General features: G+C 53.8%; 3 protein-coding genes across 10 annotated transcripts in view; 2 read left to right on the top strand and 1 right to left on the bottom strand.

The window, feature by feature from the left end:
- Positions 1-4099, top strand: part of KSR1 (kinase suppressor of ras 1) — a 149315-nt gene extending 145216 nt beyond the window's left edge. For 3 of the 5 annotated variants that reach the window (XM_019803315.2, XM_034641848.1, XM_034641849.1), the window contains one exon: positions 1221-4099. In XM_019803315.2, coding sequence (XP_019658874.2) covers positions 1221-1299 — 79 coding nt within the window. In that variant the 3' untranslated portion in view covers positions 1300-4099. The other 2 variants (XR_004619929.1, XM_034641850.1) reach the window with 2 other exon arrangements.
- A 14856-nt stretch (positions 4100-18955) lies between these two features.
- On the top strand, positions 18956-34694 carry LGALS9 (galectin 9). 4 transcript variants are annotated; one of them, XM_002912339.4, is made up of 11 exons: positions 18956-19081; positions 23283-23374; positions 25985-26186; positions 27222-27332; positions 28501-28596; positions 30263-30298; positions 30866-30916; positions 31475-31516; positions 32175-32263; positions 32400-32562; positions 33975-34694. In XM_002912339.4, the coding sequence occupies exons 1-11, from the start codon at positions 19043-19045 to the stop codon at positions 34119-34121; spliced, it is 1068 nt and encodes a 355-aa protein (XP_002912385.1). In that variant the 5' UTR covers positions 18956-19042; the 3' UTR covers positions 34122-34694. The 4 variants fall into 4 exon arrangements, with proteins under 4 accessions (XP_002912385.1, XP_002912386.1, XP_034497743.1 ...); XM_002912340.4 differs by lacking the exon at positions 28501-28596; XM_034641851.1 differs by lacking the exons at positions 18956-19081; positions 23283-23374 and adding an exon at positions 23381-23575.
- Positions 34695-36010: 1316 nt separating this feature from the next.
- Positions 36011-66306, bottom strand: NOS2 (nitric oxide synthase 2). Its single transcript, XM_034641847.1, has 25 exons — positions 65828-66306; positions 64910-65032; positions 63496-63644; positions 60022-60184; positions 59160-59251; positions 58137-58278; positions 57905-58044; positions 56401-56575; positions 56194-56295; positions 52473-52667; positions 51437-51519; positions 50907-51051; positions 49919-50023; positions 48718-48767; positions 48150-48324; positions 47023-47155; positions 45936-46014; positions 44960-45141; positions 42664-42827; positions 41506-41713; positions 39640-39727; positions 38877-38998; positions 38436-38584; positions 37266-37460; positions 36011-36706 (listed from the first exon to the last, which is right to left on the bottom strand). Exons 1-25 carry the CDS (start codon positions 65933-65935, stop codon positions 36587-36589), a joined length of 3387 nt encoding a protein of 1128 aa, XP_034497738.1. The 5' UTR covers positions 65936-66306; the 3' UTR covers positions 36011-36586.
- Positions 66307-68989: the final 2683 nt, after the last annotated feature.

The raw sequence follows: 68989 nt of genomic DNA, 5'->3' as shown, positions 1-68989 counted from the left end.
TTCCTCCTAATCGACACTCGGCACCGTGACTTCCGCTCAAACGCAAACTGATGTGCGGGCACTAACCCAGGGGATGCGATCTCTGCCGCTCCAGGCATCTCTTCCGAGACTACTTCTTTCGCTTTGTTTTTTAAAACTGGCCCCCTCCCCTCTCCTGGCCCGTGTGTGCCTGAATAACGACTGTCTACGAGGACCCCCTAACAGACCCCCCCCACCCCGCCCAGCAGAGCCACTTCCCCCGATGGGACTTCATTCTCTAACTCTTCCTCTGCGGGGCGGCGCCGGTGTGTTTGGGCGGTCTTGTCTCCCCACTAACACCTCCGTGAGACCGACACCCCCCCGCCCCGAGCACATGGGCCTCCCGCTGGCTGGGTCCACGGTGCAGGGGAGGGCTTTTGCTTGGCTGTTAACCTGCAAGGTCTTGTCCAACAAGGAGTGGGATGATTTCAGAGCTGCCCAAGGCCAGCCCCCTCTGGGGGTGCTGGGGGTGCTGGATGCCAAAAGTCCCATTGCTGTGAAAGACACTAGCTGGGAAGGGCTTTGTCCACAGCAGTGCCCTCAGAAAAGTGGTCCTAAAATAAGCAATGTCACTGATGAGAGCAAAGCTTCTGCTGCCCATCCCCACAGACACAGACACAAAGTACCAGCCCCCAAGTCAGCGTTCATCAAGAGTGTGGCTGAGAGGTCCCACACAGTCACTGTGCTGCTTCCCAAATGCAGAATCCTGGGGTTCCCCCAAACCGAGTCCAAGTCTCTGGAGGCAGATTCTGAGAGTCTGCATTTCTACTTGCCTCCCAGAGGCAAGATGTCCCCCTGCAATGTTTGGCGACCATTTACAAAAGGATTGTGTGAGGCCACTCTCGGTCCTTGGGGTCCGGTTTCTCTTTTCTCCCAGTCGCACTCGGAGCAGAGCTCTCCTGGGCCGCAAGTGAGAAAGTAGCTCCGTCGAGCCCGCGGCAGTGACGGCATGCCAGGTGCCGGGGACGCTGAGACTAACCAGCCCCTGCACCCCAGGAGGGTGTGTGGCCCAGTCTTAGCACCCCAGCCAAGTCTGACCAGGAGCAGCTTTGCCAAGGCTGTTGGCTTGCAGCCCTTCTTGCTTCTTGCTGGGGGCGGGGCCTCTGTGGAGCTTCTGAAACCGGCCCCTCCTTCGCTAACATTGTCCTACTTCCCATCAAGACTAGTGTGGCTGTAACCCATGTTTTTGTTCCTCTTTGCAGCATTAACAGCAGCAAAGTTGTACCCCGGTTTGAAAGGTTTGGCTTGGGTGTCCTGGAGTCAAGTAATCCAAAGATGTAGCCAGCCGTGCAGTTTCTCTGCCGATTTCTTTTTTTCTTAAATGTGTTTCTAAAGCATCCAAACAACCACCATGACAAAAAACGAAAACACTCTTCAAAACATCAGTCCACCCTCCTAAGTGCTGCAAACCAGGAGTGTGAGTCCTCGACTCAGACCATTCATCCACAAAAACACCCAGCCGGAGATAGAGCCGCACCTGCCGTTTCTTAAAGTGATATCACCAACAACCAGCCCTGCCCCAGCAGGCAGCGAATGTTTACATGTGTGTTTCTGGGACGTAAACTCAATGCTTTACAATAGGTAATAATAAAAAGTGTTCTGCAGAGGCAAGGCTGGCAGCACTGGCCAGGATGGCAGAAGTGGCCTTCCCCTCTGGAGGACCCTGGCGGTGGTGAGGAAAAGGAAGAAAAGCATCGTGACTGTGGCTGTTCTCGGGGTAGGATGGGGACCACAAGGTTTGACCTGGACTCTGCTTTGGCCCTAAACCCTATCCGTGGGGAATATCTCTTTGTGGGGTTCTCCCCCTATCCTAACAAAGGGACACTGTCCCTTTTTCCTCTGGCAGAGGAAACCCTGGCTAGGAACCAAGCTGGGTTATGAGGGTCAGAAGTTCCCAGAGGGCTTGGGTTCCCTTTGGACCCCAATAATCCAGCCCGTACCTGCTGGAAAAGTCGAGACAGATTAAATCCAAATAATGTCTGAATTGATCCAGGGGTTGGTGGCCAGGGTTTCCAGCACCTGTAGAGAGGTTTCTTCCACACAGCTTCCAGGAAGGCACCAAGGAGATGGCAAAGGGCTTCAGCTTTTTAGACACATCCCAGTCCTGGCTGACATTTGATCCCAGAGCTAAGGCCCAGCCCAGCAGCTGCCTGTACCATGAAGGCTTGCTCGGTGAGAACAAAGAGGGTAGGGGAAGGGAGAAGTGGCAGGCAGCAGGTTCCCGAGCCCACCCTCCCAGCCACAGGGTGACCTGGCTTTGCCCTATCAGTCATGCCCATGTTCTGGAATTTCTCACCCCTTCTCCCCCAGTCCCAGTCCTACTGGAAGCCCATAGCCACTCCTGACTCTTCCACTGTCCTTGTTCTGAGCTCTTAGCTAAGAGGGGAGGCCCGTGCCTCCCACACCGTTCATCTAGACCCACCCAGTCCGCCACTTCTCGGAGCCTCCCCATAAACCGAGTCAGGACCACCTGTGCGTGTACATTTGCACCAGGAGGAGGGGCTTGACTGGGGAGAGTCTGTGACGTGAGTGCACCCTGACTATCTTCATTAGAAGCTGTCACCTAAAGAGAACAGCCCAAAGACAAAGAAGCCTTCAGTGGGTGTTCGCCATGTTAGGCCTCAAACCAGAACTGACCAAGGGTGATGAGGGTGGAGATGTGGTTTGATTCAGACCCAGACAGAACCTGTGTCCATGCTCTGAGCCAAGATGGGGGGGCATGTGGCCCTCCCATCCCTTTCATTTAGACCCACCTAGCAAAGCTCCCAATCTTCAGAGCCTTCCCTGGAGTCTGGCTAAAATGTCGTACGAAGCAGGCCGCTGCCTAGAAGTGGTAGGACTGCCTTCCTGACTCCAGGTCGGGCACCCCTCACCTGACCCACGCTTGGAGAGCACAGCTGTGCAGCAGTGCAAGGTATCCGGGCTCCCGCTGCACATTAGCGCCCCAGACCTGAGCTCCTTAACCCTTCCCAGTCAGGGTATGTGGGGAAGACCAGAGCTGTAAGCCAACTGGATTCAGCTATGGGTGGGTCTTTCCTCTTCTGTGGGACTGCTTGCTTCACCGCCTCATCCCTTGGCCTCCCCAATGAGTGTCACGCCCACGGGTCAGTTCAAGAAGCTTTCATCGAACACTGACGGTGTCTTGAGCAAGTGCAGGGGACCCCGCGATGGGAGCTGTCACAGTCCCTGCCCTTAAGGAACTGACCCTCTGCCAGGAACACTGAAGGGGAGTTGAAAGCCTGGAGGACAGCCCCTTCATCTTCAGGACCCTCTACAGCTGCCCAGCCCTTGGCCTGGCCTCTGCGCTGCCTGTCAGTTAAGAGAAACTTGGTCCCCTTCTCTTTCTCAAAGTGACTGTGAATTGAGGTTGGGAAGACATGCTTGCCCTTCTGTGCGCTCTCCCCGTCTGCCGTGGAAACACATGAAGGACGGCCAGATACTGTGAATTCAGGGCTCACGGCCAACTGTGAAGGGGATGGAGAAGCTGGGACGGCCTCCTTGGTGAGAGCTCTGGAGGCTGCAGAGGTCCCCACTGGGGCCTGAGCGTGGAACCCAAGCTTTGGTCCTTCGCGGCACGCCGCCAGCAGCCCCTCCAAAACCCTAGGGCCTGTGTCCCTGCTGCCTTTAACCCCCAGAGCCACAGCCCCTGGGTCTCCATCCAACTCGAGGTCTTCAATCCTAGCAAGCTCCTTGGTCGTGGGCAGTGTAGCGACGTTGACCTCTCCGTGTCACCAGATCAGTGCAGCGTGCTGGAACCCCTCTGTCCTCTTGTGGCATTCTCCTTGTGATCACAGGAGGCAGCTGTGTACCCTGTAAGCCTGCACTGCTGTTGTTGTGTTGATTAGGGGGCCTGGTGGAGACATAAATGTGAAGCCGTTTAGGGAGCTCGTGTGATGCTGCCATGTTAGCCTGGATTTCAGTAGTGTGTGTAAAGCCAGCGTCTTCCGTGGCCACAGGCACACACTTGCTTTTTTGAATGTGATGTAAAATTTGTACAGTAAAAGTTTTTATATTTTCTATCAACTGCATTTGTCTTCCAGAAATGCTATTAATTTAAATTAAAAGGGTTAGTATTAATGAACGTGCTGTATCCGTTTTTTGCCACTGGCAAGAACACATCCTTTGTGCCAGGCCAAGCCCGGGTGTCCGGAGTTTGTGAATAAAATTGTACCAAGGTGTCTGGGGCTTGTGTCTACTTGGGTCAGTTCCAGATGAGTGTGAGGAACTACTCGGGTGGATGGCATGAGGGAACAGGAATGGGGGTGGAGGGACAGGGGTCTGGACCCCCTTTAGGAGCTCCTTCCAAAGAAAGAAGGTATCCATGGACCTGGAAGGCAGATGAAGGAGACAGAGCGGCATCAGAGGACTGTCACCCAGCCTCCAACAGCAACAGCTCGTGAGCAGACCCAGACCCTGCCAGTGTCTCTCTTTGCCTCGTGGAGGCTGTGGGCAGTGGAGTGCTCATTTATGTGAATCTTATTTCTAGGAGCCTCTCCTTTCCAGCCATGTAGAGAGGTGCCTTCGAGGTTGGAGTAGGCAGGACAGATGGAGGGGAAGGGGAGCCAGCATTTGCAAGGCCCTCCTCTGAGCCAGGGAGGTGTTTCGTATCCATCACCCCCCACCTCAGTGTAATCCTCACAACCACGCCATGAGGCAGGAGTTGTGATGTTTCAGCTAAGGAAACTGGGGCATGAGGTTAAGATACCCAAGATGACACAGCCGGAAGGTGGCCACGGATTTGACTCCAGAACTTCGACTCAGCAGAAGTCGAGGAACTGACCAGTCGTTCACGGAGCACCCGTGCTCTGAAGGTGGCGCTAAGTGCTAGAACACGGATAGAAAGGTGGTAGTGCCCTTGCCTTCAGCTGTGAGTGCCAAGCGGCCCAAGGAAAGGGTCCCTCAGTCTGCCTGGCAGGCTTCGTGGAGGAAGTGGCCTTGCAGCTTTTATGGTGTGTAATATGCCTGGTGCAAATAAACAAGAGCAGGGCATCTACCCTGTAGGAACGGCATATGCAAAGGCTCAGAGGTGCAAATAAACAAGAGCAGGGCATCTACCCTGTAGGAACGGCATATGCAAAGGCTCAGAGGTCTTTGGAAGACAAAGAACACGTGGTATGCTTAGGAAATCATGAGTATTCAAACTGTTGTGCGATGGAACTTGGGGAGTAGATTGGAGCCGGAGAGGATCCTGCAGGTGCCAAGCCAAGGAGTTCAGACTTTAAACACAGCAGCCCTGGGGAGCCACAGAAGATTGTTGAGCAGAGGAGGGCCATATGTAGATTTATGTCTTAGATACATAGGGACAGGAGTGGGGCTGAACCAGAGGCAAGAGGATAATGACCTGAGTTTGGTTGGATGTGGGGAAGAGGTGAGTGTCCAGGTTAACTCCCCAAATGTCTGCCCTGCTACTGATAGAGTGGAGCAGGGGGAGGGCCATGCTCAGGGCCATCCAGGTGAGCTCTGCATGGGCAGGGGGACATTGCCCAGCCGCACGCCTTGCTGTAGAAATGAATAAGGGCAGGGACGAGGAAAATTTAAAATGTGTCTTCATTCTTGAGGACCCAGTGGTAAAGCTGAAAGTCCCCAGTTATGGAGACTTGGGGGGGTGCTTTTTTATAACTATCATATCCAGCATGTTTTCCCTGGTGATTTTTGATAAGACACCTGGCTGCTGGGTTTCTTTTTCTTTCTGGTAGGCCATTTTTATCTTTCGAGAAGGTGCTAAATAAAAGCAATGGACATCTGGAGGGCCGGAGAGCAGTTAGGTTAAAGTCTAGCCAGGACAGTGAGGCTCTGGTGGGGGTCCCTTTAAGATCCCTGGTTGGCTCAGAAAGGGGGAGGGAGCATTTGCACGCAGGGGCTCTTTGGCATACTGTTTAGTATTTAACATTCCCTAATTACCTCTGTACTCTGAAATTGGATTTTTGTATGCTATTGCATTCGAGCAGGCCTCTGCGGGAGTAGATGGTTCCAGGTTTGGGCACAGGAGAGAGAGGACTTCCCTGGGGTATAGTGGGGGTTAGGGGCAGTGCTGGCAGGCACTGGGAGCTGGTGTATGGAGGAGAAAGACAGGGTACCACCAGCTGCCAAAATAGTGGGAGATGGTAATGCCACTGAGTCCTTGGGAATTCAGTTTTAAGTTGTATCCTTGGAGGAGAGCTTTGTAATTGGAAGAACGAACTCTCTTTTCCATCCCTTAACTGCTAGGCGGAAAAGAACTCAAATAAATCCAGTCTTCAGGAGTGCATATCTCAAACTGTCCACAGGAGCTTTGTGTCTTTAGAAGCGAGACTCTCAGAAAGTGTGTGTGACCCTGAAACGGCCCCTTCCTGTGCCGGAAGCCCAAGGGGCCAGTTGGAAGCAGTGGTTGATGAAAGCAGCTAAAACTTGCTCTAGGGGCCAAGTACCAGCCGGTTTGCAGGAGAAAGGAGCTCGCTGCAGGCAGCCGATTCAGAGGCAGGCGTGAGAGCAACACGCCTGACTGAGGATGTGGCCGACACCCAGTGGGAATTCGTGCTTGTCCTAACGTTTGTTCCCAGGAGGGCGGTGGGGGCTATGGGGGATTGGAGAGTGTGCTCTCTGCAACAGCTGCTCCCCAGCTCTGCTGACTTGTTTCCTCCTGGGAACGAGAGCCTGGTGTTGCCAGACCTTCCTTTTTGTTTGTCATTCTTCTTCTGTTTGTCTTTAAGAGGAGCTGGAAGTCTGGCTTTTTATGTGAAATCTCCCAATTCCCAAAAGTCGGCTTGCATTTTTTTTTATTCTGTGTGTAGGACCAATGAAACCAGTCTGCAGATGGGTAGTCGCACGTTCTGGCCCAGCTCTGGGTGCGGGCGGGAGGCAGCTGGGCAGAGGACCAGCGGACCCCAATGCCCAGCACCAGGGGCAAGGCTGTGCGCTCACCCTCCTCCCCACTGCTACGCACTGCGTGCTCTGGGGTCGTGCCCTGACTCACCATAAACCACGGCCCCCCTCCCCAAGGCACAGGGTCGATGGTGGGAGCCTGACATGTCATTGGACTTTGGGGCAAGTGGCTGTCCTCTGTCAGTGCCCGAGTCGGATAGATGTGTGGGGGCAACTTACATACCAGAGCTCAGGAGTCTGCCCCCACCTCCCTGCGTTAACATTTCTTCACCTTGGGGACTGGACAGTCCCCAGCCCTCCCGCAGATCCCGCTCGCTTCAACAGGACTGCCCAAGGAGGGCCTGACCCTCTGTTCCCCTGTCTGTCCCAGAACACATCGCCACTGTCCTCCCAGCTGGGAGCCGCCCAGTGAGAGGTCCCTGCTTACTGGTAAGTCCTTAAGATGTCTTTAGGCAGAACCGAGACACAAAAGATGTAGATTTATTTGTGAAAGTCACAGTGAGAAAGTGATTCTCTTTCCAAGTTATCTTTAGATCCGTGTGAGGACCTCAAGAAGAAAGTCTCGTAGCATCTAGAAGTAGCCTCTAGTAGCATCACCTCCTGCCAGCGCCCATCTTCCTTTTAACACAAACTGGGCCTGTTGTGGACTCAGAACTTTCGCTGGAGCCTAAGAGCCTTCTCTCCCCAACCCCCACCTCTTAAATGTCATAAAATACACATGATTATCCTCTTACCATTTAACTGTATGGTACCTTAAGGCCCAACCCCAGAAATGGCACAATATCACTTACGCATTCTGTTGGCCACAGCAAGTCATGAGCCAAACCCTATTTGGGACTGGGAAAGAAGATGCCATTGGTTGTTTTTTTTTTAAAGATTTTTAAAATTTATTTTGAGAGAGAGCACGAGTGAGGGGGAGGGGCAGAGGGAGAGGGAGAGGCAGGCTCCCTGCGGAACAGGGAGCCTGATGCACGGGGCTCGCTCCCAGGACCCTGGGGTTATGACCTGAACTGAAGGCAGATGCTTAACGACTGAGCCGCCCAGGCGCCCCTTGACTCCACCTCTTGCACAAGAGCAAAGTCTCACTGTGAGCAGCATAGACAGGGAAGCGTAACTCTTTGGGTGCCATTACTGTTACAGGCCATCAGAAGAATATCTTTAAAGATCCTTTGTGCTCTAGCCCTTAGAATGTAAGCTCTCAGAGGGAACAAGCTCTCCTGTGTGGATTAATTCTGGGAAGGAAAAGCCAGGCCCTCTCTGTTGCTTCCCAAAGCCGCGTGGAATGGGAGGGGATTGGTGAGGGTGGCCCCGTGACTGCACACAGACGAGATGAAGCAGCCCTGGGGACATCAGCTCAGCAGGTCAGCGGCTGGGGGCTGGTTGCTCAGGCCACCTCTTCCACCGACACCAGAATGGAGGGAGGGGCTGTTGGGGGCAGCTCGGGGAGCACCCGGACCTATGAGCCGGGCTGACCTGATTTTTGTCCTGGTTTGGCTGCTCGTTACAGGTGTGGCGCAGGACACTTCTCTGATTTGTAGATTTGTCAATGATTCAGCGCAGCCAGACCTGCCAGGAGCTGGACCAGAGGCGACAGATGTCAAATCCTTAGCCCCCTGCCGGGCAGACAGCACTCTGGTGTCCATAAACACTGCTTCCTTTCCTGGGGAGTGTTCCCGGTACACGAAGAGGGACTTAGCTCCTGAAAGCAGCGTAGGGAAGGAAGGAGGCATTGGGAACTGGGAAGGGGCAGGGCCCGGGCTGGGGCCAGGAGCAATAGCCAAACCGGGTTTCATCTTCCTGTGGCAAGCAACACTGGCTGCCAGCCCAACCATCATCTGTCTCCCTGGCAGGTTTAGCAACAGAACCTAGAGGTGGGGCCACTGAGAAGCTTGAACTTCAGGGCTCTTCACTGCATACATAGGCAATGGGTTTTCGTGGCCACAGGTGTTTGTAACATTTGCAAGAGGTAAGATGTATTGAATGAACTGGGTTTTTTTTTTAAAGATTGTATTTATTTATTTGAGAGAGAGAGAATACTAGCAAGTTGGGGGGGCAGAGGGAGAAGCAGGATCCCCACTGAGCAGGGAGCCCAATGGGGGGCTTGATCCCAGGACCCCCGAGATCATGACCTGAGCCAAAGGCAGACACCCAACCAACTGAGCCACCCAGGAGCCCCTTGAATGAACTGATTAACACTACTGTCTTCTTCCCCTCTGACTTCCCCTCTGTCATATGGCCTCTTGAGTCAGGTAATATTGGAGAGGCCATATACATTTTGGGGATCGGGCTAAGAGTTGTTGAGTTGCGCATACGTTTCTTCTAGGTGGGATATATTTATGTGGTTCGTAGCCACTTCCGTGAATAATTCAGTTATTTCCAGCCATCCCAGTTTAGGAATGGCTTCTAGAACCCTCCTCCCACCCATTGTGCCAACTCACCTGGGTCCAGATACAAAGTTGCAGGGCCAGAAGTGCATCCCAAAGGAGCATGTCCTACGTTGCCTGGTCCCCAGGGTGCACACTCAGTGGCATTCAAGAAGCAGGCCATTGGAAAGAAAGAATGACCTTTCTATTTCCTTTATGGAAAATACGTCAAATCTTCATCACACAAGAAGCAAAGAGTGTGCAGCCAAAAAAGTAGGAAAGTATTATAGTGCCAGGAAATTAATAAAAAAATAATGTTTTTCTGGAATTTATGATGTTTGGGGTATTTGTTAACTGCAGTGGTTTGAATGTTTGTATCACCCCAAAATTTACATGATCGCCTTCACCCATTTTGCCTACCAGGAGCTTTTATTCATGTAAGTGGTGGTGGCTTTCATTTATGGTGATGACCATGAAGTTTGCTTTTATTTATTTTTTTAAATTAATTTTTTAAAAAGGTTTTATTTATTTAGGAGAGAGAGAGAGCATGGGGCGGGGGGCAAGGGGCAGAGGAAGAAGCAGGCTCCTGGAAGCCTGATGCGGGACTCGATCCCAGGACCCCTAGGATCATGACCTAAACTGAAGGCAGACACTTAACCAACTGAACCACCCAGGAACCCCTGAAGTTTGCTTTTAAAAATAAATGCATATAAGTTCATTAAAAGGAAATTGGGAAGTAAGACTAGTCCCAGGCTAGTCACACAGGGACTAAAGGCAGAGACAGCAGTGTCTGGCTAATTAAGTAACAGGACACTAATCTTTTGTACACCTGGCGCTATATGGCTGCTCACATGGTTCCCCACCGAGTGACCTTGAACGTGCTTGACTCCAAGGTTGCGGCAGGCTCTGCCACTCCTTATCCCTGCCTTCCGTGAAGGGGATATCGCCACTCCTTCAAGACTCAGCCGAAGGGCCATGTGGCCTCACCACCCACAGATAAGAATTATAAACAAACAGATACAATTTCAGGCACGCTTGCTCTGTGCCTTCCAAGCATTGGCTCCCTTAGCCCTCACGACAACCTAATAAGACCCATGATGAACTCCATCTAACAGACGAGGAAACTGAGGCCTACAGAGTTCAAGAAATCTGCCCGGTCTCACTCAGCAGCTGGGCCCCCACTGAAAGCTGAATATGCCTCCTTTATAGCCCATTAGTGCGTTTCATAACTTGCATCCCCACCAACCCTAATGACTGATGAGCCACCAGAGGGAAAGGAGGATGCCCGTTTGGTCTGTGGTCCCCAGAGCCAAGCGCAGTGCTGGGCATGCAGCGGGTGCTCAGTAAATGCTTGTAATGGAAGTGCTAGCAAGTCTGTGCTTCTTCAATGGAGCTCCACCTTCCCCTGACATCGGAATCCTCTGGGCTCAGAGGCGGACTCACCAGCAGCCTAAGAGGCTCCGACCGCTGGGCGCCTGCTTGTGCAGGCTGTGGGCGGGGCCCTACGCTGTGTTAATTTGGTCATCTGTTTTAGTTAAGTAGGTATTCTTTTTCTTTAACATGCCCCCCGGATTTGTAATTAGAGTCCCACAAAACCCAGATCTGCTTGAGGTGCCTGTTGGGAAGGCAGATATCCAGACTCACCTCCAAACTACCCAATCTCACCGAAGTTGGAGTATCGCTCCGCTAAATGTTTCCACCCTACCCCATTGCTGGGGGTATTTGCTTCAGGGCTCCCAGAAGAGTTACTCTTGTGGTCTATCTATAGCCTCCTTTTCCTGGAAAGCAGTGGATTCCAGCAACAGGAGTTTCCTGAGTTCTGAATAGTTTCGATTCCTTCTTATCAGGCCAAGACCTGGGCTCTGCCAGTGAGCGTTGGGCTGGGAGGGGCGGAGGGTAAAGGTGGGAAGGGAGCCAAGCCCGGGGAATCTTGCAACCCTGTCCTGCCACCGTAGCTGCCCTGCCTCACGAAGGGGTCCTCGTCCCCTTCCCCTTTCAAGATAAGCCTTCCCCCCCCTCCCCCATTCCTTCTAAATCACTGTTCAGTTTTGATTCCTGCTCTGAGAAGGAGTAAGTCAGCAGCCCCTGGAGAGGAAAGTCAGACCTGGGGTGCAGTGGAGCTCACCATTGGGTGTCCCAGAGTCACTCCAAGGAAGTCTGGCTGCCGTTCATTTGCCCCGTGTGTAACCCTGGTAGGAGAGCCCATTCGAGCCATCAAGCCTTAACCGAGAAGAGACTAAGAGGAAAGGCAGGAGCCGGAGGAGGGACTTCCCTGAGGCCATGGGAAGACAGCTGAGGGAGGCTGTTCTCCATACACCACGTCCATGCTTCCCCTTGAAATGCCCAGGAAGGTGGAGAGGCAGCCAGGCCCACAGGATGTCCCAACCAGGCTAGCTGATCATTGGTGGGGATGTCACACTGCATGGTCTCTTCACAGGGAATGCAGTCGCGCCCCCTTATCCACAGTGTCGGTTACTGGGGGACAACTCTGGTCTGGAATCCGATGACCCTCCTTCCAGCGTACCATCCAGAGGTCCATAGAAGCCTAATGCTGCGTCCCTCCCCTCGCTTCACCTCTGCATGCACGCATTTTACCATTTCATGGCACAAGAAGAGGAAGGGGGTGCAGTATGGTATTTTACGAGAGAGAGAGAAACCACAGTCACATGACTTTTATTACGGTATTGTAATTGTTCTGTTTTTTTATTATTGTAATCTTCCACTGTGCCTAACATATAAATGAAGCTTTATCGTACGTACGTATATACAGGTAAAAGTGCAATATGTATACGGCAGGTGCAGTATCTGGGGTTTCAGGCACCTCCTGGGGGTCCTGGGAGGTACATATCCCCTGGCAGAAAGGTGGGGAACACTGTATAGGATGTCTTTCCTGCTGACATAGAGCAGGGTCTGTTTTTGCTTTAAAAAATTGTTTTTTGTAATTTTGAAATACACATGGAGTTGAGTTCCTTGGGCCTCTCTCAAGCTGGTTGTTAGAAACTGAGGTTTCCTTTGCACACAGGTGAAAAGGACAGAACGTAAGTGTATGGTTCCGTGAGTTTTGACAAGTACCTACACCCAATGGCCCATGATCTTACGGAGACGGCATCTCTATCACCCCAGAAAGATCCCTCCCACCCGTTCCCAGGGGCAACCACTGTTGGATCTCTTTCGTCAGACGTTACTCATGTCTGCTGCAGACCTTCGCAGAAAGGGAAGCATTCACTGTGTGCATTTTGTGTCTGCCTTCTTTTCCTCAGTGTAGTATCTTTGAGACTGACCTATCTTGTGTGTATCAGCAGTTTGTTTCATTTTATTAGTGTATCCTGCTGTGTGACTTTACTACAACGTGTTCATCTATTTGTCTTTTGGTGACTACTTGGGCTATAATACATAAAAGCGGCTATGAAAGTCTTACACAGCCTTGGTGTGGACCTGCGATTGTATTTACTCTGAGTAAACACCGCAGAGTGGAATTTCTAGGTCATAAGGAAGGTATGCGTAACTTTGGGAGAAACTACCAGAACAATTTCCAATGGGGTTTACAGGAATCGGAGTAGCACGTGGTTACTAGGAATCTGTCATTTTAGGAGCTTGTCAAGCAGCCTTCTCTGCCGGCTGTTACAGTCGGAAGGCAGCAGGGCACGCAGGTCAGGAAGAGGACAGGACGCAAAGGGGTGGTTGTGGAGCAAGGGCAAACTGGAACCCGTGAGATTGAGAGCACAGAACACATTTTCTCCCTCTGCCTCCAAGCCTCTATCTTTGATGGTGAGCGCGGCCTGCGAAAGAAGCAGGAGCCTTTGCTGACACACGTTAACATGCCCCTGGAACGGAATGAGGAGCAGCCAAAGGAGATGCGGTGGCCCAGCCGCCTCCCCACACCAACAGGACAGAGAGCAGGAGAGCAACGTTACGCACGCGTGGCAGCCTTCCACGTGCGGGAAGAGTATGGACACAGCTTCAGTTCCTCTTTGCAAACTGCCTACAACACTCCTTTAGTGGTCCCTTCAAATCCAGAATTATGCAAAAACAGAGAGAGGGGGAGAGAGACAGAGAATTCAAGAAACATAGTCCCGGCTTCACTAAGAGGTCCCCATAAAAATACCCCGCTCTGTGAAGGGGATTGAGAGTGCGTTTACCGCGATGGGCACTGAGCCACGTGTAGAATTGTCGGATCACCCCATGGTACCCCTCAACTAACGCAACACTGTACGTTAATGATACTGGAATTTTTAAAAACATCACTCCAGGTCTTGCGCTTTTATCCAGCATTATAACCTCTGCCTTGGGTTTGGAGTGCTTCGGCCCGATCCATTTCACGGTCTCGTGGATTCCGTTGGGTTTAAGCTGACAACGTTACTTGTTTTCTATTTGCCGTGGCTGAGCTTTTCCTTCTTTTTCTGATTCCTTTTGGATTAAATGGGTTTCTTTAAATGCCACGTAATCTTTTCGACATTTTATCTTTTCTTAGCTTATCCTCTGTTTTATTTCTTCAGTGGTTGCTCTAGAATTTACAGCACATTCAGGAGCGAATCCTGCATCTGATTGCAAGGCATGGGATTTTTCTCACCAGCCTAACGGAGAAGCAGCACAATGATGTGGTTACGAGCACATTCTCTGGCAGGCAGGGAGGAGGGGAAGGAAGGGTAAGAGGAAGAAACTCCCTTAATTTACGTAAATGTGTGTAAACGGAGTTGGGAGCCAACACCCATGAGAATCTGATCTTTTCATCACACACCAAAATCGGGCAGAGGTCCTTGGACTTTTTCAAGGTTTCTAATGTGTGTGTATGTGTTTTAAAGATTTTGTTTATTTATTTGACAGAGAGAGAGAGAACACAAGCCTGGGGAGCAGCAGGCAGAGGGAGAGGGAGAAGCAGACTCCTCGGCTGAGCAGGGAGCCCAATGTGTGACTTGATCCCAGGACCCTGGGATCATGACCTGAGCCGAAAGAAGATACTTAACCAAATAATCCACCCAGGCACCCCCAGGGGAATGTGGTTTGAGACAATCTTATCATTACTTCATTAAGTACAAGGTCACCCCAACTTTGTCTGGTTGTACAAGAAAAGAGGAAGAGGCAGAGTGCGGGCTAATGTTTTGTTAAGTTTCTGTTTTGTGCAAGACACTTTCCTTAGCGCAAGACTGTAAGGTGAGTCCCTGACCCCCACCATTGCCAAAGCTTCTCTCGTCTTCACACGGAAGTTAGTGTAATCCTCCACAACTTGACATCGGATTGTGTTCGTTGCCTGCGGAAAACCTCCTGGGCCGTCAAAGCGAAGCCTGTACACCCCAGGTCCCGGGGAGACCCACAGACGCCATGCGTCTGCGCCAAGAGATGCGCCCACGACTGTTGTTCACAGCAGCTTGAGTGGTAGCAGGAAAGCTGAAAACAGCACAAATCTCCAGCAGCAGAAGAACAAATGGGTAAATGATGGGAGAGCCTTAAAAGGAACAGCAGGCCGCAAAGACAAATCTCGCACACACCCCAGGAAGTGAAAAGAGCCAGACGTCAAAGGGCACATGCCATACGATTTCATCGACATGAAGTTCAAAAATATGCCAGCTAGTGTCTAGTGAGAGCAGTCCGAATCGTAGTTCCTCTCGGGGGTACCGGCTGCGACGGGTCCTGAGCGCGCCTCTGGGGGTGGGAGACGTGCTAGTTCTTAATGTCGGTGGTGGTTACATAAACGTTTACATGGACAGCAAGTTTCACCCCGTACACGAAGGATTTGTGCGTTTTCCTGTTTGTGGTTTCTACCTCAATTTAAAAATCAACAACTTCCAAAGTAGTGGGGAGACTGGGTTCCCGGGGGCCTCTCCGCAGGTGCTGCATGGCTCCCTGGGCCCTGGCCCCGCTCCCCTCTCCCTCCTCACTCCTCCCCTACTGCATCCTTCCGGTGTCCACTCCTCTGGGCTCTCTGGGAACTCCCAGCAGGCCCGCCTGCCCTTGTGGGCCCGGCAGGAAATGTTTTGGATTCCGCCCTGTGTCACCAAATGGAATAGGGACCTGGCAGTGACTGATTCTTGTCCTGACAGTAGAGACCATCAGAGCCACATTCTCAAAAAATCTTCATTGTAGTAAAATACACACAACGTAGAACTTAACTATCTTCACCGTTTCGAAGCGTACAGTTCAGTGGCGTTCCGCACTGCGCGTTGTCGTGCTACCATCCGCCGCAGAACATTCTTCGTCCTGCAACCTGGAACTCCGTACCTGTGAAACAAAGCCCCAATCCCCCGGACCCATCCCCTAGCAACCACAATTCTGCTTTCTTTTCCATCACTTCGACCGCTCTAGGTCTACAAGTGGAAAAGCAGTGTTTGTCTCTTTGTGACTGGCTTCTGTCGTTCAGCATAATGTCCTCAAGCTTCGTCCATGTTGTAGTGGAAGTCAGAACTTCCCTCCTTTTTGAGACGGTGTAATAGTCACAGTGATATGTATATATAGACACTCATACACGCACATTTTTAATCCCTTTATCCATCGATGGACACTTGGGTAGCTCCCTTCGCTTGGCTATTATAAATAGTGCTGCTATAAATATGGGCGCTTAAATATCTCTTCGAGTCCCTGCTTTCAATCCTTGACGGCAACATGTGAAATGGGAACGCTGCATCATGGGGTCTGTCTTTGGTTTTTTAAGGAACCACCAAACTGTGGTGTTGCGTTGGTCTCAGCCGATAAGTGATGTTGCGGGCTAGAAAGGCCTGGGTGCTCATTGACCCCATACCACTTGGGATGAGCCCCACCCCACCCCCCTCTGATATTTCCCCCATCGGAGCCAATGCTGCGGCAGGACCAGCCCTTGTGGGGCACTGGTGGTTCTTAGGACTTCGAGACACAGCTCAGCAACAGCCATCGGGGAAGTTTGAAAATACGTTTCTTGCTCATAAGTACGGGAGGGTGCCCAGCACACGGGAACCACCCAGGGAGGCTGTAGGGAGAGAGAGAGAGCACAGACCTGGAATTCTGCCTTTATGGGGGGTCCTTGGGGGTAGCTAGGAGGGAATTAGGGTGCAGGATGGGAAAAGCAGGCTCCCTCATGGGCCAGTTATCTAGGCTCCCCGAGACTTTCTAAAAGGGGCATTTCAGGGGGGCCTGGGTGGCTCAGTCGGTTACACGCCTGCCTTCGGCTCAGGTCATGATCCCACGGTCCTGGGATGGAGCCCACATCGGGCTCCCTGCTCAGTGGGGAGCCTGCTTCTCCCTCTGCCGTTCCCCCTGCTTGTGCTCTCTCTCTCTCTCTGTCAAATGAATACATTGTTTAAAATCTTTAAAAAATAAAATCAAAGGGGCACCTCATGGATGGGGGCCACCTGAGGGCTGGAAGCTGGTGATGCATTTACTCGAGAAGGCCATCTATGAACTGGCTGCCCTGCCACACATGGTAGTTTCCTTAGAGGCCTCACCATTTTCCACGCCCGCCCACAGAGCGCCAGGCTCCTTCCTCCTCGTCCTCCTCAACACTTGTCATTTCTTGCCTATTCGACGGTGGCCATCCTCATGGGTGTGAACAGATCCTTTGGTCTACGCTGCAGAGATCAGAGAGCTCCAGACAAGCGTCTGGGACTTGGAATAAAAAATCGCTGAAGGAACTTTCTGGAGGGCTGCCTCTCATCCCCCTAAGACCAGACCCAGGCCCTGGGAATGGATGGTGGTGACCACAGGGTGATGTTAAGCTGTCTTGAAATGTCTCCCTTCTGTCCTAATTAGTCTGAAAACGCATCAGCCTTTGGGTTCGATTGTTGCCGCCTCCCCCCACCCAGTAGTGTGGGAGCAGGGGGCCCTACGACGCTTGTTTCCCAGCTGTGACTCACCTCCAAGGTGCATGTTGATACCAAAGTGCTTGTCTGCTGGACCTCCAGCTGTCCCTGCGTCTCCCCTGGCTCGGGGGGATTTTTGGTTTTATTAACAGGACTTTATCAAGATAGTGTTTTCTATGGAGTAAAATGCACAGATCCTAGTTTGGGGGGGGGCTGAGTTTTTACGTCTGTAAACAGTGGTGTGGCCACCATCCATACCAAGTTCCAGAACATTTCCAGCGTCCGGAAGTCTCCTCCGTGTCCCTCCCAGTCAGTGCTGTCCCTGGGCCATTGCTTTTCTGACCTGTCACTGAACTTGATGCAAATGGAACGGTCCCAGCGAGCCTGGTCTCTTCCACCCAGCCACGAGCTTCACTGAGGTGTTTTCCTGGATCCGTGGCGCCCTTTTGCTGCTGAGGGCTCTTCCACAGTGTGTTTTTTCTTTTTCCTGTTGGTGCATATTTCTGTTGTTTCCAGTTTGGGGCAGGGAGGAGTAAAGCTGTCATGTGTTTTCACTTCTTTCTGGTAAATATCTCGAAGTAGACGAACCAGGGCAGAGGAGAGGCAGATATCTGACTTTATGCTCATCCATCAGGAAGTTGTCCAAAATTGTCTAATTTTGTATTCCGATCTGCAGTGGATGAGAGTTCCAGTTGTTCCATATCCAATCCCTAGTGAAATTGTCCCCGTGTCCCTGGTGTCCCTACGAGGACTCCAAACACCTTCCCTTCCTTTCTTTTCCCTCCTTTCTGCCCCAGCTACTGTCTGCCCCTTAAATCCGGTCGAATTCTGATTGCTCTAGGGATACAGTGGGGATGGAGGGTGGGCAGAGGGGACACGTGGTCTCAGCCTACGGGGGGCCTCTCCGAGACGTCAGTCTTTGCAATTTCTGGTGCATCTAGGCAAGGCGCGAGGCGGAAGACAGGTGCAGAGCCCCCGTGTCTGGCTCGGGGGCAACTTCTCCCCATTCGGTGCCTGGACGACCCTTCGCTTCTCCTCTATCTTGGCCATAGTTTCTCTCCCGAGCACGTTGCAGGGACCCACTTCACTTCAGGTAAGTTGCTTGTCACCTGTCCCCTGACACAGCCCATCTTGTCATTTCCCTTAACTAGGTGCTGAAGCCACTTAGATGCACTTTATTTCATATGTTCCCCCAACCTCATGTCACTTGACATGTTCTCTCATGTCCGGGCCTTGCCCTCTCCTCGTTCTAAAGCCCAGCGGGAAAAGGGAGAGGGGAGAAGAGAAGAAAGAGATACATCCATAGAGAGGGGATCCGAAGCTCCCAGGGCACCACTATCCTCTAGGAGAACAATTCCCATTACCGTATTTTCTAGTTGGAAAACACTTCTTTCCACACAATTGTGTCTTCGTATGAGGAATAGAATTTTGAAAGGGAGAAATGCTTTTTTTGAGAACTTAAGTGTCCTATAGCTTAGGTTGCCACTGGTGACCGGGGTGACCATGGACATGTCTTTTAGACGCTGAGCCTCAGTTTCTCTGTTTGTGAACGGGTACAAACAAGTCTTCCTGCCACCGCCCTGTGCACAAGCATGCCCATCACACAGGCCCTCTGCTTTCTGGGCCCCGTGAGCAAGCACACTCAGGGGACACAGCCACACACTTACGGACGGTGTCATCTAGAAACTTGATGTTGAGTCGGTGGGGTCAGGCTCTTTGAATCTGTATGAACCAAACACGATTCTGTCTCAGGGTTGGAGCCCAGAAAGAGAGACGAGGGGAAAAGGTCACTGGGCTCGGGAGTGCCTACTTCCCTCTCCCGGGGTCATACCCCCAGCCTTCCCTCGACATCTTTCTTTTTCTCTTTCTCCAGACCTACTTCCTCTTGCTTCTGGCTCCTCCCCATCCCCATCCCCATCCCCATCAAGTAACTGCCAGTTTGCTTTGGTTTCTATTTCCTGGTTAGCTCCTCCCAGTGCCGAGGACTGCCTGGCTGTGGTGAAGAGCGGTGGTGGTCACTGAAGCGGTGGAGAGATGGCCTTCAGCGGCTCCCAGCCTCCCTACCTGAGCCCAGTGAGTTCCGGCGCAGCGGGCAGGGGTGGTGCTGGCCTCAGCCATGAGGAGGCAGCTGTGGGTCTCTGGGAAGATGACTATTGGGTGGCAGCAGGGGAAGAGGGCAATTGTCTCAAAGAAGACACAGGAAGAGGGACAGAAAGCCAAGTAGGGGAATCCTGACACAACTCTTCTCAGGGCTGGTGGGTCGATCATCACCAGCATTTGTGGCTTTGACTGCTGTTCACTGAGCTCCCCTGGGAGCCTGTCCTAGGTGTGGGAAGTGGGGGTGTAGGGTGGCGGGGGGGGGAAGGAAGGGGAAGCAGGCATAAATAATAACTAGAAGAGTGTTGGCTTGTTTGTATGAACGGGGAGGTAAATAGGGTTTCTGGGGGGGGCTGGCATGGCACAGCCCAGCATGGCCTTAAGGGTACTTACTTTGGAGACGGCCTCCCCGGGTCCAGCCATTTACTTGCTGGGTGGCCTCAGGCAAGTTACTTTTACCTCTCTGGGCCTCAATTTCCACATCTGGAAAATGGGGATCATCCTCGAGCTTACCTCCCAGGGTTAAGTAAGGAGGCAGCCTGTCTGGAGCGTTTGAACAGTGCCTGGCACATCTCAGGAGTGAGAAGGAAGTGGGCTGTCCCTGCAGCGTGGGGCTCAGAGGGCTGCCTTTTGTGCCTTTGGCCACATATGTGTAAGTTCTGTCTGCAGATGGCCTCGTCTAAACCCTGTAAGCCTTATTATCCCCACTTCATACGTGGAAAACTGAGACTCAGAGAAGTTGAGGTCACTTGCCCGATGTGCCCAGATGGTAAGTGGCAGACAAGGGAGGTGACTTGCCTTACCCCCAGAAGAGGGAGGTGTCCACAGAGAGAGAGCGATGATTACAGAAGGCAGGCAAGCAGCAGCCCCAGGCCCAGGAGGCTTGTGTCCTGGGCCCTGCCCTGTAGTAGGAGCCCCTCTGGGCCTTGGCAAAGAGCTTGCCAAGGGGCCTGGGCCGAAGGGCTGACAGTGGACAGGGTGGGGCGGTTGGGGCCATACGGTGGGCAGGGAAGCTGCTAGCTCCGCACTCAGCAGGGGCCTTGGCTTGGCCTGTTTCTTCCCCACTGCCCGCTGGGTGGGTGGGTTGTCGCTGGAGGGAGCTGGACCAGGCCCTGTTGTTGGCCTTTCCTCCATGGGACTCTCAGGGTCAAAATGTGTCACCTTAGGCTCATTCCGCATCAGATGGGGGATCCCAGAGATCCTTTCAGGCCCCGACATTTCATTATTCTGACTAGGTTTTACTTTCCAGTCCTTGCATTCAGAATGTTCAAACCAGAAGGGAGATCCTGCTATGGGCAACAGTGAGTAAAAACAGGGCCTTGGAGTCCAGACAAGAGAGAGGATGGGTGCAACTCCCCCAAGCACCGGGAACACCTGCCCCCCCACGTGGGTGCCCTCTCCCAGGCGGCCCGCTGACATCCAGCACAGTGGGAAGGTCACGCAGCCGGGCTCCTTGGGAGTCTGGCCCCCCATTCCTTGCCCACGTGCCACCCGCCTCAGCTGGTCAGCGTTATCAGAGGTCCAGGACGGAATTTGGAACCACAGTCAGAATAAGACTCAATGTTTGGTCTGGGGAAGCGCTTGGTGAGCCCGGAGCAAGGACTTCTGTGCTGTGTCCTGAGAAGCAGCCTGTGTGGACAGCATGGGCGCTGCGGTTCAAACCCCACGCTGTCGCTGACCAGCTAAGTGGCTTTGGGCAAACTACCAGGTTTTTGTGTGCCTCAGTTTCCTCTGTAGAAGTGGTGCTAGTGCTGGGTAATGAGGTTACAGGGCAGCTTAGCCACCAGCAGGGCCTGAGAACCCCTGGGGCAGCAGCACCCTTGAGCTAAAGTCTCCTGCTGCCTCCTGCTGGTGAGTCCCCTCTGCCGGCTGGGCCCCCTGGCGACACTGTCCACCCTGCCACCTGTGGAGCCCAGCTCTTCCGGACAGGAAGAGCAGGAAACCGTCCTCAGCCTCCAGGCACAGGCAGGAGCCGAGAGCAAGTTCTGACCTAGCAGAGGAATGAATTCCTCCTGACGCAAATAGTTGCCATTGTCGAAGACCTGGAAACCAAGGGCTTTCTGTGTGGCATCTCATCGAACACTCGAAGAACACCGCCCGGCCACTGCTGTTGTCCCACTGTTCCGAGAAGGGATCTGGGGTGCAGACAGGTCAAGTGGCTTGCCCAGTAGGAGAACTGTTAGCACAAGGAGCTGGGATGTGAACCCACGTCTGTGGGACCATAAATCCAAAGTTTCTCTCTCTTTCTCTCTCTCTCTCTCTCTCTCTCTCTCTCTCTCTCTCACACACACACACACACACACAGGTCCAAATTCCACACCCGCCTTGGCCCGTCAGGCTTAAAACCACACAAATTTGTTTTCTTACAGTTCCAGAGGTCAGAAATCTAAAAGTGTCGGTAAGGCTTCAGGGGAGGCCCTTTCTTTGCCTTTTCCCACTTCCAGAGGCCGCCAGCCTCCCTCGACCGGAAGTCCCGTCCTCCATCTTTAAACCCAGCAGCTTCTTGCATCTGTCGGCCCAAGTCCTACTACTGACTCTGCTCTCCTGCCTCCCTCTTTGAAGGCCCTGAGGCCCACTCAGATAACCCAGGATAACCTCCCCATCTCAAGATCCTTAACTTAATAATGTCCATAAAGTCCTTTTGCCTTGTAAGGTGGAGTACAGTATCCACAAAGTCCGGGCATTAGAATGTGGGCTTCTGGGGGCGGGTGGAGAGGGGATGCTAATTCTTCAGCCCATCATACCTCCTTGGAGCCAACCGGGGTTGTCAGTGTCTTCAAATCCGTCCACATATACTTCATCCATAATAAGTAAATGCATGTGTATGGCCTCCCCCACCCATTTTGTTATACAAATGGCGTCATTTCCATATCATTCTCAAAGAATCCCCTTCTTCCTCTTCTTTTTTTTGTGGAGCCTATGTGGAATCCATTGTATGGAAATACCATGATTTATTTCACCATTTTCCTCTGGGTCAACTTTTAGACTCTTTCCAACCCTTTGCTGTTACAATGCTGCAGTGAATAACCTTGTCTGTAGGATTATACTCCATTTATCATTTTTTTAAAGATTTTATTTATTTATTTGAGAGAGAGAGAGCATGGGCAGGGCAGAAGGCAGAGGCAGAGGGAGAGGGAGAAGCAGACTCCCCACTGAGCGGGGAGCCCAACATGACATGGGGCTCGGGGCTCCATCCCAGGACCTTGAGATCATGACCTGAGCCAAAGGCAGATGCTTAACCGACCGAGCCACCCAGGCTCTCCAGATTATATTCAGTTTAAAATAATCTTGTTTTTCAGAATTTGGGGACACCCACCATTTAAGACATACTGAAATCTCAAAACCTTTCTGGGGAAATCAGTGCTTGAGATTAACCTGTACTGTCCCATCCCCATGATCCGGACACTTTCGCCACCACCCCGGCCTTCCTGCTGGGCACGTAGGACCCCACCTAACCACAGTCTGATTGCAGATCTTTACACCTCAGCGTGAATAGGCTTCGGGAGGGCGGCATTCTTGCCAAGAGTATCCGCCTTCGAAACATATGTCTCGTGACAGGATGAAAGGCTCTTATGGGCCTTTAGGCCTCAACAGATAAATGAGGGGAGTGTGTTTTCCGAGAAGTCTGCCACGCTGGGCCGTAAGCCGTGCCAGGCTGACTCTGCTTCTCCAAAACCACTGGGATGGACCGAGACAACATGAGCTCAGAGAGGCCGAGACGTGATTTGCTCAAGGTCACCGAGGTATTTAGTGACAGAGTGCAGACCTGCGCCGAGGAGCAACAGATGTCCCTTCTCCCAGATGCCCCCGTCGCATCCGTCTGAATGAGGTCCCGCCATCATGGGCGCTGTCCTGGCGCCCGTCACTACCCTGAGCAAGGGTGGGCTTCCCTGGGTTCCGAATGGCCGTGTACATGCTACTTCCTCCCTTAGAAGCTGTCCCTTCCTGTCAGGCGCTCTGGGGCGGCCAGGGCCCCGGCCCATCGTCTCAGAGCCCCCAGGTCTCCCTGGCACGATGGCAGAACGTCTGCTTCTGCTTCCTCACAGGCCGGGAAGACCCGCGAGGCTGCGACGCCCTAGCACGGGGCGCACACACCCAGGCCGCCGCTGTAGCAAGCGCTGAGGGAACATGCAGGAGGAGGCAGGCCCACTGACTGACCAGCATTTTCTCCCCGCAGGGCATCCCCTTCTCCGGGAAAATCCAGGGGGGTCTCCAGGACGGACTGAACATCACTATCAAGGGGACCATTCTTTACTGCAGTGGAACCAGGTACCTGGAATGGTGTCTTCTCTCTAGACTCAGCCCTTAGCAAACCAGGGCACCTGTCAGCTCCCCCAACACCCTCCGAGCCACCTGCACCCGGCCCAGAGGACCCCAGGTGATCTACATGACCCCACTGCCATCTGCCAGAGCGTCCGGGGACCATGAACATCGACTCCCCACAGACATAGAGAGAGCAGGGCTCACCGGGTAAGGAGGGGAGCGGACCAGCCCAGAGGCAGACAATCATGTTCTGGGATCGAGCTTTCTACACTATAACCCAGAGCTGCAAAAGTATCACTTTCTTCATTTCTCATAACTTCCCGGAGCTCTCATTTGGCTGCTCTAGAAATATTTTAAACTTGTCAAATGCATTTTGGTCTCTTTCAGTTTATTTTCTGGGAAATGCTAAGTCCATTCAAAATAAAAACACCCTTTTCCTGCTTTACCCACCCCCCCCCCTTCCCAAGGGGGACTTCCAGAGGCTGGAGGCCCTTTGGAAGCTCCCGCAGCCCTGGCTGACCTCTGCGGCAGGCAGGTGGCCCGGGGCAGTGGGGGTCTTGCTCAGTTTGCACACGGTCTGTGTCCATGGGGGCTGCCTGCTGAAGTCCACGGCACTCACGACAGCCCCTCTGGACACGTGGTCCTCTCTCAGAAGCCTTTCTGCCTCAATCCCAGATGTCTCTTGCCCCCAGAGGTCCCCTCTGTCATCACCTTGCAGGGACCTGGGACCTCTTGGATCCCTTCATGCCGCTCCCAGGCCCAGCCCTACCTCAGTTCGGCGCTTCTCCATCACGGCTTTCCCTGCCAGGTGGACATGGCCATGCTGACCGTGACTTCTCCGAGAACCCCGAGTGCCCCCAGGAGACTCTGAGGGAACGAGGCAGAGGCATCGGGATCCCCTTAAACCCTGCCAGCAGGGGACTCTGGGACCTCCCCTCTGAACTTTCCTCCTTTCTCCCTCTCCCTCTGCCTGCCCCTCCTCCAGCACCAAGAGGGCTTTCTACGTCCATCCTGTCCCCATCTCTTTCTGCAAAGCTTCTGCGCTCATCCTTCCCCGGGGCAGGATTTTCTAAGGACTCTAGGAATGAAGCTGGAGGACCACAAAGGGAAAATGCACCCAGAGACATTTCAGAAAAATAGTCTCCATTTTAAGAGGAATATAGACTTAGGATTGCTGCTTCCAGAGTCCCTGGGAGCCTCCTTTCGCAAAGTGAGGGCTGGCTGGGCTCAGGGCCATGGCAGTTCCCTATGGGCCTTGCTGGCTGAGGGTTCTCGGAACCACCTCGTATTGAGGACGACATCCAGAACTCACGCTCCTCCAACAAGAAATCGAGCAGCCTGTGCAGGAATTGAACAGAATGTCTCTCAGGGGTGCCTCTGGACTTGGCGCAGGGCCTGGCCCTGTGGGGGCTGTGGATGACAGGAGAGTGCTGTGCATTACCTGGGGAGACCCAGGTGACCCCGAGAAGCAAGCAGTCAGGCTCACGCTAAGTTCAGGGAAGGCTGGGGTAGACAGAGGTGCCTCGGAGGAGAACCTCAGACTGGAACTTGGCTTTAGGACTGAGGGAGCTATGTCTGGAAAAGGGCAGAACAGACATTTATTGTGCCCCTTTTGTGAGCCAGGCCCTTTGGAAAGTCCTTTGTTTTAATTCCTCACCTTAGAGCCATAGCCATGCCCAAAGGTGGTTTTGATGGTGAGGGGCTTCCTCCGAGGACAGAGACAGGAACGAACTTTACTCGGGTGGGGGCTTCCCGAGCACCCCCTCACTGAGCATCCCCAAGGGAAGGTCCTGACAAGCAGTGCAGAGCTGGGGTCCGGGTCCAGGCCTGCTGACTTCAGGGCCACCACTCTGCATGTCACACGTGGGACACACGCCAACCTCCAGGGAGAGACGGACGTACATACTGAAAGCTGTCACGCCCTGGGAGCTACCATTTATTCGATGCTTCTCTGTTAGTACCTAGCTCTGTAGGCATATTCCAACAATTTCAGATCTTTTTTTTTAAAGGTTTTATTTTATTTATTTGACAGAGAGAGAGAGTACAAGCACAAGTGGGGGGGGGCAGAAGGAGAGGGAGAAGCAGGCTCCCCACTGAGCAAGGAGCCCAATGTGGGACTCGATCCTAGGACCGAGGCATCATGACCTGAGCCGAAGGCAGACGCTTAATTGACTGAGCCACCCAGGAACATTTCAGATGTTCTTTAAATTTGTTTTCTTCTTTCCCAATTGAGCCAATGGGGACTGGCCTCCAAGTATCCACTCAGCAGGAAAGGCTCTCGCTTCCAGGCACATTGCTGGACTTCCCTCTCTGATACAAATTTGAATCCATTTTCAAGCCCTATGCTTCTTGCTGCTAGCATCAACGTTTTTCTTTACCTGGTTTCTACGTGTTTTTAGAAAACCACACTGTAAGGACAAAATGCAATCACTACACAAAACACACGAAGAACCCATTAGGAGAACGGAAAGGATAGCCACAAGCTAAGGATGGCCAGACCTGCCGTGCACGTTGTACGCAAGTTCACAGACACCCGTCAAGGGCGCGAGGTTCCCTCTCCACCTCCGCCCACGGTAAATCAGGCTACAGAACTCCATCTGGTTTCCCTCCGCCTAGGTTTGCTGTGAACTTTCACAGTGGCTACAGTGACAATGACATTGCCTTCCACTTCAACCCTCGCTTTGAGGAGGGTGGCTACGTGGTCTGTAACACGAAGCAGAACGGATCCTGGGGCCCGGAGGAAAGGAAGATGCATATGCCCTTCCAGATGGGAAATCCGTTTGAGCTCTGCTTCCTGGTGGACAGCTGGGATTTCAAGGTGAGCAGCTGTGCCCCACACACCCCTGCCCGCTGCCGACCTCCCAGCCCCATCAGGTGTGCAGTGAGTAGCCTTTATAAATCACGCGAACTTGTATTTATTTTTGAGATTGTAGGTATGTATGCATGTATGTATGTATGTGTTGAGAGAGTGCAAGCAGGGGGAGGGGCAGAGGGAGAGGGGGAGAGAGAGAATCCCAAGCCAACTCCACGCTGAGCACGGAGCCTGACTCAGGGCTCAATCCCTCGACCCTGAGACCATGACCTGAGCTGAAATCAAGACTCGGACATTCAACCAAATGAGCCACCCAGGGGCCTCTGTAAAGCACACTAGCCTTTAAATAATCACGTGCACAATGCCGTTAGACAGACAGCAGGACCTCTGCCTTGCAGGAGCCCTGCGGCGGCTGCAGTCTCCTCACACACCTTCCCCCGCATCTCCAGGCACACCTGGTGCTGCTTCTACTCGGGAAGTAAGAACTACATACATCACCATGGTGCTTTTTGGCCCTGCGGGTCTTTAAAGTTCTAGTTAATTCCATTCCTCTGCTGTAGCCATTCAGGTTCTACTAATGGCTTAGTTTTGCATGGTGTTGCAAATTGCGTTAGTAAGCAGAGCAGTGTCTCTGGGCTTGGGAGACGGGGGTGTGAGTATCCCCGTGTCTGTCCTCCTCTGTGTGAGCGTGGATGTGCCAGCCCCTCAATGTACAACCCAGGGTCGCCTCTCCTCTGCCCCCCACGAACATGTTTATGCATATTTAAAGAACACCTCAGAGGAGCTAAGGTTAGAAAGATCAACTGACTGCAATACACAAGCAACCGTAAGAACCAAAAAGCAAGTAGGGACTGGGTTCGGGTGCACTATGGATCATAGGCCATGCTCTTACATGGCACAGCTCTGAAGGCTGGTGCCCCTGACCCCAGGGGCCAGATGTGAAAACTAGACACAGGGCTTAATTCCCGGAAGCAGGGGCTCGGTCCCCCACATTTTCTTGGGGAAAGAGCCCTCTCCTGGAATGTATCCTTGTCTTGGCAGGTGACAGTGAACGGGAACCATTTTGTGCAGTACTCACACCGCGTGCCCTTCCACCATGTGGACACCCTCTCCATCACCGGGGCTGTGCAGCTATCCTACATCGGCTTCCAGGTCAGACTGTCCACCTGGCACCTGTCTTGGGGGACTGAGTGCAGGGCCCTGTCTAGCCACACCTGGGCCCTGCTGGGTGGGCTCAATGGTAGCAGCCAATCTCCTACCCAGGTGACTCTGGGGACATCCCTCCAGCTCCCCTGTCCTGTCCTTCTGTGCTCCTGTCTTTGTCTAGAACACTTGCCTCAGTCTCCCGGACTCCCGGGCCCCTCCTCTCTGTCACTGTCTACTTCTGCCATGCTTAGGAGGCCATGTGGCTCCAGAAAGAACTTGGGAATCAAACTGAATCTAGCTCAGCTGTGCTCATTGTCATCAGCTGTGGGTCTTAGACAAGCAACTTTGCCGCCCCGGCCTCAGTTTCCCCATCTGTGAAAGGAGCATCGTCACTGCTGCCCCATGAGTTGTTGTGTGAATTCAAGGAGGTAATACATGTCAGAGGTCACGACACGGCCTGCACGGGCCCACACTAGGCTCCCTCTGTTTTAACATTTTCTAATGTGTTGCCAGCATCTAAAAGGTCAGGAGAAGAACTTCTGCATTCTGGAGATGGGTGGCGGTGCTGGCTGCACAAGTGTGAATGTACTTCATGGCTCTGAGCCGTCTGCTGAAAATTGGTTGAGATAATAAATCTTATGTGTATTTTACCACAATTAAAAAAAAAAAGGTCAGGCAGTATCCCATGGAAATCTGGATTTCTAGTCTTTGAAAACTGGGAGGATAGGGGTATGCTGGGCCCATGTTCCCACAGGGCCGCAGAAGCTGGGTTGGAACTGCTATTATCACTTCCAGTCTTTGTGCTCCCGGAGATCAGAAAAGCATACAGTAGGCCCACAACAGTTACAAGCTCCTCTCTTTTTTGTCCTAATCTCTCATATTGCCTGCCGACCCAACTCTCCTCCCTATAGGCCTGGGGGACAGAGCTGCCAGGGAGGAAGAAAGGGTGGGGAAGGAGAGAGAGAGATGGAGGGGAGTGGAGGGGTGGGTGGGGAGAGAGCTCGCCAGCCTCACTGGAGCCTAGTTCCCCCCTCTGTCCCCCCACGTGATCCTGAACACCCACCCTTCTCCTCCCTGCCTGGCTTCCTCCCTCTGGCTCAGGCCCCTGCCTTTCCATGCTTCCTTGGCTCCATTAATGCTTCTCTTCATGCCCTGGTGCTTTTTGTTTTAACAGAACACCCGAGTAAACTTAACCCAGCCTGCCTTCTCCATGGTGCAGTTCTCCCAGACTCCCTGTTTCACACCCAAGCCCAGGGGGCGAAAGCCAAAAGTGAGTTCAATGTGGAGGCCTTGGAGCTGAGCATCTCAGCAGGAAGGACAGAGGGTCCAAGAGGCTGGTTCCAGCAGGCAGGCCCCATCACACCCACCCAAAGCTTCCCTGTCTCCGCCACACCACCTGGCCCGAGCTGGGGACCTGGGAGTCAGCCTTGGTTCTTCCTTCCCCTCCTTAGTCTCCCTGCAGCGCTCCCACACCTCTCCCTCCTGAAGCCACAGTCTTCCTTGGGCCAGGCCATTTCACCCTTGACTACAATGACCATGGTCTAGTTCTCTGCTCACCCCGCCCACTGTGGCCGTGACCCTCCCTCTACCCAAATCTGATCGCATCCTCTACCTGCTTAAACATCCCAAAGGTTCCAAGTCCTTCTAAATAAAGCCCTGATTCCCCAGCAGGACATGCAGAACCCCGCTCCCCCGCCCCCCGCCCCGCCCAGTCTTGCCCCAGCCCACCTCCTGGCCACACCCCTTCACCCAGGATGCTCAGGCAGCCTCCACTGCTCACTTGAGGCTTTCTTGGGCCGCCATGCTTTTGCACCTGCAGGCTCGGTGCTGACACTCCCCGCAGCCAACCTTTACCAGCCCTTCAGTGCCCTGCTTAAATGTCACTCTTCAGGAACGTCTTCCCTGCTTGGAGCATCATGGGATGCCCCCGTGTCCCCGTGGACTTCATCCATATCCATGCTATCCCAGTCACCGTGTCCTGTTGTAATTGTACTTACATGTCTGTCCCTGTCACTCCACCCCCCTCCTTCCGTATACCCACAAGCCCCTCCTTCCCTACACCCACAAGCCCCTCGTGGGCTGGGATTGTGGCTTGTTCATTTGAGTATTCCCAGCACTTCGCACGGTGCTGAGCAAGCAGCAGGGACTCAAGGAATGTGGAGTGTGGCCTGCGCAGCCAGCAGAATGGGAGACCGGCGAGGGCAAGAACAATCCACTGCGTGGGGACAGGGTCTAGGACACAAAGGGAAGTGGGGCCTGGCCCTTCCTTTGGCCACTGGAGCAGTGGGGGCTAAAGGAAGGGGTGCCTCTCTACCACCCAGCCTTTCTGTGGCCTCTCGAGGTCTCGACGGGGCCTGTGCCTCCCACCATGCTGACTTCAGGACTGGGAAAGCTCCGGGGAGTCTTTGCAGGGCAGCCCAACTTTGGTTCTAGCCTGGCAAGGACAGGGTATGGTAGATAGAATCAGCCAGAAGTGGGTAGCATTTGGATTTTATCCCTTTCTACCTGGAGGGGCCTGGGTAAGCTGACTAGCCTTTCTGAGCCTCGTTGCCTCACTAGTGAAACAGGAGCTGAGGATGCATCCCTTATAAATGTCCTGAAGCCAGAGCCTGGCACACAGTAGGCCTTCACTAAGTGCTTCAGCTTACGAAAGAGATACGTCACGGGAAGTCATGGTTTTGCCTCTGGGAGCAAAGGGAAGGGGTATGGCCTTTCCCCCCGGAGGAGCCAATGAGGCTGTCCCTGCTGTCGAGGACGGTGTACCTGGGATGGAGGTGGGGCCAAGGATCTGGGCACCACAGGCTCTGGAAGGCTTGCTTGGGAGCAGGAAGGAGGGGAGCATGAGTCTGGGGAGGCCTTTCTTATGACAGTTTCTGCCAGTGTCTCCCCTGCACGTAACACTCATGGTAACTACTGTTTGATCTCACCCCCTTCAGTCTACAGGCATTTGGCCAGTCAACTCGGCTCCCATTGTAAGTCTCTTGGGTTCTCCTGGGATCATCTTCCTTTTGCTTCTTCCTGTGGGTTAGAAGGAGGAGGCAGGGCTGGGCACAGAGTCTCTCCCGTGGCGGGGCACGGCCGAGGCCAACCCTGGTCATCTGCCTGGTGGTGGGAGGAAGTGGGGCTGGGGGGTTGGCTAGCCCTCATGGGTTGGAAAACAGCTTGAATCATCACTCTCTGCTCAAGCCCCCTGCCCTTCTGTGAGCAGCCACAGGAGACTGAGCCCCCCACGCTCACTCCTTCCTCCTGGAAAGTGAAGCCGTGCCAGACCAAGTCCCCTGAGAAGAAAGATGGGCCACGGGCCACAAGGGCAGCCTATTTCTTCTCCAAGTAGAAGAAACCTTTTCCCCTACCTCATCCCCTTGAGGGAAGAAACACCTCTACCCGCCAGTTTTGGGGGGGGCTGGTGGGGTGGGAGAGGGTTGGGCTGGATACACGCTCAAGATGGCTGCCTCACAGGGTGTGTGGTAATCGGTGTCCCCTGGTGGCAGGTGGTGGTCTGGTGGGAGCCGGTTCAAATCTGGGTTTCTTTCTTCCAGACTCAAACTGTCATCCACACGGTGCAGAGCAGCCCTGGACGGCCGTTCCCTGTAAGTCGGGTCGCAGCCCCGCCACATCCCCTTTCACCAGGGACTGAACTCAGTAGTCCCAGAGACAGGAAGGAAGCCATGGAGCAAGGAGGACGGGGGTATTTGGGGGTGGGTCCTCTGCTCAAAAGACGTGAGTAAAATTCCCCATGGGCCAACAGAAAGTCTGGATCAGGGTGGATGTACCCAGTGGCCTGAGAAGCAGGTCCCCTTAGGGACCAGCAAGAAAACGGGTCCTTCTGTCACTGAAAGGGGAGCGCAGTGGTCCCAGCATCTGGGTCCTGAGGACAAGCCTTGGGATGTCACTGCTGGTCACAGGTTTCCCCTGTGACTCAGACAGGAGGCCTGGAGATAGTGGGGCTGCCTGTGGAAGGGCCGAGGGGCAGGCAGGTGCCCATGATGAGGTCAGGGAGCATGGCAAGAAGTTCGAGCGAGGCTGACTTGGGAAGGAAGGCCAAGGGGAGAAGCCAAGGGCCTCGCAGTGGGGCATCCCCTCAAGGACGTGGAGGGGCTCGTGCGGGTGTGCACTCCCAAACTGAACTTCCTGGTGTCTTTCAACAGAATCCTGTTGTCCCACCTATGGCGTACCCCACCTCAGTCTATGTAAGTGGTTTCTCTGGGAGGGGCGGGGGCCTTGTCTGCGTGGGGCAGAGTGGGGGTGGTGAGTGGCTTACAACATCAGGGCAGTCCTATAGTAAGCTGAAGTTCTGGAAACATCCAAGTGAATCAAAAGGCTGTTGAAGGAAGCTGTCACCTTTAAAATTGTCCTTTCACCATGAGCCTGTTAGAGGAACTTCCCCTCTCAGCCCAGTATCCTTTTGTGTCCAGCCCAAGTTCTTTTCATGACAGTGGAAGTCCGTCACTTTGAGGAATGCTGGAAAGTCTTCCTTTGGCGTTTACTAAGCCAAATAATGATATCATGGAGTTCTTTCTTTTTTTTTTTCTTTCTGTTTAAAGATTTTATTTATTTATTTGATAGAGAGAGAGAGAGCACACAGGCAGGCAGAGCGGCAGGCAGAGGGAGAGGGAGCAGTAGGCTACCTGCTGAGCGGAGAGCCTGACATGGGGCTCGATCCCAGGACCCTGAGATCATAACCTGAGCCAAAGGCAGACGTTCAACACACTGAGCCACCCGGATATGCCTTTTTCTTGAGAATATATTACTCACAGGCATAGCTGTCAAACCCAGTTGATAGTCCCAATTCATGGAATTGGCACAGAGCTGCCCTCCACAGCTGACCTGCCCCTCCCCCCACGACAGCCGATGCCTTTCTTCACCTCCATCCCGGGTGGGCTGCACCCCTCCAAGAGCATCTTCGTGTCAGGCGCTGTCCTGCCCACTGCCCAGAGGTAAGCCACAGCTCTCAAGAAGGAGAGACAACCCAAGGTCCTTCTGGTCATCCTCCTGGCTCTGGGCAGGCTGGGAAGGGTAGGGACTCAGGGCTCAGGGAGCAGAGGAGGTCCATGTGAGCTGCCCACCCCCCAGGTTCCACATCAATCTGCGCTCCGGGAGTGACATCGCCTTCCACCTGAACCCCCGTTTTGATGAGAACGTCGTGGTCCGCAACACGCAGATCAACAGCTCTTGGGGGTGTGAGGAGCGAAGCCTGCCCCAAAAAATGCCTTTTGCCCGAGGCCGGAGCTTCTCGGTAAGGGGCCGCGGCCTGGACCTCAGAGAGGCTCAAGGGGCAAAGAGAGCGGGGCGGGTGGGGGCCCCTCAAACCATAAAGGAGCTGACGCCTCTGGGGCGGGGGCTGGGCTCAGAAGAGAAAGTGCCCCCAGATTGCTGTGTTCTTGTCCTCATGCTGTCCCACGGAAGGTGGGTGGTGGCACCTGCTGCTCACACATGAGGGGACAAACACCAGCACAGGTCCCTGGCCTGAGGTCACACTGCCTGTAAGTGCCAGGTATGCCCCAAGCATGAGCTGTCATTCATTTATTCAGTCACGCATTCATTCAACAATCATGGACAGATCCCTGGAAATAACAACAGGACTGTGCAGAAAGCAAAACAGAATCATGGGCTCGAGTGAGCTCTGGGGCAGGGGCCACGCTGCCTTAGATGGGGACAGCTCTCAGAGGCGGCCACAACATCACCTCAGACCTCACGGACAGAAGCCGCCTGCCTCGCAAAGACCCCAGGGGGGCATTCCTGGGGGGCAGCGGAGAGAGCAGCTATCACTGCAAAAGCAGGGAGTCACGGCCAGGGCCCGACTAGGGACCGGGAGGCCACGGCTTCCGAGTCAGACAGAGTGTGGGGGGTATGGCTGGAGGTCCCGTCCCACAGAGCAGGTGTTCCCAACCCGACTCCACGTGCAAATCACCTGAGGAGCTTCAGAAAGAAAAAGCGATGGCCAGCCCCACGCCTGCCTGGACATCCTCACCCACATTGACGGGATGACTGATGGAGGGCCTCGAGAGCCTTGGAAAGAATTCTGGGTTTCAGTGCTGTGTGTTGGTGTGTTTCAAGCCAGGGAGGAGTAGACTTCATAGAGAGCTGTGTGACTTTGAGCAAGTGACTTAATTGCTCTGTGCCTCAGTTTTCTCATCTAAAAAATGGGGCTAATAAGAATCTCCATCACATAGAGGTGTAAGGATGAAATGAAAGAATGTCTGTGACAGGCTGAGGACGGGGTCTGGGGCACAGTAAGCATGCCGCCAAGTGTCCGGTGTCATGATGATGTTTTAACAGACATGGGCCCTCTGCCTCCCGGAGAGTGTGTGGGGCGGGAAGGACAAGTCAGGAGGCTGCACGGCAGGAATGCAGGCGCGGAGCTCTGCTCTGTGCCGGCCACTGGGGACAAGGATGGCCCAGGCCAGTGTTCCTGCCCCTAGAGGCTCAGGCTCAGTGGGAGAGCAAGGATCAGGTGGGGGGCGCCTGACGAGGATGGCTCAAGGTGGGTGGGGGGAAGGCAGGGGAGGCTTGCTGGCTGGGGAGAGGCTGGCGTGAGGCTTGCTTAGATCGTGTTTGAGGAAGGCAGGCGGGCGGAGGGAGACACGAGCCTGTGTTTAGGTGGGGGGACTTCCGGAGGGGAGTGCAAGTGCTGTGGTCTCTGTCCAGGTGTGGATCACGTGTGAAGGCTATGGCTTCAAGGTGGCCGTGGACGGTCAGCACCTGCTGGAATACTCCCACCGCCTGAAGAATCTGCCTGCCATCAACAGCCTGGAAGTGGGGGGCGACGTGCAGCTGAGCCACGTGCAGACATAGCGGGGCTCCCTGGCCCTGGGGATGAGGGCGGGCCGTGTTGCCAACTGTCTCCGCTCCTCACCTCCCTCTTCCCTGTCCCTCTCCCTGTCCCTGCCCCAGGCTTTCCCAGTCTGCCGTGGAGCTAGGACTTTTCTGGAGAGAGGGCGTGTTTGTCGGGCTCTGCTGCTGGCCGGGGCGGCACCCGGGGCCCCGGCTGCCCACATCCTACCATCTGAGGAGAAGAGGGTGGTCCCACCAGGCTAAGCCCTATGTTCCGTCCCCTTGGCAGAAGGGGAGGGTCTTGAGCCTTCCCAAGCTCCCAGACCAGGCCTACACCCTGTCTGCCTCTCAGCCACATCCTTACCCTGCCAGTCAAATCCATCCCAGCCCCAAGCTACCCCCTGTTCATTCCACATGGGAGGGCCCTTCCCCCTTCCCCTTCAAGCTTTCCTTACACCGAGGTCCCCCCCACCCCGCTCCAGGAAAGTTAGCTGGTACGCCACTGGTCTGCACCAACTAACAGGACCTTTCTCAACAGGGGCTCTTCTCTTTCCTAGGGTCTTTCAAAGAAAGACACATGCTTATTGGCACATATGTACGGGGTCATTGTGGTTATTGAATGTGTTTGGAACATTTTGGAGTCTCTGGAATTGGGGAGGTTCTGGGTGAGGGCAGGGGGGCAGAGAGCATGGGCTTGCTTTGATGGGGTGGGCCCTGACATCCATACCTGCTCCCAGGGGTTCCCCACCACCCCACATGGGTGGGAGAAAGCAGGTTGGGCTCGGGTCTCCTGGGCAGGCATCTGTGATGCACGAAGCTTGGTAACAGGTGAACCCAGCAAGTAGCCTCACACTTCTGGGACGGGCCAAGGGCTGGGCCAGAAGGCCAAATGGCAGGGCTGGCTTATCAGACCCGTGTGTCTGCATGGGAGGAGGTGGCGGGTGTGGTGTCGGGAGGAGCTGACACCTGTGTGTGTTGTTCCACTGCGGGTCCTGGCGTTAGGGGTTAGGGTGTGGTGGGGACAGTGACTCAGCATGTGGGCTTCTACCAGCCACTGGGCCAGCGCAGGGGGGCCGGTTCTGTGTCCACATGATGCCAACCCGTCCTGCTGCCTCCACCAAGGATCAGTGCCTCGGGAAGCAGCCTGGGGCTCCAAGCATTGTCCTCGGACCAGCAGCACCTGGGAGCCCGTCAGGAAGGCAGAATCCCGGGCCCTGCTGTGGGCCTCGGAATCAGTCTGCCTTGTAACGAGATCCCAGCAGTTTGTGTGCATGTCGGAGGGAAGAGGCACTGGTCTAGGTGACCCTGATCTTGACCACGTTGTTCAGATGCATTGCTGGGGCACTGGCGGCCGGCATGCCTCTTTCTCCCCCGTCCCCATCTGCATAGGGGAGAAGGGGGCCAGGGAGCCAAGGATACAGAGGCCAAACCCAAGCCGGGAGCCTGATTTTCCCAGAGCCCACTTAGTCCCTGGCTGAGTTCCTTCCTTACTCTAAGAGAAGGAAACACGGCGCAGCCCCTTAAGAAGTCTTCCGCATGGAAGCTATGTGCCCTTCACTCACTGCCAAGTCTTTGCCACACGGTCCGACCTCACCTGCTTTGTCACCCAGGAGCCAAATTATTATTGGGCCAACTCTCATGAAGCAGGCACCCCAGAGCCAAACATGGAGACTTTCTACGAGGGGATTGTTGGTCAAGGCCTTCCCTGGGGAGCCGGCATCACAGGCAGTATGAGCGTGTGAGGTGAGCCCCCTGTGAGGTGAGCCCCGTGTAAGGCACAGCCCAGGCCCCACAGGCAAGCCTGGCTTCCTCACCCCACATTACAGGTCTGCAGGTGTGCACAAGACTCCACCGGCCTCCCCACACCTGGTGACCATTTCAGAGAAGCGGCGTGGCCAAGCTAGTGTGTCTCTCCGTGGGGCATTTGGGTCCAGGTCGCACCACCCACCAGTGCCCAACTCTGCAGAACGGAGTTGTTTTCCCTACAAAACACGCCCACACGCATACAATGTGGTTAAAGTAAAATGCATTTCATATAAATATCTCCATCAAGGAGTCATACGAGGAAGTCCCAAGTGGCCCTTGAGAGAAGAATGGGGTTTGTTCTTTTTTTAAATACAAAGTTATAAATAACTGTACACAGGGCGGCTAAACACAGGGTAGCATGACAGCACCCCCTGCTGGTCACTCAAAGTGGTGCACTCAGAAGAAGGTTCCATCCTCACCCACCAGCTGGGCCTGGCACTGCCACTTTAGTCTTCAAGAGACCTGGGAAGGCCCAACTCTCTATTATCTGGCAAGGGTGGGCTCAAAGGAGATGAGAGGTTCCACTCAGTCCAGGCTGCTACTCAATAGCAGGTCAAGTATCGGGTTCGGTGGGGAAGGAGATGTGAGGCTCCAGGATATAATTTCCTTCCGTCTCCCCAGGCCCTGTGATGTCAGATAATCGAGAGTTGGCTCCATCAGTAAGTTCTGTGGCAGCAGTTTTAACTTCTCCCGTAGGCTGTTGTAACTTTGGGATCGCCGGGCTGCCTCGCTGCCCCATCTTTTTTCACCTCGTAGGGAAACACAGCACCAAAGATATCTTCATGATAGCGCTTCTGGCTCTTTAAGGGAAAACAGAACCAGGGTGTCACTTTGCCAGTCCAGCCACCTCTCATTCATCAGGTCCAGGCCAGGACGAGCCCCTGGAGCTCCCCCAGCTTCCTTATCCCACGTACACTCATGAGCCATCTACCTTCACAACGGTCACACTCAGACTATCCTCGAATCCCACTAGACTAACTCCCATCAGCACCTGTGGTGCTCTGAACCACCCGGACAGCTCCCCAAGCCTGCCTCATACCCATCCCCCAAGATGCTCCAGGAAATGGGGGCTCTGAGATAAATACATCTGGAAAATTTCTCCCAGTCTTGAGGAGTCACGATGCACAGTAGCGCGTTAGAGGTTCTGAGGAGTCTTGTCATCACGCAACGTGTTGCCCTTGTCTAACTGACCAAGAGACCAGGAGGGACGGGCCGGCCTTCTACGCCCTTCTAGCTCGACCTCCAGCCACCTCTAGGATTCCTTTGAGTTTCAGGACTACCCTGAGCCTGACTCCTAGGCCTGGCTCCCCCACCCGTGTCCTTGAGCTGCTCCCCTAGTTCACACACCAGCTGCCGTACCTTAAGCTGGAAAAAGTAGTCCTCCACCTGCTCCTCGCTCAGGCTCAGCTTGGCAGCCACCAGGAGCTTCAGGGTATGGGCCACATCCCGGGCCATACGCACATCCCCACAAACATAAAGGTGGCCGTGCTCCTCGTGGAGCACGCGGAGCACCTCGCTGGCCAGCCGCTGCCGCAGGATGTCTTGAACATAGACCTGAAACCAGAGGAGATGGTGGGTCCAGGCCCCTGCTGCCGGGGGGCGGGGGGGTGGTGGAGAGGAGAGGGAAGAGGGGAGAGGGGGAAGCCTGCAGTCAGGACTGCTGGCCAGGAGGAGGCAGTGAGGGGCACGATGGGCTGCAGGGTGAGGACCCTCCCAGCCGGAACCTTGCCCCAGGGATCGGGCTCAGGGTGAGGACGTGCACTGGCATCCTGCCCAGCGCGGGCCCAGGCTGGGGCCCGAGAGATGAACGTTGGCCACCGCCCCGCCCTCAAGAAGCTGACCATTCAGTGAGGCTCCTGCACTGACTTCCAATTCACCATGCTTCAAAGAGGCATCAAACAAGCCACTTCCCCTGCCCAGGGCTCTGAGGCCCACCTGCGTACACCCCAGAACGGGAGCCTCTCTGTGCAGACCATTGGTGGAACCCCCCGTATAATTCAGAGCAGAGCACAGAGTGCTGGGCTCCCCAGTTACACAGAAGTCTAGGAGCCTCTTCTCTTGTTCCCCACAAGATGCCCAGCGACCCCAGCACTGGATACAAAACACTTGGTCTGGGAGGAGCCCAGACAGAACAAACTCACAAGGGCTGAGGCGAGCGTCTGTCCCGACTCCCCACGTTCATGGGGCTAAGCACCCCCAAGGGCAGCAGGGACCATCAGCGGGGCGCGGTGTTTAAGCATAAAGCCAGCCTGGACCACATCGTCCTGGGCAGGTGCGTATCCCAGGGGAGGGGTTTCAGCCAGCGGGGCGCTGGCACTAACCCACCACGTGACCTTCTTTAGTCCTCAGTGTCTCGGGGCCTGTCTCTTCTCCTGGCACAGTGAATGCATTGCTCTGACGGGTGTGGAACTGTCTCCGTTTCAGAGCGCAGAAGAAGGCTCAGAAAGCAAGGGGCATGTTGGGGAGCCGGCCCGCACCAGTCTGTGCTTGTAATGCTCTGCCCACCGCACGGGCCGCTGCCGCGTTTACCTTGGGCTGGCCAGGCAGGCGAGAGTAGGCTGTGTGCACCTCATGCAGCACCCCATTCTGGGCCATCTCCAGCATCTCCTCCCGATACAGGTGGTCCTCATCTGGGCGGCGGCACCCGAACACCAGGGTCATGCGGCCGGCCTGGAGCCCTGGGAGACGCCGTGGGCTGCAGTTACCAGGCTGGCCACCAGAGGGCGGGCCATGGCTCAAGGCTTCTCCAGCCCGACAGCGGACTTGAATTCTCATTTCACGCCCACAAGTGTCCTGTCCCCACTTTACAGATGAGGAAACCGAGGCCCAAGGCATTCAGATCACTTGTCCACACAGGCAAATGGGAGGCAAATGGGAGAGTGGGCGGTGGTACAACCCCAGTGAGGTCCCAGGGAGATACCAGGCCACCTGGTGCCCCCTCCCCACATGTCGGGAACCTCCTAACTGTACCTTTGTACTTGGTGTCATGGAGCCGCTGCTGCCAGAAACCGCGGAAGGGGGCAATGCCTGTGCCAGGTCCGATGAGGATGCAAGGATGGGAGGGGTCCTCAGGGAGCTGGAAGTTGCCGGCACTGAAGGGGACAGATGGAGAAGCTCAGTTCTCAGACACTCTGGGATGGATGCACACACTGGACAGGGGCTGGGGAGCTGGGGGTGCAGCAGGGCAGGGGGGGCAGTAGTGTGGCAGGGGTGGAGAAGACAACAAGCTCAAATTTGATTTCCCAAGTCCTGGAGTTTGCTTCATTTTCCCTGTCCAGGCACACCCTCACTTCATCCTGGGCTCCTTTTGAAAAAAGGCTGAACCTCATTGTACTCTGGGGACCCCACCGCTGTCCTCTCTGTCCCTACTGGAGACCTGGCCATGCTCTATTGCCAGGGGATAGAATGGAGAGGCCCAGTTTGACCCCAATGCCTTCTTCAAGGGCCCAGATCCCCCCCCCCTTTTTTTTTAAGATTTTATTTTATTTATTTGACAGAGAGACAGCCAGTGAGAGAGGGAACACAAGCAGGGAGAGAAGGAGAGGAAGAAGCAGGCTCCCAGCAGAGCAGGGAGCCTGATGTGGGGCTCGATCCCAGAACCTGGGATCACGCCCTGAGCCGAAGGTAGATGCTTAACGACTGAACCACCCAGGCGCCCTCAGATCCCTCCCTTTCAAACCAGAGCTCCAGGGGCCAGTGGTACCACAATGCACAGAGTGGAGGGGGTCCTTACCTTCTCACGAAGCAGGGTACTGGGTCTTGGGGCTTCAGGCTACTGAGCCACGTGCTACAGACACCGTGGTGCAAGGGACCTTGGCCATCTGCAAGGACAACACAGACTTGACCAACGTCGATCCCCACCCCCCATCCCTGGGGGTGAATTGTCCCAGAGGCTCCCCCTCAACCAATGAGCCTCCTGGGAGTGTCCTCTCAGGCACTCTGTGGGCTTTAGGGAGGGGACAGTTCTTCTCCCACTTCTGTGGTCCACCTTCTATGCAGCCAGAGCTGGGGAAAGCTGAAAGGCAGGTCAAGAGTGTGCCAGCCTCTCCTTTTGCCACTCTAGAAAGAGTCTCAGAGAAGGAATGTGTACAAGGTCACTCAGATCACAGTACAATCAGATCACAGCTCAGCTTCCCTGACTCCTACTCCAATACTCCTTCCAAGAGTTTCCCAGCCCACCACACAGCTCCGATGGCAGCAGCCCGAAGTGGCCATGCAGGGTGGCCAGTCGCGGCTTACTGTGTCTTCGTGAGATAAAGCCCTTGCTGGGAGGAACTCTGAATGACAGGCAGCCTCCTGAGCATTCCGGTCTGCTCTGACCCCTCTGCCTCCCTAGCAGCCCCTCCTGGGCCTGTGGAAACCCCCACTTTCTCTGGGTTACATCCTCTTCCCAAAGGCCCAGCATTTAAAGCTATCCTAGCCAACCCGAGAAGAAGTCCTGTTTTCCCTCTGAATGGGATCTGGCTCTCACAAGATGTACCCCCCTCCCCTCTCCCTGTCTGGGCACCGGGACTTGACCTGGGCAGATGTTCTCCAGCAGAGCTGGCAGCCTCTGCCCAGTGTTTAGAAACTGCATGACTGTGCTCTTCACCCAGCTTTGCCAACCCAGGCAACGCTCAGTTACAAAGGGCAGGGCAAGGGCACATGGTTCATTCGGTGCAAGAGCCAAGTCCAAGTGGACATGGTTTTGTACCTCCCAGTCTATGTTAGCCCATCCCCTGTCCTCTGCCCTCAGAGCACCCTATGCTTTTTAGCGCCCACATCATGACAACTATCTATTTCAATGAGTCTCTCTTCACTGCCCCTCTAGACGGGAAGCTCTATGAGGGCAGAAGCTCCATGTGCCGTGTCGCCACGCCTACCATCACGGCAAGCATAGAGAGAGGTGAAATAAACCATCGCTGAGTGAGCAAGTGAGCAATCAAAGCATAATCGCCCTGTACCCAGGGTAGACTATTAGGAATACTAAGAATCACTGGGCTCCCGGGGCGCCTGGGTGGCACAGCGGTTAAGCATCTGCCTTCGGCTCAGGGCGTGATCCCGGCGTTATGGGATCGAGCCCTACAGCAGGCTCCTCCGCTATGAGCCTGCTTCTTCCTCTCCCACTCTCCCTGCTTGTGTTCCCTCTTTCACTGGCTGTCTCTATCTCTGTCAAATAAATAAAATCTTAAAAAAAAAAAAAAAGAATCACTGGGCTCCCACTACATATTGGGTGCTTTCTCCATGTGATCTCATTACATTGTCGCAGCAGTAGGACCGCAGAGTGACGCAGGGTGGACCCAGCAGTCAGACTGCGTGGGTTTGAATCCCAGTTCTCAACTTGCTCACAGTGCAACTCTGGGGCTTAACCTCTTTGTGTCTCAGTTTCCTCACCTGTAAAATGCAAACAGTACCCATCTCATGTGGTTTCTGCTAATACATACACAGAGGGTTCGCTCAGTGCCTGGTTCATAGTAATCTCTGCCACACACCTGCTACTGCTATTAACACCCTGGGTGGCGGGTTTTAGCTGATGAGCAGACCACAGCTCAGAGATGTCGAACTGCCACCCAGTAAGTAGCAGAGCTGGACCTGCTGCAAAGCCTCTGCCCAGCCTTACCTCGGGTGCGGTACGTGAGCACGGCCACCGTGAGGTGCACCTCCGTGGGTGTGCGGTCCCTGGAGGAGCTGATGGAGTAGTACCGGGGTTTCAGAATAGGGAGCTGGGAGAGCAGGAAGCCAGCAGACACCCGCAGGGACGGGAACTCCTCCAGCACCTCCAGGAATGTGGGGCTGCTGGTGAACTTCCACTTGTTGTATTCTGAGGGCTGAAAGCCAAGGACAGTGTGAGTGACTCAGGGCACGGGCCCCACACGGAGACAGGAGGCTGTCACAATCCGGCATTCATTCATTCATTCATTCATTCATTCATTCATTCATTCACTCCTTGGTTCTCTCAACCAACACGTCCAAGTGCCAGGCGCTGTCCAGGGTGCTGGAGAGAAAATAGTGCCTGTCCTGGAAGCACTCAGGCCAGTGAGCAGCATTTATCTAATTCGTGTGCTTAGAACTTCACCGTCTGCCACTGGCGGGCAGGAGTCAAATCTTTATTACAATCTAATTTTGGACAGGGCTTTGGAATCATGCAGACTTGGGTTCGAAGAGTGACTGGGTGCCCTTACTAGCTGTGGGATCTTGTCCCAATCATTTAACCTTTGTGACATGAGGATACCATCACCTCCCTCATGGGAACGTCATGAGAATGAAATGAGGAAATGTGTTCTGAGTTAGTAACTGCAGCCACAGGATAATGGCTGGACTCAAGACAACTAGCAAGAAAGATGATGGTAATAATGCCATCCAGAGCCTTTTGCAAAGACATGGGCCTAGAAAGTTGCCAGTGAGTAATGCATCCTCTCACATCCCATCTCCATTCATCCTCACCATCCATCCTCCAACACTTCCTGAGGTCCACGCTTATGCCAGGTTTGGGGAATATACAAAGACAAGACACAGTGGCTCTCCTTTTCTAGCAAATTTCTAACAAAGTGCACTTTGATAGCCTCCTGCAAATGCTCAGAAAAGGTCAGTTCACTCGACACAACTGTGTCCTAGAGATGGGATGGGGGAGGATACTGACTTTACACTAGTTTTTGACAAGTCTCACTTTGGGAAGCTGGGTCGGACTCCCCCTTGGAGGTTAAAGACCAGCTCTGGGTTCTGGTTCCCCCTGACTCTGGGACCCTGCCCTTCCCTCACCCACCGGCCCAAACTTCACCTGGCACAGGGTCTCTAGCCTCTGCCTCTCGGCCTCTTCCGTGGCCAGCTGTGCCAGCTTTCGGAGCAGCAGCGGGGTTGGAGGGGTGGTGATGTCCAGGAAGTAGGTGAGGGCCTGGCTGAGTGAGCACGGGGGCAGCCGCTTATCTCTGACCCAGTAGCTTCCTGAACAGGGAAAGAAGGAGTCAGAATAGTAAAAGAGCCCCATTTAGGTATCCTAAAGGGTGATGAGGCCTCTGGGGAAGACACCGTCCACCCTACAGCTGCAGGGGAGAGACACTGAATTTCTGGCTCCAGGAACCGCAAAAGTGATCATGTGCCCAATGCGCGTACAAGAAAGTGGTGCCCAGAGGTAGGGCTGCCAGGGAAGGCTGACCAACAGCCCTCCATTAAGGGCACCCAAGTTGACATGATCCTGAAAAATCAACTATGCACCAGAGTTCAGTCCCTCTCTGGTTCAGACCTGAACTTTAGCAAAACCCCCATAGGTGAACTACAGACTCACAGTGACTAAATTCACCAAAGACTGATGTACACCCCAGGGGCTAGTTACTCATTTAGAGAAAAGCCCATGACTGCAGTCCCCTGGGGCTATACCAAGAGGTACCGGGTGAGCAGCAAATCACCCCAAAGTGTCAAGTCTCAAGGAGTCCCAAGAGGCAGTATGGAGGGCAGTCACAGTGTGGACCCTGGAGCCAGTAGACATGGGTTTGAACTCTGGCTGTTCACTTATTAGCTAGGTGACTGAACCCTCTGAGCCTTGGGTTCTATTTCTGTAAAATGGATGTGATTAACACAATCTGTCTCATTGGGTTTGTACGAGCATTGAACGGAATAGCGTATGTGTAACAGTCCAGTGTCTGGTACGCGCATGCTCAATATTAGGTAAAAATATTAGTATTAAGTTATTTCATCCAGACCCAAGGCCTGATCAACCACATCGGTCTTCCTACAAGCATAAGGACACCTCTGTCTCCTCATACCTGGGTTTCAGGAGTGTTCACATTTCTCCTGGACAGCGGGAGACCATGCCACACTTTTCTTCTCTGATCCCCACCTTCCTATTGTGGCCACTCTCTTTAGGGGTACACATTCTTTGGAAGCAAGATTATCACTAAGGCCAGAGAGCTATTCCTATGGGCTGGGAGGCTCGTGATTGTTGATTTTGTTAGCATCTCTCTCCTAGTACCTGTTGCCCCCATGCTGTGCTCCCCACACAGACTGGGCCTCCCGTACACAGGACGGGGTGCTCCAGGCCTTCCCTAGGACAGCGTCTTCTCCCAGGTGAGGACGGCCAGGAGGGGTCTCACTGTCTTGGTCACCTACAGCCTGCCCCTGCCTATGGGCCAAGTCAGGTGGGGATAAATGAGACCCTCAGTGGGTGAACAGTAGGATATTAGAATGCTGTGAACTTGCAAGAGGGATTTGCAATTTGGGATCCAAGGAGACTCTCAGGGCATACGAAATCCCTTCTCTGAACTTCTGGACAAACGTTCATGAGCCTGTAGGAAACGGACATTCCTCCATTCCTGTGTTTATTTGGTACCAGGAATTGTGGTGAAGGTTGCATGTGCGCCTACTCATTTGGTCTTTACTATGACCTCACGAGAAAGGCTCTCTCATCTCCATTTTAGAGATAAAGAAATAAAGCCTCGAGACGTTGACTCATAGGCCCAAGACCACGCAGCTAGTAAGTGAGGGCTCAGGGACTCGAACCTTCAAAGACCAGCATTTTTACACTGCTCCCACATTTCTCCATTATGTCGTCAGGCAAACTGCACACACGTTTACTGTGAAGCCTGAAGAGACAAGGCATATAAAATGCTGGTGTCTAGTAATTACCCAACAAATACCACCTGCTACCGTGACAATGATGGTGATGGTGAAGAACATTCCTGCCTATCTGCTTCCTGTACTAGGTAGTGAGCTTTCTGAGCGTGGACACAGAGCCTCACCCGTTTCTGTAGCCCAGGGCCTGCCTAGTATATAGATGCGACCGACCAGTTAAAATTTTGATGCAAAAATAAATCAATCCATCGATTAACAAAAAAGTGGCTGGGTCAGCAAAAGAGTGATGGGAATGAGACTCCCCAGCCTCTGGGGTTGGGCAGAGAGCCCCAAAGAAGCATCCCTTCTGTTCCAAAGCTGCAGTAGCATGGGCTTGGGTGGCCTACCCACTCAGCAGGAAGGACGGGGTTAGGTGCTCACAGCACAGACGTGGGACCAGACCATCTGCGGAGTTAGGGGGTGTCAGGGGGAGGGGGTGGGATGCTGGGGCCACCGTGCAGAGGTCTCACCGTTCTCACTGAGGATCTCCAGGTGCACAGGCTGGTGGGGTGAGGGGCCGTCTACCACTCTTTCCAAGATGCCTTGCACCAGGGCCAGCTGGTTACTGGGGCAAACCCCGAGGTGCTCTCCGGGCAGGTAGCTCAGCCCGCGGCTGTCCTCACAGGAGAGCTCCACCAGGAGGGTGGTGCGGCTGGGGAAGGGAAAAAGAAGCCTCTGGTGACGCCACCAGGATTTCCTCCAGAGCTCCCTCATGGGTGGGCCGGCTTCCCCAGGAAATGTGCCCTCTTTCATTTTCCTGCTCAGTTCCGGGAGCATGGGTCAGATCAGGTTGCCGGTATCCCCTGGAGCTGGGGTGCTCAAGAAGGCCTGGGACCCACCAGGCCTGGGGTTTCTCTGTGGGGAGAGGGTGGGCAGCACCCTTCCTGGGCAGCACTCCCAAGCCCACCTGGGCTTGAGCACACCTTCCGCCTAAAGAAAGCACCCCCCTGGGAGATCTGCTGGCATTTAGGACAAACTCTTCCTTATCCCGAGCACAGATATGGCTCTTACTAGAACAAAGCCCGGTATTCCTAATGAATGGGGGAGGACAGCACAGACGAACAAAACCTACAAGGAATCCGTGACACTCGTTTCTCCCAATGAAGAAATGTCCTTCCCTGCCAAGAACTTTCCTGAAAGTTCTTAAGAGCCAAATGGTTTGAGTTTCTCTTGCCCTCCACCTTTGGTGAAAGGGTTTAGTGACAAAGGACCGGTAGCAAAGCAGGTGCCTAGTTCTCAAGCTGGAAAACCAGCCTGTGGTTAATAGAGACCAGTGCTAAAGGCACCAAGGTTACAGGGGTCACCAGCCAAGCCGGTCCTACTGATGGCATTGCGATTAATGCCAGTGCATACTTCTCTCCTTTCAAAGACTGACTTGCTCCGGTCTGGTCTTCATTAAATTAAACTTGCGGAACATCGCCCACGCAGCCCCGCGGCCTCCCCTACCTGGACTGGGGACTCTGCAGATTCCGCTGTGACTTGAGCCTCAGGGTGATCACCTTCTTGGAGTGCATACTGCTGAGGGCTGTGGGGGACAGAGGTGATGAAGTGGCAGAGATGTTCTTAAGCATTGGTGGGGGGCAGCCTCCCCGAGTCTGAGTCCGTTATGCCTGGACACCACCCCTGGGGTGTCCCGCCATGATGGCGGCGGGGGGGGGGTTCTTTTGCTGTTTCCCTGCCATGTTTCTGAATCACGAATAAAGGCACTTGGTCTGGCAGGGGTGTCTGTGCTGCTGCTGGGTGTGGGGGGCTTGCATCAGGTGCCCACATAGGGGCATTTCTAGGCCATCCCCAGAGCCGGGCATCTGCAGGAGAGCATAGTTGAAGTTGGGGGTGTCCTAAACACGCAGAAAGCTCCACAACTACTGTACTTGTGGTACAAGGAGAGAGGAATCATGGAGGCCCAGCATCCAGAAGGCACCGTCGCGAGTTCACGGCCGGCAGCCTGTGATCGGCTCCACGAGATGTTTACAGCACTTGGCTGCTGTCAGAGCCGGACAGCTGGGGCTCAAATCCCAGCCTGGCCACATGCCAGCAACCTGCTTCCCCTCCCTGAACTTTAGTTTCTTTGTGCCCTTCTTTTTTTGTTGTTGTTTTAAAGTAATCTCCGCACCCAACATGGGGCTCGAACTCAGAACCCAGAGATCAAGAGTCGGATGCCCCCACCAACTGAGCCAGCCAGGCGCCCCGGTCCTTGTGCCCTTCTTGCAAGGTGAGTGTTCGGGCTCACTCAGAGCGGGCGGGCAAGGAGCCCAGCACGGTGCCTGGCACACAGGAGGCCCTCAGTGGGTGCTGGCTCCCCTTTTTCTCTACCACCCGCCCAGGGCTTCCTCCTGAGACAGCCTCCTTCAGAGATGAAGCACACTGTCCAGCCCGGCACCTAGCAGGCTCTCAGATCCAACGGGAGAGAGAGGCCCGGCAGCCCTCGGCCAGCTGCCTCTGTTCAGAAGGTCCTAGTGGTCTCCTGGACCGCAGAGACCTCCACCCCGGCAGGAAGGGCCACGGGCCCCGTGCAGCACGGCGCGGCAGGTACCTCTCTCGAGGTCCAGAGGCTGCGAGCCCTGCACGAGCCTGTAGTGCTGTGGGTCCCATGTCACGTTGCAGGTGTAGAGCCTGGGGATCTGAATGTGGTGTTTGCCTCGCACCTCGAACGTCTCACAGGCCGCCTGGAAGAAGATGGGGCAGACCGGTGTCAACCACGGTCACTGTCATCCTCAGCAACATCATCACCAATGACGGGGCCACCACTTTATACGTCCTTACAAATCGGTTAAGCGCTTCCTATCATGACTAAGCATGTTCGGACTGGGCCGCTGTGAGGACTCAGAGAGGAGGCCGGGCTCGGCACACAGGTGCCACTGCTATCTGCACGGATGCTCATACGGACAGGATCTCGTCTTACCTGCACGCCCACCCCCTAAGACTGGATCACACGTGGAGGCTGTGCAGGCCTGGAAGCCAGGTCTGCCCCGACTCAAGCTGGGGCTCCAAGTACCGCTGCTGGGCGAAATGCTCTGCTTATTTGAGGAGGTTTTTTGTTTTTTAAGATTTTTAAAATTTATTTGAGAGAGAGAGAGTGCAGGGAGGGGCAGAGGGAGGGAGAGAGAGAATCCCAAGCAGACTCCCTGCTGAGCATGGAGCCCGACGCTGGGCCTGATCCCATGACCTTGAGAATATGACCTGAGCTGAAACCAAGAGTCGGAAACTTAACAGACTGAGCCACCCAGGAGCCCCAGTGAGGAGTTCTTTAAATCAGGGGCATCGGGCCACAGGCAGCAAAGCCCTGCTGAGATTCTGACACAGGTCCAAAGGACTTCACTGAATAGTCCCTGTCCCCAGGCTCTCTGTGGCTGGAAGACTGAAACAAGGCTAAGTCATCAAGAGGTGACCTGGACAGTTAGAGGGGGAAAGATCTTAAACCAAAGCTCCCAGAGGATGGGAGGTATCTCAGCCCTCTTCTCCCACCCAGGGACACAAGTGGAGTTCTGGGGGCTGAGGGAGAGCAGCAGTGACCTGAGCCTTCAGGCCACACCTAGGACCGAGCCTGTAGGACCAGGCAGGGGTCATGCCACCCAGAATGCCCAGCATAGATGTCCTGGGCAGGAACGGGCTGTAGCCTCCCTGTCCCCGCTGTGGGGGCAGCTCCCGCTAAGAACTGACCTTGAAGGTTTGCACGGCCCAGCTGTGGAAGGCTTCCTCCTGTCCACTGAGCTCGTCCCCTTCCCCTGTTGGGGCGAGCTGAGAGGCCCCCAGATGGGAGAGCTTCTGGTCGATGTCATGAGCAAAGGCACAGAACTGAGGGTACATGCTGGAGCCGAGGCCGAACACAGCATACCTGCCCGAGGAGGACACACACACGGAGACTGGAGTGAGTCCACCCATGTAAGCATCATGGAGCACGACCGGCCCGAAAGCCAGCCTCCAACACTCCCACTCCTGCTGGACACAGGACCAGTCAGTACATGCCATCTTCGGGTCCTCTCCAGCTCCCAAGCCTCGTCACCAACTCCCAAGACCAATCCCACGCTCGGCCTATAGACCTGTGAGAGGGACTTGGTTTTCCTGGCTTGACCCTCAACACACTCCGAGGACAGGCTCTCTCTGTGCCTGGACATCTTGGACAAGACCCCCTTATACACAACGAATACCCTCCCTGGAACCGGGGTCCCAGAACATGTGGGTCCATAAGGCAGGGCTCAGACAAGTGGGGAGTGGGGAAAAGCTTTACCTGAACTTGTTGGTAAGCTCTTTCAGCATGAAGAGAGATTTTTTCAGTTTCTAGAAAGAGAGAGAAACACAGAGTTCTCAGGACAAGATTCATAAAAGCACTGCTTTTACTTTTCTTCTGGTGGGCCCACTTCAAAACTGGCCACATCTGGCAGAAGAAGGCTCAAGGTCCACAAATGAAAGTTGGTTTATGTGTGGGGCCAGTTGGCTGGAGCTCAGGGACAAGTTGAGCCTTAGGAAGTCATGTGGGCCTGACCCTTGGTGTAGCCCAGCTCCGGCAGAGAGGGGGCCTGGCATCTCCAGAGGGTCTTCTATCTACTGGGGCATGAGCCTCTCTTCCTGTTTGAACCTGATAACAATGACGACTGGTCCCGTGCTCTAAGGTAACCCTGATTTCCAAGGAACTCAAGATAATTTTAGGTGGAATGTGACCCCACAGAAATAGTGTTAAATCACATGGTAAGAAAGCATTCTCTTTTCTGTAATTTTTTTTAAAGGTTTTATTTATTTATTCGACAGAGAGAGAGACAGCCAGCGAGAGAGGGAACACAAGCAGGGGGAGTGGGAGAGGAAGAAGCAGGCTCATAGCAGAAGAGCCTGATGTGGGACTAGATCCCGTAACGCCGGGATCACGCCCTGAGCCGAAGGCAAACGCTTAACCGCTGTGCCACCCAGGCGCCCCTCTTTTCTGTAATTTTTAAAAAAGTTATTCCTGTTTCTATTATTATGTTTGTCTTTACGAAAACTAGGGAGAGTCTCAGCTTGGAACTACTGGAGCCCGAAGACCTCTAATACTTGCCTGTTACTCATTTTTTTTTAAAAAAAAAAAAGCAAGCCATGGTCAGGCAATAGTATCTAGCAAAAAGTCAAGAACTTTGTTTGGCTTTCATGGGATTTATTTCTTGCTGGCTTTTCATTTGTGGGAGTGATTTAAAATTTCCTTTACATGTGAATTTTTGAGTTTAAAAAGGTGGGTCAATTTACTTAAAAATATAAAGTCTGTGCTAGGAAGGCGGTCACATACATATGGCGATCATTACAGAGACGGCAGGCAAACGCTGGCGCTGGGGCACCCAGAGTGGTCTGAGCACTCACTTCCAAATGTCCTCCATAGGACATGCTGGATTGCCCGGATCCTTTCCTTGGCCCCCTCGGGCCCTGGCACCCTCCCCCCCAAGAACACTAGGACCCGAACCACCCACCTCTCCGTTGCCGGGGGAGTCTCCATTCCCAAACGTGCTGGTCACCACCAGGAGCAGCTGCTCGTCCTCCAGATGGCGCAGCCTATACTTGTCCATGCAGAGAACCTGCAGGGCCCCAGGGTGGACATCAGCCCCCCATGCCGTCCCCAGACACCCTGTGGTTCCCTTCCCCCACCCCGGCCAGGAACCCCCTCATCAACGGGTTCCCCTGGCCCCGCCCACACCCAGCACAGGCGGGGCCCAGAAGCAGGTGCCCCACGGATCCCTGTCCAGTAAACCCACATGAACACTTCACTCCCCACACTCCTGCCCCAAGCCAGCCCCACCGCCAACACTTCCACAAGCCCCGGGGAGGGGGGGGCTCGCCTCCAAAACAACGGCAGGGCCCAAATCGGAACACCTCCCCTGCTGTTTTGAATTCTGAGCGTGTGGATGTATTTTCCACAAAAATGAGATAAGTGGGTTACAAAAATGATGATCCTTTAACGCCTCAGGAACCCAACGGCTTTGCCTGAAGCTAATCTCAGGTGACATGTGTCGCCGCCTCCCTGTTCGACCCACACCCACGGGACATCTCCAGGGAGATCTCCAGCGAAGGATAAACTCCAACACTGATGGAAGGCATGAGTCACCCTCTGGGGTTTTGTTTTATTTCCTACTCATCCATTGCCCCCTTCACATTTAGCACTGTGCCCGGTACAGAAGGTGTTGAGTAAATGGGAATAAAATTCACCTATGGGAGCACATGGATATTGGGACGTGGGTTAGGACAGTGTTTCTCAAACTGTGTTCCCTGGAACACCATGGAACACTTACGTACTATGTAACTTTGGGAATCCCTGGATACACATCTGTCCTTCTGTCACAGATTTACAATCAGATATCCAAGGCTCTGGGACATTCAGGAGCATGGCAATCATTTTAACTTTTGCCAACTTGTCTGTATCCAGGCAGAGGAAAAAGGCCCGTGTCCAGCTGAGCTGGCTACCTTGGGGTTGAAGGCGCAGCTGAACAAGGCCCCCAGGTCCCGGGCCAGCGTTTCTGACTTTCCTGTCTCCGTCGCAAAGAGGATTGTGGCTCTGACTCGGGAAGCCATGGTCTTGTGCATCAGCATGGAGGAGAAGAGCACAGCTCTGTGTGGATAGACAGACAGACACTGTGCTGACTCTGCCTTCCAGAGGTACACGGGGGGCCCGAGAGAACGGGAGGTGGACGGTGTTTAAAGCATGGCAGGATGAGGGAAAGGAACACACATTTCTTGCCAGCTATTGACCCTGACCCATGGCCTTTCTCCTCCCTTCACCTGCTCGACCCACTGCTCAGCCCCAGGGGGAGATGGAAGACAGGGAAGGTTGGGCTAATGGTGGCAGGTGATGCCCCTTGGCGTCTAGACCCCTGCGAGCCAACCTCCATAGAGATCATCCTGTCTCTTTTTTCCCTGCCCGTCGAGGCCGAGAAGTGCAGCCGCCTGGAAGGAAAGGCTGCAGTTCAGCCTCAGGACCGGCCGCTCGCACTTACTTCACCAAGACTTTGAATGGAATCTTTCTTCTCCGGGGTCTCCGCTTCTCATCCTGCCAGGTGTGGGTTTTCCAGGCTTCCACCTTCAGAAAAGAAAGCACATGTGAGGGCAGGTGCGCCCTGGCTCGGCTCCAGTGTGGGGATGCGAGGGAGAGAGAGGACCCTTCGTGCCCTTTGTGAGGCAGGGGTCCCCGAATGCCGCACTGGAGAGGACTGGGGCTCTATCTCCCTCCAAGCCGCAGCTCCAGTGGCCAGCTTACAGCCTGCACATGCAGGGGGGAGGGTCCACTGGCTTATTCTCCATTAGTGTCCCCCCAGAAGGAAGAGCCCCACTTCACTTTGTCTTTAGCGTCTAATCACTAGGCAGGTCACATGATGCCGAGGCCAAACCGGGCACCTCCTTTAAGAGGAAAAGGAGGTGCAACCACAACGATACTAACGTCCCCAGCAATCAGTCACCCTGATCTGCTATTAGCATCTGAAAGTAAGGAAGCTCTTCCCCAAATCAAATCAAAGTCTTTTTTCAGACAAAACGAACTGGTTTCAACAGGTGACGGTGATAGAGTGAGTCGGGGTTGGGCGCCAGTGCGTGAGATCCACACGACCTCCTAGCAGAGCTAATACCTGTCGCTTTTAGAGATGAGAGCAGCGGGGCTCCCGTGGGTGAAAAGGCCCACCCAAGATCCCACAGCTAGAAGGCGGCAGAGGCGCCCGCAGGCGTGTCTGACCGGGAGTCAAGCTCTTCACCATCGCGGGCCCTGACCATTTACAGGTGGGGGAAATGGTGGTCAGCCTCAGAAACAGAAGCCCCAGCAGAGCAGATGGTAGAATAGAAGGTCTTTCCTGAAGTCTCACTCTCTGCGGGAACGGACAAACGCTGCTCAGCGTCCGTGAGCGCAGCCTGAAAAGCAGGGGTCTCTGTGCCCCTGACCCTCCCTGTGGGTCCTGCACGAGTGAGCACGCACGCACATGCATGCACACCCTCTTTCCACCCCTGAGCTCCCAAGACAGAGAGGAGAGGAAAGCCCTCCCTTACCTGGTAGTAGTAGAAAGGGGACAGCACATAGTTTAACATCTCCTGGTGGAACACAGGAGTGATGCTCCCAGAAATCGGGGGGACCAGCCAAATCCAGTCGGCCGGGCAGCCCCCGCGGGAGCGGTACTCCTTCTGCATGTGCTTCATGAATGACTCTGCGGCTGAGTGGTGGTCCATGATGCTCACATTCTGCTTCTGAATTAGAAGGAGGCAAAGAGGGGGGGTTGAGGCGAGGGATGGGGGAGTCAGGAGTGTGGTCTGTCGGCTGTGGGGCTCCCAAGATGGACCGCGGAAAGGCCAGGCAATCACTAAAATGGGACAGCCATTGCCCCGGCCACCTCCTTGCTGCTAAAAGTAAATACTCAAGTAGAAGGCACTTTCTTTTCTTTTTTTTTTTTAAGATTTTATTTTTTATTTATTTATTCGACAGAGATAGAGACAGCCAGCGAGAGAGGGAACACAAGCAGGGAGAGTGGGAGAGGAAAGCAGGCTCATAGCAGAGGAGCCTGACGTGGGGCTCGATCCCATAATGCCGGGATCACGCCCGGAGCCGAAGGCAGACGCTTAACCGCTGTGCCACCCAGGCGCCCCAGAAGGCACTTTCGGAGCCTCCAGAGGAGCCCCAGAAATCATCATAGCCATGGTGAGCCCACGGGGCACCTGGCAGGCCCCACCTCGGCCCCTTAGGGGCAGTGTCAGCTTCTCATGCCACACCTACAAGTCTCCCCCAGCTCCCAACGAATGGCTCCCCCTGGATGCTGATAAATCCAACCCCAGAGCCTTCTTGCCACTTGTTAGTAGAGAGTTCCAGGAGTCACTTCTCCGAGAATGTGGCTCTCTCGGCCAAGAAGGAACTAGACATCTCTGGAGAGGACTGAGTGTTGGGGGGGAACCGTAGCGTACGGAAGACAAGTCACCACAATGTCCCACATCCGAAAATTAGAAGCCAAGGGGTCTGAGCCTTCCTGGAATGAGCCAACAGAGGCAGCCACACCCCTCACTGCCTGGGGCATCTCATCCAGTCCAGAGACATTTGTTTCATGTCATGATTCACACCGTGGCCTCTTATCCGCCTTGGGACCTTGAGCTATTAGCTGCTGAGCCTCACTGAGCCTGGACGTCCTCATCTGGAAGATGGGGGTAAGAAGAGTTTCTACAGCATGAGGCTGCTGAAGGGCTGCAGTAAGTTAATGTAACTAAAGCAAGAACGTGCACAACAAGCGTGAGCCGCCATCCTTGCTTCTACCTGCCAGGCAGTGCAGCAGGCACGGGCACAACAGAGGGGAACATGGGGCCCCTTTTCTGCATTAGATTATATCCTAAGGGGGGGAGGCGGAGGAAGCTGGCCATCCACCTGGTCTGCTGCGAGATATAACAGAGGAGAGCGCAGGGGCCACTGGGGGACAGACAGGGCTGAGCTCAGACACAGGCCTGGAGGAGAAGGAAGGGATTCCAGAAGCTGCTTCTAAGTGGAGGCAAGTCTTTTTTTGTTGTTAAGATTTTATTTATTTATTTGACAGAGAGAGAGAAAGGGCACAAGCGGGGAGAGCGGCATGCAGAGGGAGAGGGAGAAGCAGGCTCCCCACTGAGCAGGGATCCCAATGTGGGACTCGATCCCAGGACCCTGGAATCATGACCCGAGCCGAAGGCAGACACTTAACCAACTGAGCCACCCAGGCGCCCCATAAGCAGAAGCAAGTCCTAAGAGATGGGCACGAGTTAGGCAGGGCACGGGCATTGCTGGAGGAGGACGCTGCCCGAGTCACGGCCAGAGGCATGAGAGGAGCCCGCTGATGGAGGGCTCAGCAGGTCTCTGCAGTCTTACCCGTGTGCCAGCGGCCCCCCCGTGCTAGACCGGCTGTAAGCTCAGAGGCTGATGATGTAATAATTAATAATAAGACCAATAAAATTAAGGCCCACTGAAGGTTCGCTAGGGGTCGGCCAGCACGGCCAAGCGTTCTGCATACATTTTCACTGAATTCTTACAATAACCTAGTTAGGGAGGTCCTCCTATTTATTCCCGTTTTTACAGATGAGGACGTTTTCCCTGAAGGAGGGGGATGAGGAAGTGCCGGAGACTCTAGCAGTGCGGGGTGTGGTCAGCCACGAGCAGAACACAGCTGAAGACCAGCAGATTTTCCGGGACATATCTGCACCCTGCAGTGACGGGGCTGGTGCACAGAGGCCCTAGGAGTCAGGATGTGCGGTCCACGGGTGTGGGGTCCTTCTGAGATGGGCCAGCCCCAGGGGGCTCTTCCTGTCCCCCCTCAGTGCCCCCCTCCCCCCGCCCTCCAAGAACATCAAGCAAAGCTTGACCTGTCTATGGGGTGACCAGCCCTGGGAAACTGTGATTGTAAATATTTACTGGATGTTTAATGTCAACTCCCCGCTCCACTCCGCAAGGAAAGGAGTTTTGTCTACTTTGTTCACCACTCATATCCTTGGCCAAGCCTAGTGCCCAGCACACGCAAAATGTTCACTCTATTTTGCTGAATGAATAAAGGACTGTCTTCCTAGTGGTCGGGCTTCCAAGGCACCTGCTAGCTTTGGGGAGACAGTTTTAGCCTCTAAAGTACTATCTACACGCATCCTCTGCCCCCTTCCCAAAAGGAAGGGGAGCATTCATATGAGTAAGAGCAGTGGACAGACCAGAAGGCTCAGTCCCACCCAAGCACTAACCCGGGTGTGGGCCCGCAGGGTGGGTACATTCGCCCAGAGGAGGGAAGCGAGAGCAGCCCCTGCTCATGTGGACATGGGCTCTCATTCATTCATTCAGTACATATTTTTTCCAGTACCTCCGATAGCCATTCTTCTACCCTCTAGAGACAGAGTAGTGAACAAAAGGGACAGGCCCAGCCCTAACAGAAAGACAGGAAGTAGATATACTACGTAATGTCAGGAGCTAGTACGAGTAATGAAGAAAAATAAAGACAGAGTTGAAGAAGAGAGAGCGATGGGATGGGGGTGGGTAAGGGTGCCGTCTTTCACGGTGTGGTCAGGAAGAGCGACTCTAAGGAGGCAACAACAGAGACCTGGATGAAGGGAAGTAGGGGGTCATGGGATGATTTGTGGGAAGGGTGTTCTAGGCAGAGGAGAAGAGCAAGTGCAAAGGCCCTGAGATGGCAACTATCTTGGTGAGTTTGGAAAACAGCAAGAATTCCAGAGTGACCGGAAGAGTGGTAGAGGACAGAAGTCTGACTGGAGTGGCTGGGGGACTAGGAGATGTATGCGATCTTGCATCGGGTTAGCTGCAAAGGGAAGCAGGAAAACACGGCAGTAGCTGGGGACTTATTGGGTTAGCTGGCCATTTCTTTCTTGGAGATGGGAAACATGACAGCCTATTGGTCACTGCTGAAAATGATCCGGCAGAGAGGAAGACACTGATGAGACAGAAGAAGGGGGGTGGAATTTTCAAGAGTAAAGTCCTTGAGAAACGGAGGGGGAACAGGCTTCAGTGCTCAAGCTCGGGGATGGACCCATCTTGAAAGGTAAGGAGTTGCCTGTTGCTAGAAGCATTCAAGTTTACTCTAGAAGACTCAGTGTGCGGAGGAGGGCTTATCTGTCTACATCCCCAGCGCTGAGTACAAACTAGGTGCTCAATACTGGTGTGATGCATGAAAAAATGGACAACACTGTCAGGGGAGAACCAAGCAAGAGATGAATGGTTGGACCAGATAACCTTCTGACCAGAAAGTCTCCAGACCCACAAAACACGACGTACCTGGAAACTGTGAAGCACAGCGACATTGATCTCAATGACAGCCCGGTCCTTCCAGAGTGAGGCCAGATTGTGCGTTTCCAGGCCCATCCTTCTGCCCACTTCCTGCAGAGGCAGAGTGATGGGGTGAGTTGGTCCTCGGGACTGCCCCCCACCCCGCCCACGACAGACCCACATCTGCAGCCAGCCCTGCCAGACGGGCCCCGTTACCTCCAGAATGTTGTAACGCTGAACGTCACAGAAGTCCCGGACCCCGATCTCCGTGCCCATGTACCAGCCGTTGAAGGGGCACCCCGGGAACTCGAGGCCGCCCACCTCAAGCAGCATGTTGGCCACTGCGGGCAGGGCGTACCACTTCAGCTGGAGCTCACGGAACCACTCGTACCTGGCAGGGAGGCAGAGCCAGTGGTTACTGGGGCCTGCGCTTTTGCCCACCCTCACCCCCCAGCCCCGACAAAAAAGTCTTCAGAAAAAGAGTCAACCAAGAAAACTCCTTCCCAAGCGCTGTTCTCGAAATTCGTCCAAGCTGGAGAGGTGAATGGGGTACAGTAGGCATCATTCATTAATTATGCATTCATTTGCCCGCTCATCCATGCACACGTATGGTAAGCAACATGTATGTGACAGGCACCATGCTAAATGCAGAGAACACAGCATAGGGGTTAAGGACCCCAGTGTCAGAAAGCCCAGGTTCAAGTTCTGCCTTACCGCTTACCAGCTCTGTGGCCTCGGGATATGACTTAGCCTCTCTGAGCCTCAGTAACCCCACCAGTAAAATAGAGATACTAGTACCAAACTCATGGTATTGCTCATTTATAAATTCATTTATTTCAGAAATATTTATAATTGAGCACCTACTATGTGCCAGGTACCCTTCTAGGTGTTAGGGGTATATAGCTGAACAAGAAAGGCAAGATCCCTATTCTCAAGGAGCTTACGGACTAGAGTCTAGACTTTAGACTATAAACAAGTAAACAGATGAACAGAAAAATAACAACAAGGTGATGTGGTAGACAGAGGGAGAGCGGCCGCTCTAGAGTGAGTGTTCAGGAGAGGTTTCTCAGAGGGGATGACGTTCAGGAAATACCTCACTGTCAAGAAGAAATGAATCCTTTAAGTTTCTGAGGAAAAAGCATGTCAGGCAGAAGGAACAGCAAGTGCAAAGGCCCTGAGGTAGGACTGAGTTCAGTGTATGCGAGGGACAAAAAGAAGAGTCCAGCTCAATGCCTGCTACTCAGTGAGTTTCAATATATGGAAATATTTTTGTGATGATGATTGCTGCCCAGAGCAGGGGCTGAACTAGAGGAGCTCCAGAAGTCCCTATGGCCCTATACCTGCACCACAGTCAGAAGAGGGGTTGCTGAGAAAGTTGGCAGGAAGACAAGGGGACTGGACTGCTCAGTGTGAGAACGTTAGAGGCTTTTGAGGGTTTCTCTCCCAAGGTCACTGCTTTCCAAGTTCCTAGGGCCCCATCTGTCTAAGCCTCTGCTTCCCCCTCATCATCAACATATCCTCCTAAGTCTGAGGCCCGAGACCCAAGTCTGGGGTTGCCGCACAAGTGTCAAGAAGGCAAGCCTTGAGAGCCAGCCCTTCTGGACACTGCCTGCTGCTGGCTGGGCTTTGGGGGCAAGGAGGGGCCTGAGGACTGAGCTCTCCCCAAGGCAGGGATGGAGCGTGCATGTTAACACACATCCCCGCACCCCTGCCTGCTTACTTGGGATGTTCCATGGGCACCTCGAGCACAAGGTCAGGTGGGATTTCAAAGAACTCCGGGTCTTGGCCATCCGCCTGCAGCACCAGGGGCACCACATCGAAGCGACCGTACTTGGGCTTCCAGCCCAGGTCGATGCACAGCTGGGGGCAAGAGGGGCCCAAATGAGTCTCCGGACCCAGGCCCCTGACCCCTCTGGCTCCACTCTGTCAGCCAGCACGGCTGTATCCCGTACCTGGGTGAACTCCACGCTGGCGGGGTCCCCCAGGATGGTGCCGTCAGGCATCTGGTAGCCGGCATACCGAATGAGCTGAGCGTTCCAGACCCGGAAGTCATGCTTCCCATCGCTCCGCTGGGGGAACACGGTGATGGCCGATCTTCCCCAAGACAAGGACAGTGCCATGTACTCCTCGGCTTCGGTGGGGGCTCCCAGCCAGCCTCCCCCAGTCCCCCTCTGCCTTCTGTCTTCCCACTCCCTCACCCTCTGCATCTGAGCTAGGTGAACCGAACTCCTACAGCAACACCACACAACACGCCAGGCTCTCACTGGCCTCAGTGTAACCTGCCCCCCTCCCTGACATACCCTCTTTCTCTTTCATCTCCTTCGGGGGCCTCCCCTTCCTTCAAGACAAATTCAGGGGCCACCCCCCTCCAGGATAGTCTCCATCCCTCCGGTAGGGTTAGCTGTCCCAGCCTTTTCCCTCACTGCACCTTTCTCTCATGCAGTCCAGTTAGCGGATGCCTGTCTAGTGCCAGGCATAGGTTCACAGTGGACTGGAGCAGGGTCCTAGGTCTTAGTCACCTCTGCATTGCCCCCACCCCACTGCCATGCCTAGTCATGGGCTGGGTCCCCATTATATGGGCGCTGACTATTTGCTGAACAGAAGAATGAATGAACGACTGAATGGGCTGTTCAGTCCTATCAGCCTTGACCTCTTAGGTGGTGGGTAGGAGAAGGTAAGGTTGTGGGGGCGGGTACTGATGAGCAGTGACTCTCCCGGTTCTAAGAAGAATGACACACTGGAGCCTTGAGCTGCAAAACCAACCTCTCCTCCCTTCTAAAAGGTGGGGAGCCTGACCTTAAGCAATGAAGACATTGCTTCTTTAAGATCTCCCAGGAAGACGCCTGTGTCTTCCTCCTTTCTCTTTCTCCCCGGCTTCTCCTGGAGAAGCTTCCCCTAAACCCATCTGCATTCTTTGGCTCAGACTCGGGGGCAGGGTGGGCCCCAGCTGCAGCCCCAGGGAAAGGTGCACTCACCTGATGTTGCCGTTGTTGGTGGCATACCGCAGGTGTCTGCAGATGTGCTCGAACATTTCCTTGGCAGTGGAACAGCTCCGGGCGTCGAAGACCTGCACACAGCCCACCCAGCCCAGACCATCAAGGACCGTGAGGACAGAGGTCCCAGGGTTGATCAGAAGCTGAGTTATGAGGGACTGAGGAAGTGGCCCAAATGCTCTGCACCAACCAAACACCAAGCAGAGGAGAGCGTTCTCTTCTCTTCTCTGCGTCTCCACCTCCTGTCTCAGGGCTGCCCTGTCCAGCCTTTCTCCTGCTCTCCTGGGGGAGCCCAGGCAACCCCTCTCGGAAGACCCTATGAAAACCCAAATCCCAAGAAACTCTGACTTCCGAGCATGTGAATGGGAATTCGCGGAGCCCTCGCCTAGTGCCTCTACCACAGCAGCACATTTTACACGGGGCTCCCATCACATTTCTTTCAGCCTGTGTTGGTTTCACTGGCATTTCTCATCAATTTCCCTGTCCACGCAATTTCCATATTATACAGCAATGAATGATCCCCCGAGGTAAAGCCGCCTAGGAGGCGAGGATAAAGACAGTGTCTCCTAGGTGCCAAGGATTCAAACAGGCCTCTCTCGCGGCACCAGGGTCTCAACTGGTCATTCGGTTTTATGTCTGTGTTTAGTGTGAGAGAACAGACCCGCTAGAAATCCTGTGCTGAAATCAGAGTCTAGACATCCGGGCAGAGCCCTGTGAGCCCCCATCTCACGTTCACGAACATGCAGAGAGAACCGGGGAGTCCCGCCCCGGCTGCTCAGAGCCGTCTGCTCAGAGCCTTCCCGCCTCCCCATTTCCTCCCCTGCCCGGGACTGAGGAAGGCCACCTGAAGGTTGGACCACTGGATTCTTCCGATGCAGCGGGGAGCGTTGCGCCAGGCCTGCTTGGTGGCGAAGATGAGCTCATCCCCCGTCAGCTGATAGGTTCCTGTTGTTTCTATCTCCTTTGTTACCGCTTCCACCCTGGCCAGATGTTCCTCTATTTTTGCCCTGGGTGACAGGAAGACAGCAGGAAGATCAACAACGAGATGGCCTTAGATGGGGACTCATTCAATGCACAGAAGCAGGAACTGAGCTAGGCTACCAGGAGGGCAAGATGTCCTTCACAGAGACCATCCCCCTCCGGGGCCAGCTTCCCAGGTGCAGTACCCTGGCCCGAGCTCAGAAGGACCCCAGGCTTCTTGGCTTAATGCTCTGCTGTTCCTGTCTTGAAATTCTTCAGCATGTTTGAACAGGGAGCCCACATTTTCATCTCTCCGCTAAATCCTGCCAGTGACGTAGCTGGTCCTGATCCTGGGGGCACCCTTGTTTCCAGGTGCTTTTTCTCCAATCACTTCATCTCAGCTTGGCAAGAATCAGCAAGGAGTGCAATCCTCAGACACTCGCAAGACCGAGACGTATCCCAAGTCAAGCCACAACCACGTGCTGCCTTCCAGGCCAACATCCCATGGTCCCGAAATGAGCAGTCCCTCCCATGCCAGCTCCCGTGTACTGAGTACTCTTTCTGAGCCAGGTACTGGGCAAAGCCACTCAGAGTCAGGGTCTCACTGAGTCTGTGAGGGAGGCGTTTTTGCGTCCGTTTTCTGGTCCGGGATATGAAGGCTCTGGCAGGGTACGTACCGGCCCAGGAGCGTAAGTATGACAAAGAACAGGTAGGACTCAGCTTCAGGTGGCCCGGTGCCAGCCCCAGCTCTTCATCTTCCACCCTCCACCCTAGGGGGATTGCCAGCGCAGAGATGTTGAGGGCCTGCCCACGCTTCTCTGAACTGGGATGGGCGCTCAGGGCCCAGCCTGCAGGGCCCCACGGCCTACTCAGGAAGGAGCCCTCCACAGGGTGGCTCGACCTCTCAGGGCCCCCTGGAGGGTGCTGTTTCTCAACCTCCGCCTGCTCAGCCAGGGCTCCCAGGGGAGATTTCTAAACTCTTCCCCCGCACCCCTCCCAGGCTGCAAAAATATCCCCAGGGAGGGGTTCAGTCAGAAAGGCTTTGAAACACACACGCATAGAGCAACCTTGAAATTTCCAATCAACACCAAAGACAAACTGAAATGGCAACAAACAAAACTATTTCAGGAATGAAGTCCTGATTAAGGAGAGTGGACAACTCAGAACAGAATGGCCTTTCTGCGGATGAAGAGTGTCTTGAAAACTCTTTCTTGATTAAAGAAAAAAGCTCAGAGACAAAACACGTGGGGCTCTATCTGCAAGGACACTCCTGGCATACGGACCTGCTGGGTGAGGTTGGGGCTGCCACACTGGGAGCCCTCCCGCCCCACACAGAGCTTCCAGCAGGACTGCCCGTGCTGCGTCCGAGCCCGGAGACCGTAGCAATCACCAGAACACGGATACCCTGAGCTCACTCCCTGGTGTTACTAGGAGACTATGTGGGGAGGATTATTTTTTACATTTTCCCCCAATTCCTTTAGAGTTTTGTATTTTACCACTGTTTTCATACAGTCGCATTTCGGAGGCATTACAGATGGTTTGATGCCTATCAGTGCTGAAAAAGAGAGTGCAGCTTTTGGCATTGGTGAATGGATCTGAACAGAACATTCAGCAAGTTACAGTTTCTAACTGTACAATCCTTCGTTCGCTAAAGACTGAACCCTCCAGCCGTCTGCAACTCTGGCTGCTAGTGTGACCGTGGGGATGGACTGCCATTTGTCACTCACATCCTCCAGGACCTCTTGACGGGTTCAAGGTATGGACTTGGGACCGAGAAAGGACATTCCCTCTGTGGGAAACAAGTGGGTCTGAAGAGCCACTGGTTGCTTCCAGGGGCTAACACCCACCCAATGCCTTCCAAACGCCAGCAGGACTTTCCAGGTCCAGCATGAAGCTGGAACCTTCGAGGTCAAAGAGCTGGATGCTAGAACACAGGTTAAAAGCAGGAGCTCTAGTGCCAAACTGCTTGGGTTCAAATCCCAGCTGTGGGGCTCCCAAATGTCTGACTTGGAGCAAATTATTTCATCCGTGGGCTTCAGTTCCTATAAAATGATGAGTTCCTACAGTTTGTAAAATGGGGAGGATCGTAATGATACTCCTGTCATGGAGTTGTGCTGAGCACACACTTAGCACCCACTGAATGTTAGTGTTGATACAGTGGCCCAGTGAGGCCCATCAGGAGAATTCCTAGACCCTGGAAGGCTCATTAGTCATCAGCAGAGCTGCCAGCCCACGGACCCTGAACCTCCCAGCCACAAAGCACCCTACAGGGGTCGTGGGTAGACGGCACACACGGCAGCCAACCCCCAACAGGTTACTCAACCCAGCTTTATGTGAGAGTCACCGGAGGAGCGTTTAGAGACCACAGAGCTCTGCCCCCTCCACACTTCCTGAGATCCCGACGCCCTTGGCCCAGGGTACCCCGGCATCACATTTTGCAAAGTCCCCAGGAGACTGTACCCGCAGCCAGGGCTGCAATCGGCGGCCCTGGCAGATAAGGGCCCTTTGCATAGACTCAAAGCCCTTTCCCACTCGGACATCGCAGGGTCATAGTAGAGGGGACGTGGTGTCACCAGGAACCACTCTTTCTGCCATGGGGGTGCCAGGTGCACTTCTGCAATTTACTTCGTGCAGCGAAGAGCTGCGTGGCCGACACCATAAAGGCCACACTCCCCTCCCAGCCCGTAAAACAGCAAGTCCATTCCCTCAGCCATTCTGTCTTACAATCCCTTTGTGTATTTTTATTTTAAAGTTATAAATGGGCTTACATTAATAATCATATATTTTATGAAACCCAGGAATACAGGACCTCACAGAGTTCAGTGCAAAGAGCACGACCTGCCCTCTCCCAGTCAGGCGGCACGGATTCCAGCTGGGACTGGGCTTCCCTCTTCACACCTGGTGGAGGAGGGTTTGAGCGGGCGGTCCTGAAAGTCCTTTCTCTCCCAAACATGTCATAATAAAAGGGTGCATATCAGCTCATTGTCAAGGTTACTCGGTGCCAAGACGCTGCTCTAAGCCGGGTTCTATTCTCAGCCCATTTTTACAGATGAGGAAGCTGACCGGCAGAGAGGGTGAGCAGATGCCCCAAGGACACAGGGCTGGTTACTGGCGTCGCCAGGATTCAAAGTCCAACAGCTACAGTCCTGACGCACACTTCTAACCACTACTACGATGCCTCTTTTGCTTGCGATTATGAGAACCTATTCTGGGGTCTTTCCCCTTGGAAAACTGTGCTTGAGCCCTGACTCCACTGTGAATCTGGGAAGGGAAAGGGCCTGGGGTCAGAGGGTAAAGACGGCACACAGGAGAGCTTGGGGAAAGGGGGCCGCAGCGATCCAGCCCAAGTGAGACTTACTCTTTGAAGGAACCATAATATTGGTTGACAAATTCAATAGCTTGAGGCAGAAGCTCGTCTGGGGGGGTAGGCTTGTCCCTGGGTCCTCTGGTCAAACTTTTGGAGTTCATGATGGCTCCCAGACAAGACTTGGACTTGCAAGCGAGATCCTGGGAAGAGAGAGGCAGGTGGTGAGGGAGCTGCTTGGCCCCTCAGGAAAGTGTTGACAGGGGTTCTCCTTCCAGGCCAGCTCTCCTGGCCACCTCCTTCCACTCCCGCTGCTCCAGCTTCCTGATGCCCCTCTCCACCCTTGTGGCACCTCTTCCTTGGGGTCCACTAAGCTTTCTCACCACCCACATCTCCTTTTCTCTACTGGCTGACCCAAGTGGGTGTGAGCTGGGGTTATTCCCAGCACCTTGGGCTCGGTCTCTACTCCCCGGACAGACTCAGACCCAGGGCCAAGTCAACAGCTCGATCCCTGGGAATATCTCAACTACTTTCTCGTTTAAAGAGGCTGATGTGGCTCCTGGGAACACACTTTCAGTATTCAGCCAAAATGAACCAAAAGGAGACAATATAAATCCTAAAGTCAGAGAATGGCACAGAAAAAACGCTGGAAGGAAGTACACCCAAATGTTAACTGTGGTAATTTCTGGAAGGTATGGGAAATCCTTCTGCTTTCATGGTCTTGAAATTTTCAGTTCCTTTCTACTTCACACTCAGAATGCATTCTCTAGTTAGAATAAGACACTTAGGAGAAGGAGCCTTGAAGGACACTTACTCCAACTACCTACTGGCTGTTTGAACTCCTCTCTAATCTCCCTACCAAATAGCACTTGAATCCTTCCAGTGACAGGGAGCTCACTATCTCCTGATGTAGCTCAGTCCAGCTTTGGGCAGTTCTGTTAGAAAATTCTCTCTGGGGGTGCCTGGGTGGCTCAGTCAGTTAAGCATCTGCCTTCAGCTCAGGTCATGATCCCAGGGTCCTGGGATCGAGCCCTGCGTGGGGCTCCGTGTCAATGGGGCGTCTGTTTCTCCCTCTCCCTCTGCTGCTCCCCCTGCATGTGCACTTGCACGCTCTCTCTCTCTCTCTGTCAAATAAATATATAAAATCTTAAAGAAAAAAAAAAGAAAGAAAAAGAAAAAAAAAATTCTCCCTCTTACTATGCTGTCTCTCTAAAAGAGACGGAATTTCTTCCTGTAATCCTTTATCCCATCTCCTGGACCATCCAGCATCCATCAGGGGACTGCCAGGGGGCTTGGCATCGTCTGTGTCCTTCTGTCATCTGTGTGGACCACAGGCCTCTGTTCCAAGCACACAGTGCCCAGCAGATAATTGCTTTGCCCGGGGGATATCCATGTGCTGTACTAAAGGTCCAAATGGCTTCCCCAGCTTGGGACAAAGGTGGTTCACCCTGAGCCCCAGACTTCTCACCCCTTTGGCCTTATGGTGAAGTGTGTCTTGGAAGATCATCCCACTGCCCCAGTTTTTGATCCTCACATGCCGCGGGCAGGCCGATGGGGGTGCATCCAGCTTGATCAGGGATTCTGGAGACGTCTAAGAGGGGGAAAACACCAAGGATTTACGAATGCCTCCACCTAGGGCCCCACATGTCTCCCCTGGGCCCTACTTTGGCGTGGGGTGGGGGCTATGGGCGGAGAGCCAGGTCAGGATGTGGGTCTGGATCCCTCCTCCTTTCCTGGCAGCCTGGCCACCTGGGCCAGTGCCTGCTAAGAGCTCCAGGTGCCTGGGCCACGGGCCAGGCTTCTCTCCTCACTCAAGACCCTGCCAAATGCTCCCTCAGTGGAATTGCAACAAGAGGGACTGAGGTTAGACGCAAGGGAGACTACTGTCACAGCCAGTACTGCAGAGAACAGAAATGAGGACAAGGGAGACTATACCACTGCCTTCCCTGGAGTTATTTAAGAATATGGAAACCATCTTCTCTCCCACCTCCCACCCATTTCTCTGCCCACCTCTCTGGAACACTGAGGTCCAAAGCTCTTAGGAAAGACAGAACCTGTGGGCTAGAGGCTGGGGGCTGGGACTGGGGCTCAGCTGCTGAGTCTGGGATTACATTGTGGTGTCCCACCCTTGGTTCCATGAATGGCCGCCTTTCATCTGTGCCTGTCGGCCCTCACCGGCAAGCCATCCAGGGGCCATAGCACCATGGGGGCCACTACTCCTGCTCACCATGGATCATCCCATTCTCCCAAGGCCCTTCCTCATCCCTACCTGTGCCTCTGGGGGTCCCCACTCACTGCCCAGACCCCAGCCTCCACCAGGCTGCTCAGCCTGCATCTGCCTGGGCGAGGGAGGAAGGGGCTTCCCACACCCATGTGACTCACTGACCTTTACTGTCCCCGTGAGGGACTGGGGGGACTCATTCCGGTGCTTGCCGAGGCTGTGACACTTGGGGTCATCCTGTGTCACTAGACTGTAAAAGGAAACAGCCAGCATGAGATAGAGTATCTGAGGGCAGAGAGGGATCTTGGAGCCCCTCTCCCCCCGCCTCCCCAACAAGCCCTCATTTGACGGATGGGGGAACTGAGTGGGAGTGAATCTCACAGCTGCCAGTCAAGGAGGATGTGTGCATGTAGTGGGGGAGGCAGCCGGGCAGACCCAATCTCTCCACCATCATCACCCTCCCTCCTCCTCCTCTTCTCTTGCCTTCCCCCTACAAAGCGGGGAGCTAAGCCAAAGCTAGCTGCCCAAATGGTGACCCACAGAAACTCTGGGAAGATACCCCCTCCAAAGCCAAGTACAAATGTGGGATGAGACTGAGTGCCCAGAGAATGGCTCCTTCAACCCCACCCTCCCAGGCCAGCAGCAGTGCCCGCTACCCACTTGTTTGGAGGGACTTGGGCTTTTTTATGTAAAGCCCCTGATTTACCTTGGTTTATTTATTTCTTCTAAATTATTAAAAAAATAAATTGCTATTATTTACAGTAAATGTTAAGCATACACCAGTAGAAAGAATGCTGTAATAAATCTCCATGGGCCCTTCCCCCTCACCCCATTCAACCCCACCCAATTGCCAATCTTGTTTGAACTCTACTCTCCTAACATTTGCTATCATTTCAAAGCAAATCTGAAACATCATGTCATTCAGAAATATCTCAGTAAGGATATCTGGAAGTCAAGGACTCTTTTAAAAAATATGTTGCTTATATTTATTTTATCTTATTTTTAAAAGATTTTATTTATTCATTTGACAGAGAGAAAGAGAGACAGCACAAGCAGGGGGAGCAGGGCTCGATCCCAGGACCCTGAGATCATGACCTGAGCCGAAGGCAGACGTTTAACCACCTGAGCCACTCAGGCGCCCCTTAAAATGACAAATGTAAAGCACTTTGCTTGTCCTCGGAAGATGAAAAAGCCCTAGTAGTCTGAAATCACTTAGAAACCACTGCCTCTGGTTTGGAATTGCAGATTTGTTCTCCTGGCAAATGCTACAGAGAAGAGAAGGCGTGTGACCTCTCTAGGTCCCTTACATGTTAGCACCCCCCAATAGTCACACCCCATAATCACACGACAGGGGCACGTCAGTATAAAATCTTGTTGCATTCCGTGTTCTTCTGGTTATTTTCCGCGGTGGGCATGCATGTGTGCACACATCCAAGGGGAAAGGAAGTCAGAAAGTAGTATAAAGGTCTCTTATTTTCCACTTTTTTTTTTTTTGTCAGAGAGAGAGAGAAAGAGCGAGCACAAGCAGGGAGAGTGGCAGGCAGAGGGAGAAGCAGGCTGCCCGCCAAGCTGGGAGCCCAATGTGGGACTCAATCCCTGGACCCTGGGATCATGGCCTGAGCCACAGGCAGACGCTTAACCCACTGAGCCACCCAGGCGCCCTCTCATCTTCTACTTTATACATATTTGTAGTGTGTTGGAATGTGAAGAATGAGCATGTATTACTTTAATTATTGGAAAAAGTAACCACTACATTTAAATGAACGTTATATAATTAACTACATACATTAGATAGTGGCAGTACATGATTTATAACGATAAAGAGATAGTGTCTCTTTAAGAGAATGTACATATCAGAAAGCAACTTCTACCTGAATGGAGTGATTCAAAAGCCGTGTAAAAGGCCTTCCATGTGACCCGCTACCGTCACCATGCTGGTCCAGACTGGGGGCCCCACCAGATAAAAGCCCAAATAGGGTTGTCTGTACAGTCAGAACAGGTAAGCCATGGCTGAGCGATCATCCCGGGACTCCTTAAATCGGAAGATGCTTTGAGGCTGGGGTCCTAAGTGAGGCAGTGCCCCACAGCTCGTCTGGATCTTTTGCCATCACCCTCACCCCACCCTTCTTGTTCTTGCTTCCTTTCGCTTCCTTGTGGCCACAGGACTGGAGAATTTGAGAAGCGTACTGGTCCACAGTAACGTTTAGATGGAGAAATGCTGTCTTCGCACACTTCACATAACTACTACCCCCAAATATTAAAAAGCTACCTGAATATCCGCTCTACAGAGGGTCCACGGTCCGCCTGATCCCATTGCCTGTGGCTGCGTAGTTAGGTTCTATCCAGTTTCTCCACTATTATAAATAATGCCTCAAACTGTGTACATGGTCTGATGCTGTGTGTGTGTGCCCGCCCACGTGTGTACGCGCGTGTACAAGCACAGAAAAACACCTGGGGGAGATGCCAGTAAATATTAACAGTGACTAGCAGTAAATGATGACAGCATGGGTGATCTGATTTTTCCTTCATAGGTTTCTGCATTTTCCAACTTTTACTACGACTATGCATTCCTTCATAATTAGGAATCGGGGTTTTTTGGTTTGTTTTGTTATGTTTTGTTTTGTTTTTAATTTGGAAAACGGATAAACAAAGCTAGGCACAGTCCCGGTTCTCCCCAGGTGGCTAATTTCTTTGGGCTAGCTGCTGGGAGACCGGGTAGCTGGAAGCCGGGTGAGCATACTGACGACCTGGATGCTTGTCGCCCAGTTTCAGCGCAGTCTCTCCAGACGCTCCTGCAATCTGGCTAAACCCACAGCTCTGCTCAGCCCCGTTTGGTCCTTCACGGGAGCAGCGGACCCTTAAGAACCTGCCATGGGAAAGAGTGCTGCAGTGCGGTGCTTAGACCCAGTAACTGCCCACAAGCCTCAGAGTGACTGAGGACGGCTGAGGTCGGAGATGCAGCCTGCGGCTTGTTTGGGGTAACGGGGGTCCTGACGGCCCTTGCATTTCCCACTCCTGACCACCGCCACTGCATAAACGGGGAGGGGGGCGCTCTGGGAAATGGGTCTAATTAGTAAAACAAGAACCTCTTTGCTCTCTTAATTCTATCTGTCCTGAGCGTGCAGCAGCCCCAGTGCTGAAACATCCAGAAAGTTCCCAAATGCTAAAACATCCACAGTTCCTACTCCTGCCCGCATAGACGCCTCTCCTGGGAGCACGCGGGCCTTCTGTGGGTTGTCTGTGGCTACCGAACTGCAACCTCTGATGCGTTCTAAACGGGGAAAACACTTGATTTCAAGTAAATCCTCATCGGAATCCTACGGCGAG

This window comes from Ailuropoda melanoleuca, chromosome 13 (assembly GCF_002007445.2).
Source record: "Ailuropoda melanoleuca isolate Jingjing chromosome 13, ASM200744v2, whole genome shotgun sequence".
Lineage (NCBI taxonomy): Eukaryota > Metazoa > Chordata > Mammalia > Carnivora > Ursidae > Ailuropoda > Ailuropoda melanoleuca.
The sequence above is the reverse complement of the archived record's forward strand: the minus strand, read 5'-3'. Positions and strand labels throughout refer to the sequence as shown.

Coding starts and splice junctions, on each gene's coding strand:
- LGALS9 (XM_002912339.4), top strand. CDS start 19,043: ATGGCCTTCAGCGGCTCCCAGCCTCCCTACCTGAGCCCA. Junction 28,597..30,262: donor CCAGGGGGCGAAAGCCAAAA/GTGAGTTCAATG, acceptor CACCCCCTTCAG/TCTACAGGCATTTGGCCAGT. Junction 30,299..30,865: donor CAGTCAACTCGGCTCCCATT/GTAAGTCTCTTG, acceptor TCTTTCTTCCAG/ACTCAAACTGTCATCCACAC.
- NOS2 (XM_034641847.1), bottom strand. CDS start 65,935: ATGCTGGCTGTTTCCTTTTACAGTCTAGTGACACAGGATGACCCCAAG. Junction 63,645..64,909: donor TTCACCATAAGGCCAAAGGG/GTGAGAAGTCTG, acceptor CTCTCTTCCCAG/GATCTCGCTTGCAAGTCCAA. Junction 45,142..45,935: donor CTGCAGAGTCCCCAGTCCAG/GTAGGGGAGGCC, acceptor TCCCTTCCCCAG/CCGCACCACCCTCCTGGTGG.